Here is a 60,948-nt window from a genome sequence, read left to right as displayed (position 1 = left end):
AAGAGCCCGGTATACAGGGTCTACCTATATCAAATATTGAAGTTCCCGGATTGCACTGGACTGCCCTCGGGGACGCCAAATAACCGTTACCGACCCCGAACGGGCGGCTGCGATTCGTCTGAACGACACGTAATTGCTCGTAATCTAGCGCGACGCGGTCGTGTCGCAGAAATCGGCAGCGCGCTGGAGAATGCCATGCCGAGAGAGAGAGAGAGAGAGAGAGAGAGAGAGAGAGAGAGAGAGAGAGAGAATTCGCCAACATTATCGGCAAACGTTGCTCAAAAGCAGTTTGTGAATTTGGATTGAGGGCAGTCCGTGCGAATATTTCGTCCGCGCACTCTTTCTCTCTTTCTCCCTTTCTCTCTTTCTCTTTCCCGCTCTCCGTATTACCGCGGTGATTCGTGCGCGGTCCTTAAATACGATTAAAGAGCAAAGCACTGAATTACATTGGCGACGCGATCAGGACACGCGGGGCGCATCCTCGATGTGTTTTACACGCGCCTTTCGATGGAAAATTACAACGCGTTGAAATGTTCCTCTGTGTTCCGAGAGAAACGATTCTCGATTGGCCGTTTGATCTTATCGTCGTCCGCTCTCTCTCGCTGGCCATTGACGCGTTGGCCGTTGCACAAACCTCGATTAAACGGCCCTGCTGTATTCACGAAGTTCAATCTTCTTTAGCGAGTACGCGTTTAATGAGGACGACGATGCACGCGCCGCGTATTACCGAAATATCGTTAATTGCATTTTATACATATATCGGAGCGCGACGCGCTGATATCGCGGCGTTAGTCACGCGGTGATATTCAAACGCGAGTTAATTACGGTATTTATTGCAGCATCAACGATATATCCGCGAAGCAAATCGATATAACGCGAGGAGCGCGCGCGTTCGTTGTGCTTCGTGAAATTTGTGCCGAGCCGCGTGTAATTGTCGCGCGTCCGCGATAAGACGATAACGCACTATTTTTTTCAATATTAATTATTAGTCCAGCTTCCTTCTGTCTTTCTTCCACCTACTCTCTCTCTCTCTCTCTCTCTCTCTCTCTCTCTCTCTCTCTCTCTCTCTCTCTCTCTCTCTCTCTCTCTCTCTCTCTCTCTCTCGTCGATTCTCCTTCCCTCCTTTCCGGTGCTCCACTTTGTCGATAGGGAAACTTCTCGACGTCTCCTTTGGTGTCGCCGTCAAACGATCACGATCAAACGAACCGCAGAAGGCGCGAGTCCTCACACCTGATTCACGTCCATTTCTGTGTCGCTAATGCATGACGTCAATCGGGCACATTCCGCTAATTACTCCGCTCGACGAAGTTCAAGTTGATTTAATTCGCAGAAGCGACAGACGCAGAGTGTGAAACGATCATAGTTTCACGCGCGATTTTCCACGGCCGAATCGCCCTCGTCTTCTCATTTCTACGTTATTTTTCCTCCTCTTTCCATTTCGAACAAGAACGTTCAACTTCGTTTGATTCTAAATTCGTTTAGTTAAGCGAGATAATTGGAATTCTCCGTTACCGGCACGCGCGCTCGCGCGATGGCATCTGTCGAAGTTTTTACGCGTCAACGGGTCTCGCCTCTGTGTTACGCTCTGTCTTTGTGCGAATAAATTAAACGTGAGATATGGCCGTGTCTTTTAAAAGTTCCGGGAATTTATACGGACGTGTTCTCCCTTCTGCTCCGTATTACTTATCGCGAGAATCCACGTTGCTCGAACCTTTTTCCGCTGTGAATCTCGCCTCCTCTCTCTCTCTCTCTCTCTCTCTCTCTCTCTCTCTCTCTCTCTCTCTCTCTCTCTCTCTCTCTCTCTTTCTCCCCTTCCTCTCGCCCGCTCGCATATATATTCAACCTGAATGTATGACATGCGACCATTTTTCTATTCCAATCGCTACCCCTGATTGAGCGCAACGGCGAGTAATAAGGCGTAAAAAGCTATTAGATTGGCCGACGAGATCCTCCATTTCGCGCTCCTTCTATCCCCTCGTCCTCGAGAGATCCTCGCGTCTTGAAAGGCTTTCGACTCCGCCGATGACGTGGACTGGAGCGCGCGAAACGACGGCTGTAAGACCGGTTATCTCTCTCGGTTGTCATTCTCTTGTCCGCATGCGTCCACATCTCTCCGATTCACTCGAGCGGCCATGTTTGCAGCCGAGAAACCGATCGGTTCTCGGCCGACATATCGCTCACTATGACGAAAAAGATGCCGATTGCTCGTAAAGGAAAAAGGCTCGGAATTTTGCTCGCAGCGTAATTGTCGAAGCCGAACGCATCTCGGGCGCACGAAGGAAGAAAACGGAATTCCTCGCTCTCGGAAATCGAATTCGCCTCGTAATGCGCAAAATTCCTGGGAGATGGACGCTGACGTTGAACGGTTGGGGCAAGCCGGCGGCCCTGACGCGACGTGCAGCAGCGACAGAAAATTCCGCGCGCGCGAGCGAAGGGTCAACATCGTCTCGTAGTAATAGACACCGGCGAGAAGAGCGCGGCGGTTTCGCGAAGGTGGCGGCGGAGGTGACGGTCGGGTGGTGGTGGGTGGTGTGGTGCTGCTGTGGGTGGTAGGTCGACCGCGCGGGGACCAGGGAATAGCCTCGGGGTTAGGGGCTGACGGGTCGAGGCGGGCGGAAAAGGGGCGACTCCGGCAGTCAGCGGGTTAGTGCCGCTCCGTGCGGGCGTCGCGTGTGCGTGCCGCGCACTACCCTCGTGAAATTCCGCCGAGAGGAGAGTGTGAGGGAGAGAGGGAGAGAGAGAGAGAGGGAGGAGCGAACGAGAGAGCGAGAGAGTTCTCGCGCTCGTTATCGCGTCGCGGATCACGTGCCCACGCATATTTCGCGCGCGCAACGGGCGCGTTCGGAACGTTCCGCTCCAGCCCTATCGACCTCGAAGCAGCGGCGAGTTCTCCCGCACGTCGTCGCTCGTTGTCGCAAATTCCCCGGCGACGGAGAACTGTCGCGCGACTCTCTCTTTCGGCGGTCGCGTCGCGCGAGTGATCGGCGCGTGTAGCGCAGGATTACGAAGTGATTACTGGCGCGACGAAGCCAGGCGGCTGCCGAGCCGCATCGGTACAGTGTCGTCGTCTGTGCGGTCGAGGAAGAAGCTGTGTTCGTCGAGGACGCTCGCTAGGATGATCCGCGGCTAATCCCGCGGAGTGTCGCCCGACGCCTGCGAATCTTACCGTGCTCGCGATTTTAGTGCGCCAAGCGCGCAACGACGCGAGAAGAGAGTTACGAGAGTGAGTCCCGGCGCGTTGTGAACGCGCGGACTTTTGACAGTGCCACCCCGCGAAGCGTGAAGAAGCTTTTACGCACGTTTTACGGAGAGGTCCGCTCGTGACGTGACTTTCGTCTCTCCGCTGCGAACGCAAGACGCGACGGCGTTACCGTTGCGTTGTTATCCGAGACGCGAGCTCCTTGGAAAGCTCGCGCGCGATTAATGAGGGAGAAATTTCTTGTCGTTTCGCGGAAGCCGCGCTCGCGCGCGGAATTAAGTAATCTCTTTTCTCGCGCGCGCACGACGGTCGCGGAAAACGACGGGAAAGCTGCGCGCGGCCGCATTACTCGCGTGTCTCGCGAGTTCACTTCCGCCTGGCTTCTCTGCGCCACTTGGACTTTTCGCGAAGTGTCGTCGTTGTCGTCGTCGTCGTCGTCGTCGTCGTCGTCGTCGTCGTCGTCGTTACTGTGTCTGGCAATTAGCGACGTGCGTCGCGCGGTAATTTTGTTTGCGGTTTCGTTACGTTGCCCGTTCGGTGTAATTGCGCGGACGGAACGTGACATTACCATCGTCGCGCTGCCAAGCACGCCCTTAAACGACGGGGATCTCCATCGGCCGCTTCTCGTGCCTGGAACACATTTTCGTCTCCTTCGCCTTCGTCTCCTTTCTCTTCCATTCGCGTATATTCTTCCTTCGTGTTTTCTCTTACGATTCATCTCCTAGAACGGGAGAACGAGATACGCCCGCCCTCGCAACTCGAGATTGCTCTTAACGTCTCTTAAAGCCCCCTCGAGAGAGATGGCTCGAGAGTCATCGTCAAATTTCCTCACTTTCTCTTGACGGCGCGGCGGTGGGAGTAGCTCATGTAATATTAAATTCTCGTCGCCCCGCAATAGCAATAATACACGTTTCAGAGCGCATGCACTTCCAGCCGGCATATTATTTCGCGAGGGTAGCGCGAGGACGTACCTATAGCGTGCGCTACCGACTGCGAAGGTTTACCGCGAAAAAAAAAAAAACAAGAAACACCGCGTCCCGCGCAACATTCAATCGCGCGTAGCCGTGAAATTACATACTGATCCACGTCCCCAATGTATCGAGTTGACTTCCCTCCGAGAGAGAGAGAGAGAGAGAGAGAGAGGGGAAAAAACGGAGGGCCTCGTGGGGGGATACACGCCGCGCGCGAGTTTCATCGCCTGAAAATTAGCGGGCGCGCTCGCGTAATCGATATTGCGAGGCGGTGTTAACAAGCCGTAGGAAGGCACATTCGGCCGTAATCGTCATTTTCGGATGTGGGCTGGCGGAGATGCAAATTCCGAGTGGACCGGTTAGTGTAATGACCGATAATTTCGTTCGCAAGCTCATTATGGAAATGGAAACTGTTTCCATAGAAATTACATAATTAGAGCATGGCGATGGTATGCTCTCGCTCCAGGACGCTTGCCGACGGCGCTTAAACGCAGTCGAAATCGCGAACAATCGAACGATTTGTATAATCCGCCAGCAGCGCAGCGTGTGATGAAAATGTCCGAAATATCCGCCGCCGCCTCCCTCTCTCCGCCGCGCGCCGAGCGCTTCATTGTAAATAAAAATGTAATCCCACGGGGGCAAAATTGCGGGCCGTTGCGCGAAAAGCCGCGCGTTGCGCGCGCCGCGTTGCGAGGCACCGGCAATCGCTCTCGCCGTCTTTAAGTGTCCGCAAGAATAACGACAACCTCAGGTGACTCGTTAACTGGGGACGTTTAACGTAATTGCATCGCGACGAAGAGGAGCAGGAGGGGGGAGGGGAAGAAAGAGCAGGGGATCAGTGTCAGTAATCAATTTTACGGGCGAGTGTATTGTACGCGCGTCTTCTCCCATTAGGATCGCGTGCGAGTCGCGAGCCTAATCGCTCGCGAGGCGCAATAAGAGCTTGTAAATAATCATCGGCAAAGTTCAACTGAGTCGCGCGCTACGCTTCGTAACGACGGTAATTTCGCGGGGACTTATCGTTTCGTTGACTAATTGAGGCATCGAGTAATCCCGCTTTGCACGCGTTGCTGGCTTCATAATTATACGTAAACACGCGCGAACAGAGAGAAAGAGAAAAAAAAACGCTGAGAGGGAGGAGGAGAGGGAGCGTGAGAGAATATATATATATATATATATATATATTCCGCGTACGTTCCGGTGGCTTTCGACAGAATTTGCGGTAAACGGTCGAGTCGAATAGCCGTTAAATGGAAACGCGCGCGATGTCGAGAGCGATTAAAAAGAAAGCGTCGTACGAAAGAGGCGCGGCGGAGAAATTAACCTGTTGACAGGTGCGTAACCCCGAAAATCGATCGCGGACGTCTGATGCAGACACCCGCGACCACGTGCACACGCGCGACGTCGTGCATGCACTTGACTGCGAGCGTTTCCGCTTCCGTTTGCAGTCGCGTAAACAGACCGAGTCGCGGTCTCTCTCTCTCTCTCTCTCTCTCTCTCTCGACTGGCGGCGCGGATTTCTTCCGTTCCGCCGGATGGACGCGCGAGTGTCGCTCGTTAACGCACGGGCGAACAATGCAGGACGCACTTACTTTCGCATTTCAACTTCATCGTCGCATCGCGCTCCTCTCTCTCTCTCTCTCTCTCTTTCGTTACTTCCCCCCACCCCTCCCCCTCCTCCTCTCGCTCTCTTCCTCTCCACCTCGCGAGATGGATTTATTTCTGATTCGTTGGAATCAATTTCGATGCGTTGTATATTTGGAATAGATTTTACACACGTGAAAAAAGATGGAATAAAACAGAAAAACTCGCACATGCATCCGACAGATCACTCGTGAAGTTTCGCAATATTGTTGATACCGGTGTGTGTAGCAGACAAATCCGAGTGCATAGCGGAGATACTTTTTGCGGATAATTTCGATGAAATCGCTGAATCGCGCCATCGGCCGGAAACAACGCCGCAGTCCGAGCGGACCTAACCGAGCATATCGCGCGCGTGGACTTTTTGTCTGCGGTCGCATCCGCGTGTGTGTATATCGTAGAAATCGCGTTACCGTTGTCCCGCGTCGTCGTTGTTTCCGCGGGAACAAAAGGAAAATAGGAATAAAAGGCGGAGAAAGCCGCCGTCTAATCCGCCGCGCAAACCGAAACTCGATTCACCTCGGAGCCGGAACGACCGATCGAGGTCTCTCGCGACCGCTCGAACGTCGTCATCGTCGTCGTTGTGGTCGCGGAGCGTCCTGGTGTTAACGCGAGTCGAGTTGACGCGATATCCCAGGAGTCGTTCTCGCCGATCGATCGTCGAGCCGACACGCGGAAAATTCGCCAAAGTTTCCCATCACCTGCCCCGCGCGCGCCGCGCCGCTAATTTCTCCCCGCGCGGGAAAGACGCCGCGAAACTTTCGCCGCGATCGACCGGAAGAATCTGTTGCGAGATGCGCCGGCGGCCAGCCGAAGGAGGCGGCAGCGGCGGCGGCGGCCGCGGCGGGGACGACGGCGACGGCGGTGGTGTGGAAATCTTCTTCGAGGTTGAGCCGAGGTTGAACCGATAGAGACTCGGGAATACAGCAGTGCTGCCGCACAGTCGCCGGAGGATTAACTGTTAATTAGCAGACATGTATGCCCACGTGCATGGGGATAACGGCATGTGCTGTTATCTTCCCACCGTTCTGTATCTCGAACGATACCGTAAGTACTTGTTCGCCCCGACGAGCTTATTACGAAACACTCGCGCGTTATCGAAAGACTTTGTAGTCAATGTCGGGGATTTATCGCCGTGATACAGCATTTCCCCTGCGTCTCTTGTCTCTCGGATAAATCCTCCTCTCCCTCTTGCCTCCGCAGAGCGGAAGAATCGACGGCTACGGGCGCGAGCTCGAGTCGTTCTCGAGATTCGCCGCGGACGTGGGCGCGCTCGCAGCTCGCAATCGCGAAGAGATTCCCAATTTTCGCCGGAAGCGCACCGTAATTATTTCTACGCTTCCGAGTGTCTACTTACCTGCCCATCGTTGCCAGGAATTTCGCCCCGCGGCGGACTAAAGTGGGATAATTAATTTCGTGAAGTCAACTCGACGCTCGCGTGGAGTTTCATGCGGAGGAGTTATGTTTAAGTGAAGCATACATTTCCGCGCCCGTTGCTTCCGGGAACGGCCGCGGCGGCGGCGGCGGCGGCGGCGGCGGCGGCGGCGGCTGATTAGCGTAATTTTATGGGCGATCACCGACGGAAACCGACGGAAGGGAACGAGCGTGTAACGCACCGGGTCGAACTTATTTGAGGGGAAAAAGTCGGAGGGAAACAAGGGAAAGCGGCAGGATAACGAAAGATTTTGCATAATAGAGCGGTTAAAGCGCGGCGCGCTGCGGGGCTACGCTGCGCGTCGCTGAAGGTTGCGCATGTAAATGCCGCGGGGAGGTTATCGAGTAAACGAGGGGTGAACTGCATCCGCTAGCGTCCCCCGGCGAATCTCGCTTTTTGTCCGGCGTGTTTTCGCAGGAGGAGCTCATCGATCGACGCGATATCAACGCATTACTGATAACATTATTAGTAGAGCGTTCTCTCTCTCTCTCTCTCTCTCTCTCTCTCTCTCTCTCTCTCTCTCTCTCTCTCTCTCTCTCTCTCTCTCTCTCTCTCTCGTCCCTCCTGCAATTTGCCTCCTGCAGTAGCCTTGACGAACGCTGACTTGCCATTGCTTCACGTAAATGCGGGTGCAAAGGTTCCGTATACTTGAAATCTGATTATCCTCCCTCCTTTGTCTCTTTGCTCTATTCTATCTCGCCGTAAGTCACTATATCGGTGTATGAATGATATAATGAATGCACGCAGTCGTGGATGGAGATATTTTGGTTTACTCATCGCCGCCACCGAAGGCTTACGGCACGCCACGGTCCGCGATTTTTTCCCGTCACTTTTCGCTCGCCCGGAGGCGCGAATCGTGCGATTGTGTTTTCCCGGCAGCTCGCTGTTGCGATTTCAAGAAAATCCCGCCCGTGAAAAATGCACCGTCGATTTCATTTCTCTCGTCGCGCCAGCTGCCCGGTTCGCCGCTGGTTTGTTGGGAAAAATGCGAAAGCAACAAAGCGAGAGAGAGAGAGAGAGAGAGAGAGAGAGAGAGAGAGAGAGAGAGAGAGAGACAGCGAGTGAGAGACAGAGAGAGAGAGAGAGGGACGAGGGATTACGCCTCTAATTGGCATCGCCGTGATTTATCTGCGGTCCGTGATTTGTCGATCGCCGACGGCCAACGGGGAACGACAATTAAAGTAGCGAAATTTAATATTCTGTCGCGCGAGCGAGCGCGCGCGTTACACGACGATTTACGCGCGCGCGCCGAGGATGTCAAAGAGCGAAACGGGAAATTGATCTCGCGCTGCTGTTGCAGCGGCGGCACTTACGAAAGAATTAAATTGGAACCTCTACATCAATCATAACTCCGGGCGCACAGCTCGCTTGCGAGTAATGTCCGCGAGGAGCGGACACGCTCCTGACGGATATACCTGACGGTGTTCTTCTTCGCGTAAGACATCGAACCGCGCGTTGCTTTATAATTGTTGCCCTTTCCGATCGTGTCTTCCGTCACGGTGCGTCACGGTACGACCGCTCGACAATTCGACGGCGTTTTCCACGCCGTGCATCCGCGATGCTTTGCATCGGATCGCATTCGTCCCGACCAAGACCCCACAGAGGCCGGAGGAAAAATTGGAGAACGAGAATGGAGGCAAATGGCCATCGAGATTATCGCGGTTTCACGCTACAGTTGGCTCGGACGACCGCTGGATGGGCGGTGGTCCATTTCAGCCGTCGTGCGCAGAACGCAGATTAAATCGGCGCTGTTTGTACCGTCGGCTGGCTTTTGAGCCCGGCTCTCGCGATTCTGTACTTTATTGTCCGCCGCTTATATCCGCTTGACACGTGGTCGTGATTAATCTCGGGGGTGCGGCGCTCTCTTTCTCTCTCTCTCTCTCTCTCTCTCTCTCTCTCTCTCTCTCTCTCTCTCTCTCTCTCTCTCTCCCTCCTCTTGTGTCTCTCTCTCTATCTATCTACCTATTTATCTATTTCTCTTTCTCTCTTTTCCGCTTTAATTCCATCAAACCTCGTGTTCTTCGAGCCGAACTGCGCGAACTGCAATATGCGATCGCTGTCGCGTTGTCTATTAACGTTCACCGCGTCGTCCGAGCTCCGCGCGTTTCAATTTGAGAAGGATTCGCGAAGAATTCGCCGAGCCGCGAATTTCATTCGTATGATGACGTGGAAATCGCGATGGAAACGAGTGTTCCGGGTCGATAGGTCGCGGCGTTGTAACGGTTAGAGGTGGATGTGTGAGTGACTGTGGATTTATCTGGTGGATTCGAACGATATACTCCGCGCGTGGGGCAAATCAAATTGCGCTGAATGAATTTTAATGGCCATAAAATATATTGTAATAATGCGTAGCGTTCAGTTAGCGCGAAAATTATCGCGTGGTGATTATCACGAGACGAGTTTGCATAACAGAAAAATTGCTCGCACTGGACATTATTAACAGAACGACAGAACGTCGAGCTACATCTTCGGAGCTTATATGCTAGAGCTGCACCACCGCAGACATCGCAGACCGCCGTAGTCAAAGTGAACGGTTTACGGTGTGTCGCTCATCTAAAATGTAGAGGATGATCCCTCTTCGTGGTATTTCTTCACGTTCACTACGAGCGTCTGACAGGACGTCTTCCCGGGGCAAAGGTTTCACTCGTTAGGTTTCCGCGCTGTTTAATAATTACGTAGCACCGTTGCCACGTGAATTCACCATAGACGAACAGTTTCAGCTTTAAAACACGAAAATTCTCGCGCTATCGCGCGAGCGTACCTATCAGCTGTCCGTAAATAATAGAGGAGTCGCGAGTAGCGATAACCGCGGTTTTCGAACGAGGAACGAGGTTAATAGAAGAATTCGAGAGAAAGTACGTGAGAGGGGCTAGTGGAATGTAGATTGAGAGGGAGGGGGAGAAAGAGAGAAAAGGGGAGGGAGATATGAAAGACAGTTGTTCCGCCAGCGCGGAAGGAGTTTCACGTTTTCCTATAGTCGAGGCGCGAGGAAAAAGGATTCGCGACGTTGAGTCAACTTTTCCACCTGCCTGCCCGCCCATCGCCATCCCCTGGCTACTCCTCTCTGCTCGTCGACGAGAGAGAGAGAGAGAGAGAGAGAGAGTGAGGGGGGGGGGGAGGGAGGCCGGTTTACTCTGCGCGGCGATTCACTTTCGAGGAGAGGAGGAGAGAGAGAGAGAGGGAGAGAGTATCTTTGCATGTGTCAGTGGCTGCCTATGCAAAGCCACTTTTTCCTCCCGGGAATCTCGCGATAAAAAGACGGAGAAATCGCGAGCGAACGCGAGATGAATCTTGTCGCGTGTTCGCTGGACGCGGATTTCAAGCGAGAAAGAAGCGTCGGAGCTCTCGCCTCTCTCGCGTATTCTTCGTCTCCGCGTCATCTATTATCAATGTTAATCCTTCACCGAGGAGGAGTATCTTCGCGAAAAGTCGCAGCAGATCCTCGCTCCAACTTGACATTTCCTCACTCCGTGTCGCGCGAGTGAAACGCGAACATCGGCTGCGCGATGTTCACCTCTCGATCAGCTCTCGTCGCATCATCGCGCGTTTGCTCCTCGCCGATCGCCCATCACGTCGCTCGCGAACGGCTGCGGAAAAAACGATAACGTTCGTGTCTTAGGCTCGACGCCGAGACGGACGTAAAACACGTCGAGGCTAAGCGCATTTGCAGCTACGAACACGAGCGCGGCGGAACGCATTTAGCGGTGCGGTTGGTTTTTGGCCACTTTCTGCTCTTTTCCTTCGCTAATGCGAAGTCGCATTTGAACGGTCGTTGCTCTCTTTCTTTCCTCCTCTCTCTCCCTCTCTCTATCTCTATCCCTATCCCTATCCCTATCTCTAGCACTCTTTCTCTCGTCCTCTCTCGCGTTTTTTCGTCGTTTCGGCTGCGCACAGTTTATTCCCCGTTACGTTCCGCCTCGTCCTCTCTCTCTCTCTCTCTCTCTCTCTCTCTCTCTCTCGTTGTCGAGTGCCTTTGCATCTGCCAGCTCCCATACACGCCGCTGTGTACGCGCGACACGCTTTTCCTGCCGCTCTTCCTGCCGGCCGCCGAGTGCCGCTGACAACACCGAAAGGATAACAGTTCCGTATATTTACTCGTCTCGCGTGCGGACCGTCTCGATGGTCCCTCGCGCCGACACTAATCGATGGGGCGGGCATTTCTCTAATTAACGCGTACGCGCGCGACTGGCGATCGAGGGAGATTCGGGATGAGCGCGGTTCGAGGGCGAAGTGTGTCTTATTGCGATTTCATCCTGATCAAGGTAATATTTGCATTTCCGCTCACTCCGCTCTGTAGCGCGCCAGACACATTCCGATTTCAATAAAAGCTTGTTTGACGCGCTCTCGCGAAGCACTGCGCTACACCTCCGCGCACATACGCCCGCTCCCTTTAAGACAAGCTTCGACGAAAGAGGAAAGAGGAACGCGATTGGATGTGTGTGTATGTGCACGACGACGGCAAAGTGGAAGTAACGCACGCTGTCCTACGATGATATAATGAACGTTTCAATAACGTCGGGAGGCGTTTCTCCCGTTTTTTTTCTTTTTCTATTCAAGTACCACCGCTCACTGTTCTTGTCGACGTGATTTTCTGTAAGCGATTCCTATTTACGCATTTCTCACTCAATTTTCCCTGTCGAACAAACGCGCGACGTCTCCTATCGGACGGTACATTACGCGATTATTAAACCTCGCTACGCTAAAATCCTCTTTTCCATTACGTCGAAGCGTTTTCCTGAGAAAGGAAAGGAAAACACGTTTAATTCATACGTAACTGAAATATTGCGAGTAAACCGTAATTTAAGGACGAGCAGCAGGGGATCTAGCTTGGAGATAGGAAAATGCGTCGCTGAGAAAATTTCACGTCCTTAGAATTTCTACTTTCTTGTCGCGCGAACACGCGAGTAAATATATCTCGGAGAACGAGCGACTTTGGGGTTAAACGCCGACGGATTACGGCGGCGGCCATCGTTCCTCTGTACATTCTGCTCCTTAATCGCTTCAATGTTCCCCCGGCTCCTTCGAGGATAAATCGAACCTCCCATCCCGCGTCTTCTCGGGCAAGGCGAATCCGCAGTTATCCGACTATCTTGGATACGTCGAGTTACGCGCGTCGACTATCTGCGCCCATCCCTTAATATTACACGGGCGTGCATTGTTCTATCGGCGCTGGTAATTAGAGATAACTGGACCGAATGATAATCCGCTTCTGATCTACTTTCCCCACTCAGTTTGCCGTGCAGTTTGCCGAACGGATAAAATAGCGGATTTCGCAGATTTTGCGTATAGCAGTTTCGCACGACCGATTTGTGTTTTCTATCAACGACGAACGACGGTAGAAGGGATCGCAAATATAGTCCAGTCGTTCGCAACCGACAGAAAATTTATTAAGCGTATTTGTGTTTTGGACATTACCATTATTCGCGGATACGCAGGATACCTCCGTTGCGCGGGAAGACTATAATTTTTTTTTAATTAAATATTTATACACGCGTGTGTGCGTGTGTGCGTGTGCGCGCGTTTCTCAAGGTGTCGATGAAGCGATGTGTGTAATGAAGAATTTCTCATTTGAAGAAACGAAATTGAGCCCCACACATGAACAATGGCGAGCGAAATTCCATCATTCATCCGCCACCGTCGGGACTCATTCATTATACATATTTTATATTGGCTTATAAATTGTTTTGTCGGACATTCTTGCGTGACAGGTTCTTTCGTACTTTCGACGAATGGTGACACCGGTAAATCAGAGAGAAAAATCCTCGGACGATTTTTAAGGGCGAGGTGAATTTTTCGGACGAAATGAAGCGATCGTCCGCGAGATCCGGATGAATTCATGTCGCGCTCTCGCGAGTAAAATGTTTATCCTTCTCGCGTTTACACGAAACGCTGTCACGCGCGCGCGTATTCCCACAACAAGGCGAGCGCGGAAGAGATCCAATTACTCGAAATTTACATAATTCCGCGGGTACAAGCCGATATCCTTGCGGCGAATCTGCAAATTCGGAAAATCTGTATTCCGCAGCTAGCTTGTTTATCCTGCGCGCCAGACATCACGACCGAATATGGCGTCGAGGATTAAATGCCACCGCCGCCGCCGCCGCCGCCGCCGCCGCCGCCGCCGTCGTCGCCGTCGCGTTTCCGCGAATTTACGCGACTCCGCGCTTGATTGTTATTCGGTCGGATTAAATTCGCGAAAATTCATCTGCCTCGAATGGGATTATTTTATAAACAGTAGCGCGCATTTTTCGAGGCTGTTCTTTTATTTTCGTTCGCGCAGCGCGCGAACTCGTTAGAGTTTTGTTTTCGCACGGTGAACTTTGTGTTGACTCGTTAATTCGGCTCGGTTGCGTGTAACTTGAAAACACAAGTCGTCCCGCGCTTATTGCCATCTCTCGCGCGATTTTGTCCTCTCTCCTCCCCCCCTTTCATATGTCTGAGAGAATGTACGACGCACCGGCGGGACGCGCTCGTGTGTGTCTTCATCCAACGTTCTACTATATACGAAGTGTGTACAGCACGGGTCATCAGTCGTTCAGGATGTTTCATGGCTCATTTTTCACGAGTCTCGCTATGACAACCATCCTTCACACACACGCACACACACATACACACACACACACGCACACACGCACGCGCACATCGCATACGCGCGCACAGACATTTGTCTTTATATATGTGGTTATAAAAGAGTAACGGATGGCCGCCTTTCCCCCATTTACATTTTCTCGATTGAACTTAACGTCGCGAAAGCTTCATACGTTTTAACATTCGCAAGAAGATCGCGAAGAGTACATCTCTTGACGTAGAGAAATTTGCGACGGAGAACCAAGTTGGCCATAGGGGATGAAAGTTTACACGGATCTGTCGTTTGTTCGCCGCATTGGAGAATCGAGATTCTATCTCCATCGAATTGTTCCGCTGTCGTTCGACACGCGCTTTTTACCTCCGTCATCGCTAGCATCCGGCTGATCGCGTTCTCAAGTTCTTCGCTACGCGCACGTTGAGGCCTATTAAAGTTTGCGCTTATGTAAACGCGACGTTATCACGCGAGTTATAAAAGCGATCGAAAGTGCCGTCTACGGAATTTCAGCGAGCGTGCGCGCACGTGTGTGCGTCAGGTGTTACACAGGGTGTAACACAGATAGTTCGTTTTTCCCCTCAGCATGATGAATTCTGATTTAAGCGCTGTATATGAAATTACGCAAGGAAGTTGTTGTCCAATAAAATCGCAGCCGTACGTAGCTGCGACGTGCGAGTCGCGGATATTTCATTAGTGTTGGCGTTTGGAAAAGTCGTCGAACGAGAAGAGCGTCACGCGACAGAGAGAGAGAGAGAGAGAGAGAGAGAGAGAGAGAGAGAGAGAGAGAGAGAGAGAGAGAGAGAGAGAGAGAGAGAGAGAGAGAGAGAGAGAGAGAATCGACGATGCAAGCGCGTCGAACAAATGCTGCTTACAAAATTGCGCGGAGAGATCATAGCCGGCGCGAGGACGTTCCCCTCGCGTTTTTGCGCGATTTTCGATACGCGCGCGCGTGTAAAAATATTTTCGCACTTTGGAGATATCGTGTAACGTACACCCGGCACTTTTGTAAATAGTAACGTTTCCGCGTAACGTCCGTTTTGACATGTATACGGTTACAACGAATGAAACATTTATTGGCGCTTTCTCGGGTGCTCGAGTGCGGGGTCGTCGTTTCCCCCCGAACGAAAGGGACCGGGGAAGAGAGTAGCGGCTCGTAATTCACTTCGATAATTACTGTGCTTTAATTAGACGAACGCGGACGGGGTTCCCTTTAATTATTGCGTACGAACTGTGTCAGCGGCTCGCCTAATGAAAGACGAAAATAACGGTGCATCGTGAGAGAGCCGTTGGTTTGCGGCGCCCTTGGTCTTTGCCTTAAATCGGATCTTCAAACAAAGCCCGAAATGAGCGTTCGGGACATTTTCCGCCTTTAATCTACTTTGCACAGGGAGAAATGTTCGATTGAGAGTGAAACAACTTTCTGCTGAAATATGAATTCAAAAGTTCCGATTCAAGTTCGCAGAATTCACTCGGAATCGTTGGACACTTCTGGTTAACCTCAACAGAAGTCTCGTGTTTTCAAGCGGAATTTCTCAATGGCTCGTACTTCGTCAGAAATTCGATTGGTTCACTCGAGGCGGACATTTTTCTCCGTGTATTATTGAGATAAAATTCGCACAATCATTTCGGGAATTAAGGCTACAATAGACGCGGGACAATCCGAGAAGGATCAATTTGTAATTTAGACGACGAGTCGTCTCTTTCCTCGCGTCGCCAACACTGCAATTGTACTCTTCTTGAACTGTGTTGTAATCTGTGATTCGTGTTTGTTCGCGGCGCCGCAAATGTCTGATCCTTCGTGTAAAATAACGTGTGCTTCGTGCGAGATAAATCAGGCTCAGCAGCTCGGACTGTCGGGCGATTAACGCTGAACGCGCGGTCAGCGAGCGGCTTTTATCCGTCGGGAGTACGCGCCGAGTAATCCGCCGTGTCACCGTTATTTTCGCAGGCACGAGCAAGGGTAACGTTTGATATCTAATATACGAGGAATAATTGGACTGACACGCTGTTACCGCTGTCGTTGTCGAGCTCGAATCGAGGTGCGTGACAGACGCGGTGGGTCTGGGGCCGACCATTGACGGGCAGCGTATCCCTTTCTTAATAAAAGTCCCGGGTTCACGGGTCGGGACTCGGAGCTTTGATAAACATGGCCGACGATCATGACGGTCTCGGCTCGACCCGCGCCTGAAAATCAAGCGAGCGCGCACCGGCGCGGCGGCGTCTCGTAAAGGAGATACGGCGTTATAATTCACAGAGAGAGCGACGTGCAGTCGGATGAAGCGTAAAGCCGGGATAAACGGCCATACTCGGCATAGTTTCGTTGTCGTTTGCGAGGCCGGATGACGTGCCCATTGCCATGTTATTACAGCCGGGAAATTTCATTCGCTTCGTTCCTTCTTCCCCTTCCCACCCCCTCCCCCCTCCCTCTTCTCCTCTCTCGCACATGCTTGCTTGCTCGCTCTTCGTTTAATCTTTTCCGGAAAGCTTTGGCGCGCGGAAGCATGCATAGACGGCCAGATGCTCTCCGGTGCAACCGTGAGCAAATATCATCCGTGTTCCGGTGATATAACTTAAAAGAAAGGAATAGAGAGAGAGAGAGAGAGAGCGAGCTTTTCACTTTTTCACCTTTCGTACGAAACATGGCGCTGGACGGTGTGTCACGTGAGAGATTCGAAGCGATAGCGCCTTTGGTCGGCTTCATCTCCTCGTGATTGAGAGGACCGTGCTTTGTGAGAGAAGTGATTCCCGCGTAATCCAGCGCGAGAACCACCGTTGCGACGCATCCCAGACGCGCGGCAAAGTCGCGTGTAAAAAATGCCCAGTCACGTTCTACTTGCGCTCGTCCCCGTTATTTCGCAATGCCACTATATACATAACTACGCGAAGTTTCTCTTTATTTTCCTCACCTGTACTCACATCCCAGAGAGAGAGGAAGTCTTCCTTCCAGGGAGGAAGCCCCTCGTGATATTTTGCGCGTGAAGAAATCCGCGCGAATTACAATATTGCGAAATTACGCTGAATATTGCTGAATAAAGAATGAAGTAGAACGACGGTAGATGAGTAGAGAGAGAGAGAGAGAGCGATTGGATCTTGCTGAAGAACTCCCCGACGGGCGCGGCAAGAGTACGCTCGAAGTAGAACAACTCAATATTTGCGCCGCCCCGCAAGGTTGGTCTTATCGCTTCCGTGACAGAGCTTTTAATGTAAAGTGAGCGTCGACAGTAGCCGGACGAGCTCGTCGTGAATCGTAAAGGGAACGAGGTGGAAAATCGAGAGGATCCAAAGGCGCATTATCCGTCCGATCGGACGTTTACGTTCGTGTTTGCCGTCCCGACCGACGGGATATCCCGGTGCTGAGAGAGCGAGAGAGCCCGAGCTGCCGATGGATAAGAAACCATTCGTCCCGCGGAAGCTGTGGCTTCCTGGGAACAGCGGGGCGGATCAACAAGTGCGCGCAAACGGTCATCGTGACGATGCTAATTGTACAAACGACCACGAGAGATCTGTGTTTGCGCCGCGCGTGGACTCGCGCGCACTTGTTCCTTCGCAAATCCGCTCGACTTGAAAATTTGCCGCCCGGCAAATGTCTGCCTGATACCGACTTGACATTAATCCGCCGCCTCGTCTATTTTCTTTCTCCCGGTTGGCCGAGTCTCTCACCGCGACGTTTAGATTTAGCGGGAATGAAGTCAGAGATAAAAAAGATTCAAGAAGCGGGAACGAGTCCGACGCCCCTGTCGTGCTCTATAAATTCCTTATTCAATTTCGAGGAGACCAGATAGTTTCTGCACGATCACGTTGGCCGGATCCGTTGATAACAATGGTCGACTCGGCGAAACGTATTGAGGATAGATCCGCGCGCGCGCGCGCAGCAGAGCGTCCTCCTCGGGTTGGCGTCTCTCGTGTAAATACATCGGCGCCCTTATAATCGTATTTCGCGCAATGAGAGCACTTTCCGCATCATGGGAGAAAAAGTGAAGACCGCGGCTGAGCGGAAGAAGCTGTTGCATCGTCGGCGTTGCCATGAAACCGATGCAATTGCCGTTATTTGTTCTCGACTTGCACTCACCGGGCATGAGATTCCCGGAGTCGTTTCAACCCTCCGAATGGCTCCGCGCTCACGTTTTCCCTCCTACGTCGACGAGGAGGGAACGGTGTTTATGATGGCTAGCGGAAAGAGGAAACGCGGCGGGAATAGCTAGGATACGGCACATCCACCCTCTTCCTTTTGCGTGGGGATGATATATAGCGAGCAGTTGAAAAATTTTCGTTTACAAAGCACGATATCGGGATGCCCCCCTCCCCGCCCCCTTTCCCTCCCGATATCGTACACGCTAAAAATAAGTAACGCCGAGCGCGGAAGAATCTATCCGGGAGATTGCGCCGGCGAACACGGTTTGTACGCTACGTCGAGTCGAGAATCGTATATAATAATAAACTCTTTCTCTCTCTCTCTCTCTCTCTCTTTTTTTCTTTTTCTTTCTTTTTTTTCATTGGCGCTACTATAACGTCGCTCGCGTACCATTCAACGTTAGCTAAAGTCGTAGGTAAAATAGCTCGATATATTCGCGTGGACGAGCACTTTTATTTATTTCCGAGGACTCGAATAATTGGCGCAAAGTGTTGCCGCGTTAGCCCAATTTCTCTTTTTCCCTCGCTCGCGGATTAAACTCTTCCGCGTTCACATTCTTCCGTTCTCTCTCCTTTTCTCTCTTCCTCTCTCTCTCTCTTTTTCTCTCTCTCTCTCTCTCTCTCTCTCTCTCCCCCTCTCTCGCTATTCTTCCGCTTTTATTCATACGCAAGCTGGTCCTTTGCGAGCAATCCTATTTTCAAGCTCTCGGGTCGCCGGCTCGCGCGTTGCGAACATCCGAACTGCATATCGAAATTTCAGGTCATAACTCGATTTAAAAGCCGATGCCAGGTGCGTGGGAAGTGTAACATCAATAATATATAGTATATTGATTACCGCGCATTGGGAGATGTTTAATTAATGAAACGTGCGAAAGCGATCCTTCGGCGCGGGCATACGGATTGTATCGGGTTACGTTTAACATGCGACAGATTTGCAATGGCTCGCAAATATGGTTAATCAGTGTTGATGTGGCGATAATAAAGGCAATAGCTAATAACGAAGTGACGGCGAAATGTGCGCGCGGCTAAACGGCGCGGCGCGGCGCGGCGATAAGATCTCATCCAGCCGAGCGCGCGAAATCAATCCTCGGCGGCTCTCGAATTTTGTTATTGTTTACCCTCTGTCTGTCTGTTTAGAGGCTCACCGAGCTCTGGAGCTCCTCGAGGATTACCACGCTAAACTGACGAGGCCGCAAGACAAACAGCTGCGATTAGCCATCGAGCGCGTCATACGTATCTTCAAGAGCAGGCTCTTCCAAGCGCTGTTGGGTGAGTGATTTTCTCCTTGCTCTCGCACGTTCACAATTTCCTTCTCCTGCACCTTCGTGAGCACCTTCATGAGCGATGTCGCCGTGTGCACGGCATGTCGAGAAGGTTGCCCGATCGGCGCCCGAAGTCTCTTGTGAAAGGGCAGGGACGTTTAACGGATTGAAGCAGCACGAGGGATTAAAATCCGCGAAAGTGTCTCGCTGTCTCTCCTTCGCGACGATCAAACTCGGCTCTCCGACGAAGCGAACGGAGGCGGGGGGGAGAGCTCGACGCAAGTTGATCAGGATTTCACGAGAGAGAACGCTCATAATCCGACTCGTTCCGCGCGCCTGCGGATCGTCGCGTCGGCGATAACGCTGATCGTTCTTGATTCTTGCCTTTGATAACGGCCACCTAATTACCGAATATTTGAAGGTGTGTCTGAGCGGTAAAGCGGAGATTACCGGCGCGATGAGATCACTTTGTGACGTGACTGATATTGTTTTATTTTCAAACAGTCCCGGGTATATCGCACGGTGCAATATCTCTCCTTTTTCTCAGTCACGTCGCGTGTGTCTGTCTCGCGCGGTAGCGAGGGTAAAAAGAAGTCCGGTTCATGAAGGAACTCGATTATACTCAGCGACACCTCGGATATCTGCCGTAGATCGCGTTTGAGTAATGAGCTCACTTCGACGTAAGTCATCGTCGCGATGGAAATTGCCCCACTGGGCGATGAATCTTCTTAGAAGAAGGGGCTCGCCATAGAGCGATATATACCCGTTGTCCGGAGCATTTAGAAGAATGCCTCATAATCCCTCCTCGTTTCCCCACCTCTGTGGAGATCACTGGAGATTCCCGCGGCGGAGTCGTACGAACGACCAAAGTCGAGACCGAATTTAATCGGGACAGTCGCGACGCGCGAATCTCATCGCGAGCTCTCTGCCGAGGCTCACGCCTGGAAGTTTCCTCCTCACGGTTGGGTGGGCTTGCCAGGGCGAGATCCGAGGCCTGTTTTCCGCAGCTCGTCGTTATTTATCGGCAGCCGGCGCGACGATTTCTCGCGCTATTGTTGCGCGAGAATAAAGCGTCGAAAGCGCCGGCGATTTATTCCGCTCGATTCTCTCCGTCCTCGAGTCTCGTCGTCCTTAATTTCCAAAGTGTCAGCGCTCGAGGAAATCGCGAAAAATGGAATCTCTCCGGCGTCGTGGAGCGCGTTTGATTAACAGCCGGCGGTCAAGACGGCGCCGGCTCGATCGTCGGTCGGCTCGCGATCGCGAATCGATTCGTCGCTCGCGCCTGCCAGCTTGCCGAAATACCGTCCTTTCCATTTCCGTCCACGTCCGTCACGCAGTTATGCCACTTTACTTTATGCCACGCTCGTCCGGCTACGGCTGGCTTCCGCATCGGAGATTAATCAGGTGCATCTGTCTGCAGCTGCACCGGCCGCATCCGATGCACGTGTGCACGCGTGCGTATGTGTGTGTGCAGGCACGCAGGCACGCACGCACGCACGCACGCACGCACGCACGTCGGCAGCCGATAAACCGACCCTGTCCGCGACTCGTGTTCTATCAGCTCTCGCTACAATGGCGTCAAGATTACACGTCGCGTCCGGGACTGTCGAGCAGTGACACGACGTGACGAAGTTGCCGCGAAATTAGGGCCGGTTAACGTTTAACCGATTCCGTTCGGCTGTAATACGTCATCCGGGCGTGTCACCGTTTTTCGCTCGATTAGACGAACGTAGTCGGTCGGGGCTATTGACGCCTCGCCGCTCGACGATATCCGCTCAAAGCACCTGCGCTGTCGAATGTCATCGACGTCGTCGTCGTCGTCGTCGTCGTCGTCGCCGCCCAAGTTCCCGGATAGATTTTCTCGCGTTTCCCCGGAAATTTTTCCACCGGCGCCAAAGTCAGTTTTCTCGCCGCTGCCGCGAAGCTCGAGGGCATCTGAAAATCAAATCAGGAGTTTAAGCAAATACGCGGCCGGGTAAGTTCTCCGACCGTGACAGACAGCGGTAGGAAAAAATTGAGAAGCAGAGGCGAAGGATCCGTTTCCGTTCGGTATTCCTCAATTCTTTCCAATCAGATAGTTTCATTGTTCTCCGTCCGCTGTCGTTAACTTGCTTACGGGAAAGGAAGAAAGAAAGAAAAAGAGAGAGGGCGCAGCATCTGTTCGAAGATTCCATTTATAATGAAATAAACAAAATTCTATAGGTTTCTCCCTCCCTCCCTCCCTCCCTCTCTCTCTCTCTCTCTCTCTCTCTCTCTCTCTCTCTATCTATCTCTCTCTATATATATCCGAGAGCGCGCACGTTTTCATTCGCGACGTGCACGTTTTACGTATCAGGAAGGTCGAGCGAATTCCGGGCGGGATGATGTTTTTAAAATTCGGCCGAATTGTGGGAATTGACTCGAGTGCCGGCAGGGCGGCGGGGGGAGGGAATAGTCCGATCTCGCGGGATACTCGATGCTTCGGCGTCTAGAGGTGTAACAGCGCGGAAAAGTTTTTGGCGCGGCTCGAGGCGCGAACAGCGACGGCGGGTGAAGTGCACTTGGCGCAGCCGGAACCACTCGAGCCGTCCTTGATGCCGAACATAGACACTCGCGAATTTAAACTCGTCGGTACGTCTCTCTCTCTCTCTCTCTCTCTCTCTCTCTCGTGTGCCGCTCGAGCTTGTTGATCAAAGGAAACGCGACTTGAGCGCGGAATTTCGTGCGGACGCCAGCGGCTGTACGCGCGTCGTTTAATTGCTCGCGAGGCGCGCGCGCGCGCGTCGATTTTGCACGAGACGAGCACGAGCAGACAGCTGTCAGACCGCTCGTCGTGGCTGCATTACCGAGGGCTCGATACGCTGCGAAGCAATCCGCTGGAATAAAAGAGGCGGGGAGAGGGGGAGGGGATTTACCGGGTAACTACGTGCCGACGCGACGTGCCGATAATGGTTTCAAACGATTCAAGTGCCTTGAAAGAAAGTGAACGAAAAAGGAGGACAAGAAAAAAAAACCATTATCGCATTGTTATCGTTGCGCGATGCCCCTCGCACTTGCATTTACGGTAAATTCCTTTCACGAAGTTTGTAATTCCCGAGTCGCGTTCTAGATTAAAAGAGACTACTCCATTTAAGCGCGCATCTAACTTTCAAATGCGTGCAGTTTTTGTTTTAATCTTGTCCAGGATCTTAACTTTGTTTACAATTCGAGCGCGGCAGCGAGAGGTCGCGACGAAAGTTTCTCACATGTCGACGAGCGGAGTCTAATAACACCGAGGAGCGGGGAGGGGGGCACAAACAAGGGGGGAGTCTATTTTTCGGAGTGATGCGCGGGCGACTGGCTGAATGCGATTAAACGTCGCTCGTGTCTTCCGGCGGGATTAAATTACAGCGTGCAAGCGCAGCAGCTGCGCTCGCAGCGTCGCTATTACGAGACGCGAGTAGAACGGCTTGGAGGTCGCGTCGATTTAACGAGACAACATTCATCCGAACTTATTGTTTCGTTTATTCCAACCCGCCGTTCGCGGCACGAGCGCAACGGCGAGCTTCGTTAGCTCGAGCGCTTATCAAGCTCGATGAACGATTTTCTTCGACGGGGTCGCGACGGCGAGCCGTCGAACGCGCGGATTTTGCTTGACGGAACGCGAGCGTGTGCGGTAAATACGGCACGCGTGGAAAATCATAATCATAATCGTTACCACGCTCGGTAACGGCTTATTTCGCCGGCGATTCAACGGCGATTCCTCGATCGCTCGCGGCGTACCCTGCCGTTGGAATTGTGAGTGACGTGGCATCGGACACTTTCTGGCAACTCGGGCGACGTAGTTGCGAGCTCCCGAAACTAATTTCGAGTTTCGCGCAGCGCGCGCTGTAACTTCGTTATATGTACTTGGCGCTACCTTTATGACGTGTAATCCCGCGGCTATCGGCCGCGAAACTCGAAGCTCGAGCTGCGCTGCGTGGCGCGCACAGCGATTGACTGCTTCTCGACCCTGCCCCTGCCCCTGCCCCTGCCCCTGCCCCCGTCTGCCAGGACTCGCAACATTCGTCGCAGGAGGAGCCCGGGCGCGGCCGATTACTTTCCCCCTCGCTCGCATTCCGTGCCGCTTGCTTTCGTTCGGTCGGTCGAGATTGAAATCGCAGCGATTCTCCGAAAGGAGCACTTCCCGTCGATTGTTTCCTTCTTCTCTCTTTCATCCCCTTCAGATGTGTCGGCATTGACGCGCGGCAAACGGGGGGGGGCGGGGGGCGGGGCTCTTGATCCCTTCTTCTTTTGATCCGGAGAAATCTAAGGCCGTGATTCACGGACAGCATCTACTTAACGGCGCTTCCCCTTGAGTCTCTCGATAATGTCCATCCGAGGAGGATCTCTCTCCGGCCGCGGCTTCTCCCCGAAGTTGATCCGGGAGAACGCGAGTCCTCAGCGTTCCTCGTCGGCGAGAACGTCGCGTCGCTCGAATCAGCCGATCGATTTCTCTGCCGGTTTAAAGGCGGCGTATCGGGCACGACGACGATATCCATTTAAGGGGACTTTGAGGGAGGGTCAGATTACTAGAAAAATCGCGCTTGTTTTAGATAATGATTTTGTGACGAACTGAATAAGTGTGCAAGAATGAAGATTTTACATATATTTATATAACATACGAAGAGTAGAAAAATTTTGTTTTTAAACAAATACTCATATAAATATACGTCCACTTAAATTTAAAACGCGTTTTTCTCGAAAATTTATTGTTCAACTTTTTACAGTGATTTCTCCGGAACTGAGTTTCGTATCGATTTGAAATGTTAAAGCAATAATATTTGTTCATGTGGCTCTCAGGTGAACCATGGACAACTCCGTCAAAATATTTCATTTCAAGATATTAATTTTTTTATTGTAAAAGAATTTAAAAATTTGAATTTTTTCCTAATAATAGCCGCCATTTTGTTAATTTTGTTCGATTTTTTTTATAGTTTTTGATAGTGGTTCACCGGATAATGATAAGCCTCCTCAAGATTTCTAGCTAAAATTCGCTCTGATCGGGCCACCGAGAGCCGAGATATTACTGCAAAAACAAATAACTTGAAAACAAAGGAGAATATATTTCAGCTACATATATCGTATATTTATACGAGTATTTGTTAATAAACAAAATTTTCTACTCTTTATACGTTGTATAACTATATCTAAAATTTTCATTCTTGCACATTTATTCAGCTCGTCACAAAATCATGATCAAAAACAAGCACGATTTTCCAGTAATCTGACCCTCCCTCGAAGGAGAGTATCGCGCGCTCGACAACGCGCACGCTGACACACGCTGGCGGCGAGTCAAGCAGACGGACAAGTTTAGGCAGAGAGCGGTCGACGGCGGCGAATTTGAAATGCATTGGAAACGCCGCGGCCATTGCGAAATATCGCCGAGCGGCCGAGATAAGCGAAATTTATCAACCGGCTGTGTCTCTCGCTCTCGTTACGCGTCCGGCGCATCTGCGGCCTGCATTATAATATACTGCACTTGGACGCGCGCGTGTCGCGGCGTCGCGTTCGAAACGCGCCGCCGAGTGCCGTGTTTGCGGCTGAAACGTGTCCAACAGGTCGACGCGTCGCGACGGAGTGCGGGAGGAGGCGGGCGCAGCTGCGAATGTCGCGCTGTTCGATCCGACGGCGCGGGCTAAATCGCACAGCGTCATTTCGCGATCGGCGAGCGCGGACGCGAAACCGCGGCTTCGCCGGAGAAATGAGGCGAGAGATGTCTCGGGCGGGGCTCCTCCGAAGGTGCGCTAAGTCCGAGGGAATCGCGTTAAAGTTATTTCTATTCATGGAAAGCCGGAGGCGAGGAAGCATCAGCGCGCGCGCGCGGTATTCTTAATTCATCGCGCGGCTCGTCGCGCGAACGTTGAGCGGACGAGAGTTCTCCTCTTCGTGTTTCTTCTTCGTGTAAAAGGATAATGCTGCGCGGTGACTTGGTTTTCTTTAAACTTTCGAGAAGGACGTTGACAACGACGACGACGGCGGCGGCGGCGGCGGAGACAACAGCGGCAGCGACGACAGACGTGGAATATTATATTCGCACAGTCGGTCGCACAATTTCCTCTTCTCTCGTTTTCGTCCACTATGTTTTCCCTTTTACAAGATGGAGTCCCGGCTGTCTTATCGCTCGGGGGAACGTCGCGAATCTCGCCGAGACGCTCGCCTCGCCTCGCCTCGCGAGCGGAACGGCTTTAATTTTCGTGCTGATAGCATGCGTCGGCGAGCTCTCCGTTGAAAATTGTAATAATGCGAAAGCGTAGCGTGTTAGCTCGACGCTAGTTTCTTCTCTTCTCCGGCTCTTTCGCGCGCCGTGCAGCTTAATTGCTCATATCACCGTCGACGTCATATTCGCGAAACGCGCGCACAAACTGGAAGACATCGGCGTCCCGACGCGTTATTAGAGCGCGGCTGGAAGTGTCGACGTTACGACAGTCGCGACATCACACTTTGTGAGTCGAGTCGATTTTTCGACGACGATTTTTCAATCCCATCGAGGAATCTGTCTCGATGCGACGAACTGTCGTGCTTCTAGTCGACCCGGGAAGTATAGTTGGAAGATTCGCGGCGTCTCGTTCGCGTGCGGTCGTTGGACTTTTTCGCGTGCTCTCGATTAGCGAATTACCGGCGCGCAGAGAGACGGCCAATAGACGTTGGACGTTTAGACGCGCAGGATGTTTATTCCAGTCGGCTTTTGTTCCTTACTTACGGTACGGTTGTTCCCGCGTATTCTGCAACATTATCTGCACTGCAGGCTTCGTTACGTGCGGCAAATTGTGTGTATGGCCACGTGCGGCCTTACGAAGGGAACTTTTGTTTCTGGACAACCACGAGTCCATTAATTATCATTACGGAGTCGCCCTTATTGTCTCGCGAGCGAGGCTTTAGTTTAAGTACGAGCTGCCGCTGCCGCTACCGGGGGGAGTAACTGTACTCGTTGTAACGATGAATGCACTAATGCGGTCCTCCGGGTAAAACGCTCGGATTTATGCTCCAACGTTTTAAATTCCGCGTTTCGCACACAGGCGAGCGTTGAATTTTTCCTCGCGCGATATGCATCGTGCGGATGCTTAAAATGGATCTTAACGACCGAGTCGTCGTCTCTGTGTCTTTCTTCTTTTTTCTTTCTCCTCTTCTCCCTCTCTCTCTCTCTCTCTCTCTCTCTCTCTCTCTCTCTCTCTCTCTCTCTCTCTCTCTCTATCTCTCTCCCTCTCCCCCCCTCTCGATACGCGTGTTTCGGCACAATAGGAATTATATTTCGGCGATGTCGTTGGCGGAACGATTAAATTTTAACAGCAACTCTCCGCGCGTCGCGCGACGCCGAGATTTTACCGTCTCGCTCTTTTCCTACCGTCGTAGCGCGCTGCGCTGGATTATTCGCCGAAAATGCCACGCATCCTCATTCTTCCGCGCTTTGACTGCTAGAATTCACGTTCGCGATTTTTCTCCCGGATATATACGAACGCGCGTTCGTCCTCTCCTCCTACCCTTTTCTTTTCTCTTTCATTCACCGTCGGCGCGACGAGCAGCGCTTCCGCCGCGAGACGAAATCGACCGGGGGATTCTGAGAGGCACAACAGCCTTATATTTACAATATTTGTCGGCGGTGATAGGTTTTAAGTGAAACCGCGCAAACTCCATACCGGGAGCGCGTTACCGTAGTCAGTAACGCTCATGAGGATACCTTATTGACCGTGCACGTTTCCGGTAACTTCATTGATATCGTATATACTCCGCGATACATTTTGATACATTGCGCCCCGAAGTGCAGCGGCTTCCCGGGGGAGTTACGGGGGCTCTCGCATATTCCGTCGTACGTTACTCCGTATTTTCACCCAGCGCGAGCAACTACGCCCGACGACACAACCGTTTCCTTCCTTCGCTCTCGTCCGTAATTTTCTCCTCCCAACTATGACTTTATCTCTCCATCACGCGCGCACGCTATTTTCTTCCTTCCTGCCAATTCGATCGGTCGCACATCGAGTTTTTCCGTTCGTTTTTCTCGAAACGTCCTGATTGCGTTTTACGGGGCTGCCTTTCACCAGGAGTGGAAAATCGATCGATTCTCCGACGTAATTTGCATAACTATCTCGTTCCACCGATAGCCGTACACAATGCAGCGGTTGCGTCGACTTTTTGTACTTTCGAGCGTTACGTCGTTACGTCAACTCGTCCGTTAAAACACGGGCGCTGCGCGGCTAATGTCGCTCATCGGTCGCGTCGCGACCGAGAGCGAGTCTTCATCCGCTGGCAGGATCGTTAATATGGAATTCCTTCGGCGGTGGTATCGCCGGCGGCTCGCGCCTGGTTTCCCGGTGGAAATTCAAGGCACGACTCTCCCTACTGTTGTAAGACTACTGTCGTTAGCCAAACGCGGCGACCGTTCTGCCGTTGCTGCTTGCTCCCCCATTGCTGTGTTGCTGCGGCTGTATCGAGCGATCGAGCCGTCGTCGCCGGAATTCGCGACGTACCTGACAGCGGGCTATCAATTCGCGAGTCCTGTCGTTGCGTACAAGTGTGTGTGTGTGTGTGTGTGTGTGAGTGAGCGTTTCGCCTCTTATTTTTGCGCGAAAGGTAATCGCCCTGACGGCTTGGTAGTTTCTTCATTCTCTCGGACCTCTCTAATGAGAGAAAATTGAATCTGCTCTCGCGTTCTTTTCTCTCTTACGGTCGTGGAAATTAACACGTTCTTTAAACCAGCATTTCTTAATTCGAGACCCGTCTGCGAAGAGAAAGAGAGAAAGGAGAGGAAAAGGGAGATAAACTTGAGTAAACGAGAAAGAAAGTCTTTATTTTCGCGCTGATCTGTAACTAAAGTTTAGTATAGTATATACGAAGCACACAACATGTGTGACATATAAATTTATTCTGTATACTTGAGCGAGACTACATTTCGGTGCAATTTTGATTTCCTGCGTGAAATTTTACACTTGAAAAATATTATTCCGAGGAGAAATTCGTAGATTTCGCGAGACTGCCCGAAAGATACACGCCGCAAAAAGGATGAAGAGCGCTGCACCTTCGCCGGCTCGAGCGAGGGAAAAGGGAGCTCTCGCGCGCTTTCCCGCGCAAATAATTCGTCTGGGCGAAATTAACATACCGGCTCGAGAACGTACTTGCGTTTAGCGAAGCAATTTCGCGTGGGCATCTAATTATCTCGTCCCTGTGTAATCGTTACCGCCGTCGCTCCGCGGCGTTCCTTGAGAACTCTCGTAGTCCGGCGTATGCGGCATTCGAACACGGCGAAGTGTTGCCGACATTCGTTTCCCAAACGACGATCTTCGCCGACCTATGACCCGCGAGATAGCGTCGCCTCGTACTCTCCTCGGCCGCGGGTTATTAATTGGCGCGTCGGCAAAAAACGCATCGGCCGGGATTAATGAGTACCGAATAACCCGGTGCGGAAGGACATTTAATCCTCGATAAGTAATGCGCGGTATTAATCTCGACTCTAATCCTGAGAATGAATGCTATCGATTTTTTCTCTCTCGTCTCTCTCTTTCTTCGCGCGTCTTGTTAATTGCGCGATAAAGGTGTACAGGAGAGAGAGAGAGAGAGAGAGAGGGAGAGAGGGGAGGGGCGACTGGACAATCAAATTACTCATTATTTAGAAGCTCAGAAGTTGCTTGTTGTATCGGCACAATATCGACGCGACTGTCCGAATGAGGTCCGATCGCGAGTAATTCCCGACAGATTTAATGAGCGCCGCGATAATTATTAACGCGCGCAAGAAGTGCATTTAATCCCGGGTGAGAAACGTCCGACGTTAATCACGATTTTCATTCGGAGTGAGGCATTCTTTATTGCGTTTTATCTGCGTTACTCCATTAATTTCGCTTTCCAGTCGCGCGAGGATATATTAAATTCCACGAATTAAACTTCTCTGTGTCCCCCCTCCCCCTTCTTACTCTTCTTTCTTTCTTTCTTTCTTTCTTTCTTTCTTTCTCCCTCTCCCCCCTTCCGCAGGAGTGCCGGCGAGGGATCCAACTATTTTCCGATTTCATTGGCGAGCCTCTCCCTCATAGTTACTCCGTTTTTATCGCGTCTCTTTTTTAATTTCTCAATTTATTCTCGTCGAAGGTTCTCGCCTCCGTATCCGAACGTTCTGCCTTCGCGCTTGCGCTCTTTTTTCCTCTTTCTCTCTCTCTCTCTCTCTCTCTCTCTCTCTCTCTCTCTCTCTCTCTCTCTCTCTCTCTCTCTCTCTCTCTCTCTCTCTCTCTGTCTGTCTCTTCGTTCTTCTCTCCTTTGCCAAGAGAACGTTGCGCTTTGCGAGAATCTTCTAACGTCTCCCCTCACCTCTTCTTCTTACCCCAAGACGCGCGCAGACAGCGTGACTCGCTCGACTCTCCGTGGCATGCAAATGCGTCCTTATACGTGAGAGGCCACTAAGTGATTTACTTGTTTAATAATCTCCATTGAGCGACAGAGTTTATGCCTCATTTGCGTAATGCACGACGGCGACCCGGGCGTCACGCCGCTGCAACGTCGGCCCGCGGGCGATTGTTAACAAGTTGCCGCGGACTTGGGAAACTTGTGTTATGCCTGTTAAGCGCCGAGATTAGTCTGGAGATCACTCGTGAATGCCCCTCCGAGATGTGACTTTCGCGATTAAGCTGCCTCCGCCCGAGTGTCGTTCTTCTTCTCATCTTCGTCCTTTTTCCCTTTTAGCGCTATTCTTTGCTGATTATTTCGCGAAGGAAAGCGGGCTCACAGAGGTTAAGAAATCAACATGTATGCGAGATATGAAATTTCTATCCCGAAAGAGAAAATGAAGAGAGAGAGAGAGAGAGAGAGAGAGAGAGAGAGAGAGAGAGAGAGAGAGATTTATCCGCGATAAAGGCGCGTCCGTTGTTTATTCTCACGACACAAGTTTCCGCGCGGAACTCTACCACTTGTGGAGTCTTTGGGAACGCGTATATTACGAATCGTGTTATATGTATTTTCTGAATGGAACGCTTTTCCGTAACTTCCCGCGCGAAGTGCATACGCGAATAGCCGCGCGCGTACATGCACAGACCGTTCTTGTATAATGCAACCCCTTCGGGCGACATATCGCGTAGCACTGTTCGTGACAGAGCAGAGGACGAGGAGAGGGGCAGGGGAGGGAGGGGGGAGAGAGGTAGAGAAGGAAACATTATGTTAATATACGACGGTGGGGGGCGCGCGGCGCACCGTTAAACTTCTTCCCAACAATTATGCAAATATGCCGAGGTAAACGGGCGCGATACAGAATAGAACTGATATCCGGTAGTGCCGTTGTCGCGGTTCGGCTGTATGTACACGCGCATTCGCGAGCGGAGAAAGAGCGAGGGAGAGGGAGAGAAGCGAAATACGCCCGGTGTCGGGATGACGCGTTAGAGAGGATCTGCCATCGACGAGACGGGCGAGAGGAGGCGAGAGAAGCGAGGGTTTCCGTCGTCGTCTCGATACGCGAAGTCACCCCCGCGATCTGGCCGCGCGCGTTCGGCTAAGCTGATGGACGGTGACAGAGACCTCCCGCTGGCGGGAATATTGTTCAGACTGCAGGCAAATGCGCCGTCAACTTACAGGCGGAAGGTAGAGGAGCGCGGCTGGGGATGGCCGAAGAGGGACGCGCATCGGGTTGCGCGCGCGGTAGACGATGTCGCGCGGGAACCACTGTGAAATATTGTCCTTGGATTCTGTATCCACCGCGTCCCGCTCGACTTATCCCTTTTTGCCTCGACCGCCTCTTCGTCTACTGTCGTGCTCCTCCCCGGGGGACCTGGCGACCAGAAGTTGAGCGTGGTCGCGTTCGTTTCACGTTGACGCGCTGTTATGCGGTAATGGAAGATTTTATTGGTTTGCTCGGCGTCCCTCTCTCTCTCTCTCTCTCTCTCTCTCTCTCTCTCTCTCGTTCGCTCGCGGTTGAGCAAGAAGAAGAGGAGGAGGAGAAGCAGGACGCTCGGATCTAATTTAAGTAACTGAGTTTGACTGACTTTGAAAGCGGCAACCGTCGCGGCCTTATTTACAGGCCTCGTTAGTGTCTGCCGACGTCAATCGTAATGTAAACTTCGGGACTTGAGATATTAATTGCGACCGGAGGTGTGGAGCGCGTCTACATCTTTGACAAGTCATTCTACTCGATCGTTTATATTTGTGGCCCGTCGAGGATTTCGAAGATCTACAACCGCACAGCAGTCTTGGCTTTTGACGCGAAGCGCCTCAGCCGTCGCGCGCTTTGTTCTCTACCACCTCGCGGTCCTCGCGGTCTTCCCGCTCAACTTCATCAAAGTTCCTTGTTGTATTCCTGGTTTGTCCGGATTACCTGCGCCATGGGGATAATATCTTTCTAGAAATTGCCATTTGCGACGTAAAGTCGATATAAATGTTCACGAATATATACGCGTATGCGCGGACAATATATTCAGCGAAGTATACGCGACCCTTTTCGAGCTTGATTAAATCAAGTCTGTCATAATGACGCGCGAGTCCTTTAAATATTCGAACGAACTTTGCTCGCTGAATAAATACGAGGGTTTCATTTCTACCGCGGGACAGACTTTCGCCATCTATCTTCCAGTTCCAGCAGACCGATGGTTATGTTTTCTTAAGCCATTCTCGAATGTAATAACGTTTGAATGTGAATATCTCTGCTCGTATTTATTTCTCCAAAGTCTCAGCGGGCGTGTTTACTTAGCGATTTTTCACATCGCAATTATTTGCCTCACCATTGATCTCGATAACTTGTTTCCTCCGTTAGCTTAGTTAAAAGTTATAGACCGATCCATTGTCATATCTCTCTCCTTCTCTCTCTCTCTCTCTCTCTCTCTCTCTCTCTCGCGTCGACGATTCTCGAAAAGTTCTTGGTCGTTTCTTCTATAGATATCTTTTCGTTGAGGACGTACATATAAAAGTGTTTGGCAGAATGAAGAACTTTCAACTTCACGGTCGAGAATTGGCAAGTTTGTCGAGCGAGATAACGGATTCTAGAGACATCGCGAAAGTCAATTTCGCAATCTCGGAGTGAAGTGTCGAAGGTATCGCAAACACTCACTTAGTTAAGTAGTTTTAGATCGGATAATGCTGTTCCGGTGATGTCAACTCACCGGCGAGATGCGAGGGCGTCGCACTTTCAGAAGTTACCCTCTCGCGACCGAAGACCGACGGTGCTGAGCGGGCGAAGGCGCTCCTACGAACGCGCGAGCCGCTCTTTATCGTTTATCCGTAAACGAGAGCACGGCTGAAAAACCGATAGGATAAGTTAGCGAGTTGGTTTCGCGAACGCATCATTACACAAACGTGATAGGCGTTCGCCGGCTTTCGACTCGGCGCAGTCGTGCGCACAAAAAAAGGAAAGAAGAAAATGGAAAAAAGAGCTGCTCTTCCCCTTTCCCCCTCTTTCCCTTCCTCCCCCCCTCTCTCTCTCTCTCGCGCGCGCGCGCGAAAAATGAGAGCTGCGTCTCGCGCGGGAGCACTTCCGCTCTCGTTACGGCGACACGATAATTCATCGTTACTCTTCGGCCACTCGCTGCAAAATCTCGCCCGCGGTCGGATTATTAACGACAAATAAATATCCCGTGTTGGCAAAATCGACGATGGCCGGGGTTTGAGCTGCGACCGAGTATAGATAGAACCAGATTTACGACCAGAAACCACAACCGGTGGCGGTATTTCATTCTAATTGGAGACATTACAAGTTGACTCGTTTCCGTCGACTAACGAGTCGCGATGGCTCGTTCTCGACCAACGCGACATCCGTCGTCGTTATATCCGCGCCTCAGGTGCGACATGCAAGTGACAGGGTTGACGCGTCCGAGTGCGCCGCGCGCGAAATGCCTAATGAGGAAAACGACGCGAGTACTTGGCTACCGTGATCCTTCGAATTAAGATCTATCCCGTGCAATTGAACGTACCAACGCGCAAACTCGAGTGTGAACTTCACCGCTGAGCCTCCGGCGTTTCTGACGAGAAATCACTTGTGGCCGCAAAACGGCCAGCAATGTATTACATTTTTGGCTAACTCGTCGCTCGTCGCCAATTGTCAACGCAAATTATTCGCGTCAATTATAACTCTCGACGCGAATCTCACTCCGCCGTGAGAGCTGGGCACGCATTTTTTAACTCGCATTCCTCTTCTTCCTCTGCTTATTATTATTCGGACCAGTTAACCGTCTAATCGCAAGCCAAAAATATCGAGACCCGCGACGGCACAAAGGACTGAGAATCGCGATGGCGTACTTGCCCTTTGTTCCGTCGCTCGTTCCTCGCCCCACGATTACTCAGGCATCTTCCTTCCGGGAGTTCTTCTTCTCCTCCTCTCTCTCTCTCTCTCTCTCTCTCTTTCTCTCTTTTTTTCGAGCGCCGAATTCAACCCGCCGATGTTTCATTATCCGACGTCCTTCCTCCAACTTCCTCCCGTCTTCTGTCCATCGCCCTTCTTTCTTCCTCGCCGATTGCTGATCTCCGTTTGTATCTGGGTCACTGCGATAATATCAAGCCCGCTGCGGTCTTTCGTCCTTGAAGTCGCGCCGTCGGTCATTGGTATTGAATTACCGGGTCAATGTTTTCGCATTTCCGTCTGCGCTATTATGCGCGTTGCGTAACGCACCCGTTGCATCATTCCCCCGAGTTGCGTAATATATTTTGTGTAATATATTTTGTGTAACATAGCTGTGCCGCATACACGCACGTGCACTGAAAGCTGTGTATGCATTAGTCAAACGCGAAATTAAATGGGAACTGGCTCGCACGTTACTATTTAATTTACATTCGGTACAGCCGAATGTTTTATACTCGCTGATATAGTTTTCTCCGTGTATCGACCGACCGTCGAAACGTAAATTAAAACATGCTCGTATATTAGCCCTTTTTGCTTTATATATTTCATTTTCCCTGTTTGTGCTTTGTGCATATGCGGGGAACAAGTTTCAGAATTATTAATAACGATTTCATTGACGAGAATAGGACTTTCGTGTGCAAAAACGAAAATGTAGGTCCGCAAATTAATTGGGACCGGCTCTCATTCGACTCTGATCGCGTTTCGTCAGCTTCCTTCCTTCGTACGATCACACGTGCCGCGGAGTGATCGATATTCCAGAGAATTCAAAGTATCAACAACGCTCGCAGTTTATCTGGACACGCGATGCATTTATGACGTTTTACATTTTCAGTAATAGCATTTTTCGGGCTTATCCATTTTTCATTCCAAATGAAACGGCCGTGTTCCCAGGCTATCGTAAATTCGTCATTTCCTATTGTTGTTCGCGGTAACTCCTCTCGGTGTTTACGCTGTTACATGAAAACACCCTCGCGTACGTATTCAAACGCAAATACAACGGATGTGCGTTTCATACAGATCATACTCAATGAGCGCATTTGTCGCGAACGAGAAACGAACAGAGAGAGAGAGAGAGAGAGAGAGAGAGAGAGAGAGAGAGAGAGAGAGAGAGAGAGAGCGAGAGAGCGGGTAAAGTTGCGTGCGGAGAGAATTCCCTCACTTTAATCTATCGTCCGCGACGCTCAAGGCTGCCGATCAAACCAACACGACGATACAGACGCGCGCTGAGGATCCCGCGTCAAACATCAAGCTTTTCTTCTCGTGTCTCCTCGTCGACCCGTTCGCCATTCACGGACCTTTAAAGTTTCGAGCATTGCACTCCTCAGCTGTAGAGTTCCGGGCGCTGCCGCCCGTGTGACGAGGAGTGGGGTGAACGACCGCGTGGTCGACGACCACGTGGCCGTGTTGACAGGCGTGGCGGTGGTGGGGGTAAGGCCGCTGGCGCCTGACGCTAAGCAACGCGCGCGTCGAGGTCTTTCTGAAGATCCGTCTGCCGAATGCAGAAGCGCTCGCATCCGTGAGTCTCGCAAAACGACGAGACTCACGGTGGGTACAGAAGTCCAGCGCTTCGGGGGGCGGTCGTAGCGACGCGAAACAGGGGCCGTTGTAAAGCCGAGAGACTGCCGCGCTTCCGACAGACGTGCTGTCGATTTTCTGCGGAAGAAGATTTCATTGAGATTTATGGGTTGCCTGGGGAGAAAATATCGGTGTTGTCGGACGGCAGTTTCTTGCTTCTAATGGATTTTGCGGCGTGTTTAAAGGAGGATAATATGGTCGAGAGCTTTTCTCTCTCTCTCTCTCTCTCTCTCTCTCTCTCTCTCTGGGTTTTTTCGTGTCTCCGGATATTTGCAAAAGTACTCTGAGTCATTTTCAAGTCAGTCTCCTCGTCGGATTTCTCTCCTCTCTCATGCGGATGTGTATGTGGACTCTAACGTCCTACTCGCGCGACGATGCAGAGATAACAAGAATCGCATCGGCGAAAGTACGAGCCGTCTTCGTGGCGGTGCGGGAGGGAGACAGCTAAAGGGAAGGAAGGAGCCATTTTGATGACCCAGCGGCGGAGGAAGAGCTTGCGTGGTCGTGCAGTCGTGCGAACAAGGGACTAAATCGAAATACGAGGACGGCCGGCGGCGGTCGTTGTTTGCGCAGGGTCGATCGAACGTCGAACCTCTCGATCGAAAGTTCGTGATTACGTGCGAAGCGACCATGCTCCGCTAATTTTCGACTCCACTTTCCACGTCAGCCTCTTGTCTAAATATAGCGCGAGCTTATTTCAACGTAGCGAATCGATAAAAGGACTTTTCGTCGCGAACGTTACACCGAAGTACGAGGAGACAGTCTGATCGTGTCGTCGCCCGTTATACACGAGTTTCGTCGTACGTTGTATGCCGTATCACCGCCACCCCAAAACCTTCGACGTCCTCCTTACGCGATGACTCGCGCTCACCTTAGTCAAGTAGGTTCCTGTCGGCGCTACGAGCCGCCGACAGATTTCCCGCGCGTGTTTCCCGAACGCGTCGGCGGTGAATTTTCTCGCTGTTCCTCGCCACGGTTCGTTCACCTGGAAAGAACGCTACGTTGTCCGCATGAGATGTTGAAGAAAACGCATCTCGGAATCCGGACTTTCTCGGGGCGTCTCGCCCCGACGGTATCTCCGGGCTATCTTCACTGCGGGTCGTTTCAGATAAATTATGCAGTTTTGCATGCAGCAGCTCCCGACTCGACACGTATAGTCCGCGGACGCGTACACCCGTGATATATCTACGTGTCTTACGGGCTGAACTTCAGGAATGCAATTAAGCACGGTGCTTTGTGGACGCCACCGGAGCGCTCCACTCGGCGATCCCATGACTTCCGCGGCGACTTTTCCGCTTTTACCGAAAGTGCTCCTGTTCGTCGGCCGAGAGGCGACTTGTCCTCGGCTAATGTCCTCGGTTGACGGGGCTCACGATTGGCCCGATTGTCGCCGATCTCCTTCCGATTCGCGATTCCTGTCATGTCGGGTGAATCGCGCGAGACACGCGCTCTTGCGCTCGTGTATAAATTCACGAACGATATACAGGTTGCGTGAAAAGTTTGCGGAGTGAAACTGAAATAAAGAATACCTAGTTCTAAAAATGATTTTATTCTTCAATATAGTCTCCATTAACTTCAATACACTTGGCCCAATGGCTCTCCAATAATTTTATTCCATCACGGAAGTGTGTTTTTGGAAGATCTGCGAAATATGCCTCTACGGCTGCTATAGTTTCTTCATTCGACAAAAAATGCTTTCCACGGAGGAATTGTTTCAGGTTTTGGAACAGATAGAAGTCGCTGGGTGCCAAATCTGGCGAATACGGTGGATGATCAAGCAATTTGTACTCCAATTCATTGAATTTAGACATTGACAAAACACTTTTGTGAGCAGGTGCGTTGTTTCGGTGAAAAATGACTTGTTTGTGCTGCAAACCAGGTCTTTTCTTACGAATTTGTGCGTCCAAACCAGAAGGTTACAATAATATTCAGATTGTTGATTGTTTTACCTTTTTCCAGATAGTCAATTAACAAAATCCCTTTAGCATCCCAAAAAACTGACGCCGAAAACCTTTTTTGCCGATCTTTCATGCTTTGTTTGCTTTGGAGCTGAACATCATCCAGCTTCAGTCCGTTGTAAACGGTCCTGTTTCAATTTAGGATCATGGTGATAGATCCAAGTCTCATCCATAGTTATAAAACGACGCACAAAATCTGTTTTATTCTTCTTAAAACGATCCAAATGACGCTGAGAAATTTGCTTTCGAGCGAGTTTTTGTTGAATTGTTAACGTATGCGGCACCACTTCTCCAAACACCTTTTTCATTTGTAATTCTTTACGCAAAATATGCCGTACCCGTTCATCTGAAATGCCTATGGTATGAGCAATTTCACGCGTAGTCACACTTGGATCTTCAGAAACAATAACATGTATTTGCTCAATGATTTTTGGTATTGATGCGCTTTTTGGACGTCCACTGCGTGGATCATCATCTTCAATGCTTGTACGACCACGTTGAAACTCAAGTGCCCATTTACAAACCATTGTTTTCGAAGGAGCAGATTCCCCTAACACATTTACCATCTCGGAATGAATTTCCATTGCCTTTAAACCTTTTTTTAACAAAGAACTCAATCACTGCACGCTGTTTCAAATTTTCCATTGCAAACAAATATACTGACACGTCAACTTCAATTGGCTTGTAAACACAGAAAGAATTGACAGATGAAAATGAAACCTAACCTAGGTTCATGTGAAGAGTGATTCTATATGACCGACTACAATTTATAATTCTATCATTTACTTATAGATGCTGCTCCGCGAACTTTTCACGCAACATGTATATATATATATATATATATATATATTGGGTGTGTGAATATGACTCCGCCCTTTTTTGTTAAAATAAAACACATTTGCTTGTTTAGAAAATTAAAGAAAAGTTTATTGAAAGTATGCTCCATCTGCAGCTACAACCTTCGCCCATCTTTCAGGTAATTTATGTATTCCTTGCCTGAAGAAGTCCTGGTCTTTTGAGCTGATCCAATTATCAAGCCAAATTTTGATACTTTCGTATGAAGTGAACCGTTCTCCCGTAAGATTTGACTGCATCGTCCGGAATAAGTAGTAATCTGAAGGAGGTATGACTGGCGAATATGGCGGGTGGAGTAGCACCCAATATATATATATATATATTTTTTTCGAATATATATATATATATATATATATATTCGAAAAATCGTTGAAACATCATAATTATTAGATAGATGTAATTAGTATTACCAGAGCGATGTTAAATATATTCGCATCGGTACGCGGTGTCGTCGTCAGAGCACGCGGTGATCGTTACACCACGGTTGGAACTGACCGATGTAATTGCTTATTAATTATTCAATGACATAAATGAAGCCGTCGTAAATATGTGCCGACGTGTATTAATGTATAAATAGCATATAATATGTATAAAGTAAATTATGTTATCGGAGAGCTGTTGTGTTATTATACGTAATAACTCGTAATATCCGCTGAAATAGAAATAACATGATGAAACGATAAACGCGAGCATAAGCACTCGCGCGCGCGCGCGCGCGCGCAAGCGTTAATGCACCGCGCTATTATTTATCTGCTTAACGGTGTTCGCACGCGGCAACGTATCTCTCATCTTCGTCGGAAAAATGTCGGAACGAAGCCGACAGCAAGACACGTCGTGGTGGATTACGGCGAAACCGCGAAAGTAAGTTGATTTCTCAGCGGGGTATGAAGCGCGTACACATCGCGTGAGTAAACAGGTGTGGCAGGTGCGCGCGAGCTCGGAACAGCAATCGCGAGTAAAAAATTCCAGCAGAGGGTGCTTTTTTGTTTTTCCCCTTTTCTCATCGTCGTCGTCTGCTGCGAGTCGATCCCCCGATGTGGGTAATAGCGGGACAAATTGTCCATTGACTTTAAGTCACGCTCGCATCGATGATTTCGTCGGATCGAATTTTCTCTCCTCGGCCGTTCGTCGAGCGAGAACTCGCGAGCAGGAATCTGCGAACTCGAGGAGTTCACCCCCCGTGTGAACGGGACGAGCTCTCATTCCATGCACGAGGCCCAGGGAGCTGATGATCCGGCCGGGTTAGGTCGTTGGTTCGTCCTCGTTTCGAAGGCTGGGCGGGGGAGGGGGAGGGGGAGAGCGACGAGTCGCTTATTAAAAATCTCCGGCAACCCCGGACTGCGCGGCTCGTTATTCCCGCGAAATGGGTAACGCGTCGCGGCCGGAGATAATCTCCGGCCGTTCGCAAGTTGTGACGTGTATTTTCCGCATTCAGGACGGATAAATAACCATCCTGTCGCGCAACGGGGTGACGTGATTTACGGAGTTGCGACGCGGCCGCGCCAAGTTAAGAAACGCTCGCGGGATTATTCCCAGGCCGGAGGCGAAGCGCGCGATTAAGCCCGGCTTGGTTTACGACGTCGCGTCTACATCGCGCGACCCCGAACTTACTTCGTGTATGTAGTAGCTTTTTGGCTAATAGATGTTGTCCCACGCCGCAACTTTTTCCATCTATTTCCATTGCCGTGCCCATTGACGCCGGCCGCGCCACCAGAGCGAGCGGAATTTCGCGATTTTCCCGGCCCGATTCAAGGCCCGAAACTGCCGCTTCCTGCGGACGACGTTGTCCCCGCCGACAGCTTCCGCAGCGCATTCGCGCGAAAGCCACGCTCAAAGCAAGCGCATGCTTTTTCCTTTTCGCGTCTCGACTCTTGCTGCCGCGCGCGCGCGCGCGGTCAGCGCCTGATTAATTATCAATCTCCCGGAGCCGCGCTCGTGCCAGGTGGACGCGCGCATTTGTCTGATGATGAAATTCGATTAATCGCGACGACATTTGATGTCGCGTTAGCTCATAATCCGCCGATTATCGCACTTTTCATTTCGCTTCTCGGCGAAAACAGCGCTCCGGGCCTCCGGAGGCGCCACTGATGGTGTTTATCTCTCGCCGTGCACCGCGTAAGTTGACTCGCGAAGTCCACGCGTTATCTTTCTGGGTTATCAACGCGAGGCGGATAATTCTTCCTCGACTCGCGTAAACCATTCGTCTTAGCCGACTTTCACTTTTATTCGCTACTCCTCGCGCTTCTCATTTGCTCGTCCGAGCGTCGACCGATGCGATTCGCGCTACGACGACGCTCGTTATTTCCAAGCGATCGTTAAGGCATCTCTTTGTGCAAACGCGTGATACACTTTGCCGTTATTCCAATGCACTCTCTACGTGCACACGTGCGCGTCGCGCGCAACAGTTTGCGCGAGCAAGAGAAAAAGAACGCCTCCCGCACAATTGCCCGGCTGCTCTTCGCGGCCAGCATATTTTTCACCTCGCCGGCCCTGTCTTTCCTGTCTGCGCCCGCCGCCGCACTCCGCACTCCGCACTCTGCAACTTTTACGCCTTTTTGCATTCCGTGCCGCTCGGTGTCCCTTCGCGCCGCCCGCATTCGCGGGGAACGAGTCGAGTTGTACGCGAGTTTTCTCGCTGGGCGCGTATTCGCCGGATTTTTCGCGCTTCCGCTCACCACGGCACGCCGCTCGTGTCGAACTTTTCGCAGCAACTTTGACGACTTTGCGCTTCGTTAGTCTTCGGTCAGGATCTGAATCGCGTCGTCAGGTTGCAGCGAGCGGCTGTCGTACCGTATCGCGTAGCGGAGGCTGCGGCGGATGGACCTAAAAGTCTTTGTAGTCCCTTACGCTGTTCCGCTAGCGCGAAACTTTGTCGCGTCGACAACGAGAGGGAAAAAAGAGAGAGAGAGAGAGAGAGAGAGAGAGAGACGTGAGGGAGAGCAAGAAACACAAATTGGCCGAGGCGCAGGCGACTTGCGATCTCTCGGGCGCCCCAGCTGTGGCAAGTTTCGGGAGTGCAGCGAAAAGTCCGGCGGAAAAATCGATGCGCGAGCTCGATTCGCTCGGGAGATTTCTTTAAGCCGCCGTAATCGGGGCATTTGGTCGTTGATGGCGGTGTTATGCAAATGTCTGGAGGGACGCGAGGAATACAGAGTGCCGTGGGAATGCTTGGACAAACCGCGGGAGTGAACTTTTCACGGAGAGAGAGAGAGAGAGAGAGAGAGAGAGAGAGAGAGAGAGAGAGAGAGAGAGAGAGAGAGAGAGAGAGAGAGGGAGAGAGGGAGGGGGCGGGAAGAAAGGAGAGAAACTTATTTCTGAGAAAAGGCGAATGCAATCCTGTGATATAGCGACTGGAAGATCACACGATGGCGGGAAATATATCTTCACACTCAGTTAATCGCATTTTCGGCTAATAAGCTCGTTGAGGAAATTTTGGCACCGCGCTCGACGCTTTCCATTCGGTTAAGCGTATTTGTTGAACAAGCGGGAGCAAGCGGCTACCCGCGCTGATCCCCTGCGCCGCGAATAATTTCATTCACTCGTGCTCACAGTTAATCAATTATTCATTTTTACTCGAATGTAATCATTAAGGTTCGCATGGGAGGATGCGTAGAAATTATTAGAGAATTTCTTTTAACCGAGAGATATATTAATCGATACATTCCGTTCCGATTCGTAATCCTTTCGTTTCGTTCGAGCACGTCATACCATTTATATAATATTTGTTCCATTTATATAATATTATATAGGAATTGAAGTCTCTCGACTGTGTCTCGAGCAATTTCCATATTTATCAAAAAGATTATCATGTTTCCCCGTAAAATCAACTCTTCACCGGCCGTCCGTTCGCCCACGTCGGGGAATCACATTAAAATTGAAGAGAATTTCCGTGAAAAGGGAGGAAGAGAGCCGTGATATTCTCTCCGTGTACCGTGTAACAAAGGTGTAACCGCATCACGCACAAAATAACTTTGCACTACCCAGCGATTCTGCTTCGCGGCTCCGGTCAGTTACTTTCGGCGAACGATCAATAGCGATCTGTCGCGTTTGTGCACTGATAGTTCGGCGCAGGGTACCGCGGCCGAGAATCACGCGTTACATAATTGGAGTGACGATCACAGCTGGAATGTCGGCGAGCCACGCGAGGCGTATTGTTCTAGCGTCGCACCGAGACTGTCGGGTCGCCGCGCAATTTCCAGCTCCGTTTGCCGGATGATTACGCAAACACGCGCGCGAAACGCGTTTCGCGGGGGACGCGCGATAGGCAAGCACACGCCGCACAATCAATATTAATATTGCCGGACCGATCGACAGATTTCCCCGCTGCTCGTGTTGTGAAACCTCACGTCGCTTAATTAATCGCGCGCTCACTTCTCATCGCGTCGCGTCGCATCGCGTGCGAGCAACATTTTGTGCGCGGCCCGTGTAATTTCTCGTGAAATGGTACGCGCGCGCATGTACTTGGCGATTTTGCGCGACGACGAAATATGGGCGCGATCGATCAGATGTAAATCAAAACTCGCCGTAGACCGACGTTAATTTCTGGCTATCATCGACGCTCCCGCTCCCGGGGCCGTCGATGATAGCCGCCCGGCGTCGCTCGAAAAACGTGTCGCATCGCCGCTTTGTACGAGCGGACGTATATTAAAATTCGATGGACAAGCGCGCGGAAATTAATTAACTGCTATCGCAAACGGCAGTATCCACGACGGATCTCATTTGACGAAACGCTCGCTCGTGCGCGCGCGCGCGCGCGCGCGAATAATTGGACGGCATGTAAAAATGATTATCCCCGTGCGATGCGAGCGCGAAACTGGTTCTGTCGAGCCGCTCGGCGCAAACAACGGTGACGAGCTATCGACGGCTAACGAATACCTCCGCCATATTGCACTTGGTAAAAATATAACTTTTATTAATCTCGTTTCCGTTTTCGGCGAAATGTTTTTCCCTTCCCGCTTGTTGGGGTTAAACCGCGCGCGATTAGTATTCATCGCGGGTCAAAGCCGTCATTTTACTCGCGTTACACGCGCGTCGTGTATGTGTATGTGTGTGTGTGTGTGTGTGTGTGTGTGCTGCGCGGCTATCTTGTCTCCCGCGTACTGAAAAACACAGCCCCGCAAAGTTGCCCGGGATCCACGACGTCCCCCGTAAATGCAAGAACGAAGAGAAAAGGGAGGAAGAAGCTCGAAGGGAGAACGATAATCTCTTTCGGTTTACGCACACGTTCTCATAGTTTGCATTCAGAATAGGGCAGGACTCTTTGAAGCAGCAGAGTCATATAGTCTGGTTGGGCGCGACGGGAGGGAAAGGGGAGCGGACAGCGAGATGAGACATCAGCCTTTGCTCCCTTTTTAACGCTGGCTATCTTGCGGCTTTTTTCCACCCTCGCCGCGCGTACGTCCACCTCATTTTTCGGGGATTTCCCGGCGAACGCGTAGCGGAATTGTCGAGCAGCCGAATGCACGGCCGGCAGATTTATCCGGATCTTTTTGCATTTGTCACACACGTGATGCGTTATTCACTCGCGTCCGTCACGTGCGGGTTATTAGCCCGCTTTGCTCCTTTGCTGCGCGTAGACTCGCGCGAATTATGACGATGATTATTATTATTTTTATAATTACTCAATGAGATCTCCTCTGAAATGCGTAAATTTCGCGCGGCACGAATTGCGACGATAATGATGATTATTTTTGTGATTACTTAACGAACTTTCTTTCTCGCGCATAAATTTGTACGCGACAGTTATTATTGGCGACACGTGGCGCGCGATATACAGTCTGTAAAGTAAGAGCGTGTACGGGTTAATGTGTAGAAAAATTTATTTTTAATGATTTTTAAGTACATGGATTTGTTGTACTCCATGAGAAGAAAAACGCTATACCATTAATAATGAGTCCAGTCACACCACCGGCATTGATAATTGCCTGGCATCTCCGAGGCATACTTTCCACTAAGTTGACTGCGTATTCGTTCGGTAAAGACCTCCAAATGAGACGAATTTGTCGTGTCAGCTGCTTCAAAGTGCACACTCTTTTTTCTCGAAGCTTGTGCTTGAGATATGCCCACATATTTTCAATGAAATTTGCGTCTGGCGACTGCGATGGCCAGTCAAGTGTGACGATGCCAGACTGCTCTTTCCACTCGGTGCAAAGCTTGCTCCGGTGTTTTGGGTCGTTGTCTTCCTGTAAGATCCAGTCCTCGTTTTTTTTTTATGAAGCATCGTTCAGCAGTCGGCAACAAACACTTGTCATAAATTTTAAGCATTAAGGTCGGGTTCCGCTTAAACCAATTCACAATTTTTTTTTCCATATTCGGCGTCACTTTGCCTATCGAGCCACGTTCTGACAAGTCATCGACATTTTTGATCTTCTTATATTGCTGAATCCACTTAGCGACGAACGATTTTGACTCTCCCATGTATTTAGCAGCCACTGCATATGACATTTTTGGTCCTTTGGAGTGGGAACAAAGGAACACAGCCTCGTAGCGCGATGCGTATGCGGCACTCATGGCGGTTAACGTGTTTCTCAGGTTAGAGTTCGACGCCAACTGAATCTTTTGTGACAAAGCATTCACGACAAAAACTTCATCTATCGGCTTACAAAAAAACTAGGACGATATTTGAAGCCAACTGCCATTTATGCCGTACACGCTCTTACTTTACAGACTGTAGCTTCTCGATTTCACACGTATATATATATATACACACACGTGACACTTGTCACTCTCAATTGATCAAAAAAAAGAGGAGTAAGAGAGAGAGGGGCGGGGGGAAGGAGAAGGGGAAACGTTTGCGAGGGAGCGCGGAATTAGTTCCGTTTTCTTATAGCCGGTGCGCGATCGTTATCCCAAGTGTATCTCGTTTTTGTCTCCTGCCCGGCAGCGGCTGATCATTAAACTGCCGTCCACCGTCTCCCGTCATCGTCGGATTGTAAAATTATACGTCCGGAAACTGTCGCGCGCGATGGCTACCGTGAATAATTAATTCGGCCAGTCGCTGCCCTCCCCTGCAACGACATATATTTTTCGTCTGTCATTCGCCGATATGCGGCAGTGCCCGTTAATCGCGCGATGTACCGACGGAATGTACAGATGGTTGATTAATCTGCTCGTCGATTTCGGCCGACGAGGAAACTGAAAAAAGAAATCGCGGAAGCTCGATGATTAAGCGCTGCCGCGTTCTCGCCGCGCCTCGCGATGCGATCGATGACTTTACCCTTTCGCGTGCAATGCGAGTATCGCGAATGTCACATCGGCTACGACACACACATACACAACTGTGTACCCTTTAAACTTTGATTGAAGCGAGAGGTATCTTGGCAACTAAGCCGCGAATTAAAATTTCGTTAAAGTAAACTTTGTTGGGAATTGAACGACGGAGATCGTTCTCCGCTATTTATGCGCATCTCCGAGGCACCGAGACGCCAGGAGCTCTTCATTCTCCTGCAGTGGCTCGTAACTCGGAATTTGCTATCGTCCGCCGACGTTTTCACGCCGCAAGCGTGTTGACTGTAAATTCATTGTCGGGAGTTCGCCTGCGAAATATTATTTCTCGCGACTATGCAAAGTTTCCGTCGGATTCGTGTACTTTGCGGTGTTGTGTTTCCTTTCACTTCACGGCGCGTTATTTTTTCAAGTTTTCACCGAGTTTCGCTCGACACGTCTACGCGTATCTCTCGAACGCGAAATCGGATCGCGATCGGAGCGTACGTACATAAATCACAAGACAATTAATCCGCAGTAATAATTACCAATGCGGCAGGCCGCGGACGGTAACTTCTCACCCGCCGAGCGGAACGTTTTTTACCGACCGCTGTATCGACAGCCAAAGCTTTGCACGGTCCTTAGTACGGCATGTAGTAAGAGAGCGCAAGCTTTCGAAAGCTCGCATTCTCAATGAAGGGTATGGCAGAATTCTGCATTCCCCCATCGGTAACTTTACTCCCCCGGGAATGATTCTCTTCTTTTCGAACGCCTCTATTTCTGCGAAGCGGTGCATTCCATCTGGACATTTGCGCTCAGAAAGCAGCCCGATCATTTTGATCTAGCGTTATTGTTCACGACGAAATTACCGACCCAAATTGTGGCGCCGCGCGTTTTTCATCCGTCACTCGTCTCTCGATTCCCGCGCGAGCTTCCTGCTCTTTGGAACGCGCGAGGATACAATGCGAGTTTTTATTCGTGCGATTTCGGCCGAGAAATCGCAGCTGTCGTTTTGACAACCGTCGGTCGATGTCGCTGATAATACAGACCGCATTGGCCGACTGTTGCACTTGCTCATCGGAGCTTCGGGCGAATCGATAGAGGTGTGTGGGAGATGCGGCCAAAGGCGCATGTCCCATCGATTCGCCGGTGGGACTGACGGGAAGCGCAAAAATCCTCGGGCCGAAGGGAGACGTAATCGAGTCGTCGAATATAACGGCTTCATGAAATATGTAACGGTACGGAATAAAGTTTACGCGCACTGCATAGTCATTTGATTAATGCCCCGGATTGAATGCCTAGCGATTTGTCGGACACGAATTAAAACGAAACGCACGCGCATTTTATGCAATTTCCATCCGCCGCCTTTAACGAGAGTGCGAGGGTGCGCGTGTACAGAATTAATCGGGACACCGAGATGCTCTAATGTTTTTTTCCCGACATATAAAATTATGGATTATGCGGAAATTTATGGGCTCTCGCGACGACTCGATTTGCATAATATAATTTTGCACCGGGAGAATTATGCACTCGCGCGCATGCAAATCGAGCCCGCCGCGATTCGCGAGCGTCATTCGCTTGTCAGCCGAAACACGCGTCTGTGCGAATATCTCCGACAGCTTGCGTCTTCATTTCGCATGCCTCGGGTTTTTATTTCAGGCACTTCTCGTCTGATCAAGCGTCTCTCTCACTCACTCACTCACTCTCTCTCTCTCTCTCTCTCTCTCTCTCTCTCTCTCTCTCTCTCTCTCTCTCTCTCCCCCCCCCTCTCTCTCTCTTTCTCTCTCCCCCCCTCTCTCTCCCTCATGTTGCCCGTATTTCCCAATTACGTAATGGAAAGCTCCGCAACTTCAATATCGGCTTACCGTGTCGGAGTATCGCTCGGGCAGCAGCTCGATATGGAAAAAGAAAAGAAACAAAAGAAAAGAGAAACGTCAATAGCGCCGCTCTTCCTTGTCTCCGCCTTTCACTCGGCCGCCGGCGGTGTCCGCGCGCGATCGAAGGGAGGTTTACTGTATTTTTTCTCCGCGCCAATTTTCGCGCCGCATCGCGAGGGATTTTATCCGCGAGGGTCTTTCTCGCCGCGAGCGCGCAAACTACGCCGCTTTTGCCCTCGACTTTTCCCCTCTCTCCCACACACCCCTTTCGTCGCGCGTTTCCGTTGTCAACGGGCGCAACGGCTCCGAGCGTTATTCCGATAGAAAAAGAAAGAAAGAAACGACGAGACACTTGGCGTCCCGACGAGTGCCGCGTCTCACGCGGGAGCGACGGCGAAGATACTGTCCGGCGCGGTACAGCGGGCTAAAAGTCGTTCGGGCAAAGTCGTCGGTACACAATTTCCAGGCGGGCGCGATTCTCTCGCGCGCGGAAGCACCCTGTTTACGCGCGAAACTTCCGATCGCCGACGTCACCGGCCAATCCGCGTCGGGATGTTTGCGCCTTCGTGTAACGTTTATCGCTGCTGGCGCTCTCGGAAATTGTCAGTGTGTTTTGTCGGCCGCGCGGAACCATAACCGTGCTCGAGTCGATATACCCCGAGTCGGTGGCCGTCTCTCGTAAAAGGGTTTTTCGCCCGCGATGAATGCGGTCGCTCCGCGGGATCAGCTGTTCTTCATCCTTCCCTCTTACGCGTTTACGGCGTGACGATCGTGAATATCCGTAGCGCGTTCGCTTTTGCCCAGCCGCGGGGAGGATAATGAGATTATTTACACAGAACAGGCTCGTCCAGCGTTCCTTGCCCGAAGGGACGAATTCTCGTTGTTATCTCACCGTCTCTAACGCAAACTCCATTCGCGTCACGTTGCTGCGTGCGCAAACACTTCGGTACCTCGAATTATGACGACGGCCACGTTCGGCGAGCTGAGAGCGCTTCAATAGATAAATTTCATGTTGCCGCGCCGCTCGTAAACAGGATGCACCCGTCCAATAAGTCTGTCTCTTCCAGATTCGATTACGCTCGATCGATCTTAAATTCACGAAAACGCTTCGCGCTCATGTCCGCCCGTTACGTCACGTTAGCCGCCGAATCTGAACGAAGTACGTCGTATGTAACGCGCCCCGCCCAAGGGGGCGGCTTTATAGACGATCAATCGTGGCATTGCTAACGAGGTACTTGCTCGAGAATCGTTGCGGTCGTACGGACGCTCACGGCCATTTAAGCATCCGCCCCCTTCCCCCCCCCCGCTCCTCCACCGTCGGCGCATTCGTCGCGATTTTTTCGCGAGCGCTTCAACCGCTTCACGGGCCGTCGGATGCGGAATTCCCGGTTCGCGCGTACCAAGCTCGGCGCTTCGTTTCCAGCGCGGATCTGATCTCGTGCCGGCCTAATCGAGCCCCCGACTGCCCATTAACCAAGCCCGACTTGACCATTGTGCTCGCTCCCGAGCTCGCACAATGGCGATTCCGGCGGAGTTATTGGTGAAGTTCGACCAAACCAAGTTGCGACTTGCTTATGAGAAGACGCGCGGCTAGTTAAACGTATAATGTCGTTCCTGAAATTGGCCCGATTTCGTTCGATCATCAGGAGTGCTCGATCGCTCACATCCTCCCTTGTTCACTTTTTCCCTCTTCCTTTCTCCTTCTTTTTTCTACACGGACGATAGAGGCCATATCAAAGCCGCGGAAGCGTGTCAAAGGAGCAATATTTAACGAAGCGCTTCCGTTGAGCGAATAAAGGGAACGCTCTCATACGCGAAAGCTCATGCGTGCAATTATCTTTTCTGTTCTCTCTCCTCCTCTCTCTCTCTCTCTCTCTCTCTCTCCGTATCTCTCGCTTTCGCTGCGAAATCGAACGAATCAACACGCGATTCCCGGCTAATCGGCCGACAGCGCTGATCCAATAGTCGAGCATGGCACATCTCTCGCCAGCGAAAACCGTGCCTTCCGTCCTCTCATGCCCCCCCCCTCTCCCGCCGCAGCGCCCCATATTAACTCACGCTTTTGTACGCGATGTTTTTTTTTCTTCGCTCTTTCATCCTATTTCGGGATGTCGAGTACCGGAGGTCCATCAATTCCCTCAAACGCTATTCGTCCGGTGTTCACAAGAGCGTGCATCGGTAGCGCGCCGATGCGAGGGGCCGAAGATTGGCCAGAAAAAAGCCGGTGTCGAAGGCGAATGGTGCGAGTGAGGGAGGGGAAACGAACGAGCGAGGAGAAAGAGAGAGAGAGAGAGAGAGAGAGAGAGAGAGAGAGAGAGAGAGAGAGAGAGAGAGAGAGAGAGAGAGGATGGCGGTTAAAAGCCGCGCTTGTCCATCGATCGTAAGTACGGGCGAACTTTTTCACGTCCGAGGCTGCGATTTTTTTCTAGACGCGACTACGCAGAGATTGAGGAAGAGGGTGAGAAAAATCGCTTTCGCCCTGCGCCGCTGAGAAATTTCAATGGACCAAACAGCTATGTACGAGCGGGGCTTCTCTTTCCCTCCTTCTCTTTCCTCGTTCCTCCCCTCCCCTCCCCCCGTTCGGTTTTCTGGCAATCGCATTCCCGTTCGAGAGATATCGTTAATTTAATCGAAAGTTCAAAAGGCCAGGCAAGCGACGAGAGACGAGGATGTTTCGCGTTAGCTCGCCCGCGCCGGAGATAGGAAATTTCTTTCATCTTCACGAGGGGGTGAGTCGACGACAACGACGACGACGCAATTGCAGCACCGCGCGGATCATGAACAGGCGAACGGTGTGATGAATGCACGCGGAAAAGGGATTCCAAGGCGGGACGCATTTTTCTCGAGAAAATACACGTTCGCGGCAGCCAGGGCGGAGGAGGAAGAGGAGAGGAGGGGGGAGTTGCGCGGGAATATATCTATGTTCCGCGGCTATAGACACGAGCGAAGATCGCGGCAGGGCAGGAAATACGCGGCGGGAAGCGTCTCATCCCTCGCCTCGGTCGCGATAAAAAGAATTCGCGCTGACTGGAGATGCCGTGAGGCAATTATCATATAAATTGCCGCGGACTGATTTTACACGAGCGAATCAGCGCGCCGCGCCGCCCCCCGCAGCCGGGCGTCATTTTGCTCTTTAATCGCGCTCGGCTAGCTAGCTGCCGCCGCGGAAAACACGCCCGAGATTTTCCTTCCCCCCATCGCTGTTCCGTGCGCAAGAAACGCGAGTTGGACGAGCGGACGATCAGTCGTTATTATATTGACGTGGCGATATTTTGGACGGTTTATTCCGCGCTAGTTCCTGAAGGACAAGATATCATCCGATCGTCCTCGTTAGCCCGCAAAAATGAAGAAATTCGTGGGGGTGTTGGGCTCTTTTCCTCGACAAATTGCTATCCAGATGAAGGTTAGCGAGATATTTTGCACGAGATGCGCGATTATACGAGAAAACGCGATGTCTGACGGAAAGAAAAAAGAGAGAAAACTTCGGTATATGCGACCGTGTCTTCCCGAGTCGAGGAGGGTTTGGAAATTGCTCTCGCCTTATAAGACAGAAAACTTTTACGCCCTATAAAGTTTCATAACAGGCACGTATTCATATCCCCGGCAAGTCGAAGAAGAAGTAACTTGTGCCCTGCATGGACCATCGATCCTAGCATGATCGATCTCCCTCACGACCTGTTCGCACTTTTCTGCTCTGGCCCAGCAGAAACTAAGCGCCGCGTGTGCGCGCGATGAAACTAACCGCCGCCACTCTAGTCGCGATATCAAACATCGGCGAGCATCGAGTGCCGAAAATTATTCATAACGATGATATCTATAACGAGTGTCGACAATTTATCACGACTTGAGATGTGCGTTATGATAGCCGATACTGCGTGAAACACCGTGTCAGACATCAACGTGCGACACGCAACTGGGTCTTGGATAAAAATACAGTCTGTAAAGTAAGAGCGTGTACGGGTTAATGTGTAGAAAAATTTATTTTTAATAATTTTTAAGTACATGGATTTGTTGTATTCCATGAGAAGAAAAACGCTATACCGTTAGTAATGAGTTCAGTCACCGCCGGCATTGATAATTGCCTGGCATCTCCGAGGCTACTTTCCACTACAGTCTGTAAAGTAAGAGCGTGTACGGGTTAATGTGTAGAAAAATTTATTTTTAATGATTTTTAAGTACATGGATTTGTTGTACTCCATGAGAAGAAAAACGCTGTACCATTAACCGTTTGAGTCCCAGGGGGTATTGAAAAAACACTGTCGAAGAATCCCAAACAGCGCAACCGCGCTTTCTATAAATGAGTATGAAAAGACCCAAGCAGCGCGATAGCGCTTTGTTTATTTTACATCGATGAATCCCAATCGGACCAATACCTCTTCTTGTATTTGTTAGGTAACGCGATTCTCGTCTTTTTCTCATCGCTCTGTCACATTTATTGTAGTTTGCAAAGCGATCGGACGTATTCTTGCGTAAGTGTTTCTCATTGTTAATAATTGTGTGTTTCAAAATGATTAGACGAAGCAACGGAGCAACGAAGCAAAAGGAATCCATCCAACATGTTTTGATAAACACCGATGTTACAAATTATAATTGTTACTCTCCATTTAAATTATTTGTTCATAACACAAAAATATTGTTAATTTGTAATTCGTTATTTTATAAAATACATCTGTATTATTACATATGCGTACTGTAAATTTATAAATATTTCAAGTTTTGTTCGATAAAAATTATTGAGAAGATAACAATGAAATAAAAATTTTCATTTTGTAATGTATTATTGCATTATTATAGTATTATTCTACCTATTATAAAATGTACTATTTACATTAAAAAGATCGGTGTGATATACTTGCTTCAGTAAATCTGAGCGCGCGACTTCGACAATCGGTAACGCACCGTCAGTTGTCCACAATGATCGAGAAATGTACTGGGTTTTCTCGACATAAAATCTGAACAGCGCGATCGCGCTGCTTGGGACTCGAACGGTTAATAGTGAGTCCAGTCACCACCGGCGTTGATAATTGCCTGGCATCTCCGAGGCATACTTTCCACTAAGTTGACTGCGTATTCGTTCGGTAAATACTTCCAAATGAGACGAATTTGTCGTATCAGCTGCTTCAAAGTGCACACTCTTTTTCCTCGAAGCTTGTGCTTGAGATATGCCTCACAATACGGCTAAAGAAAAACTAGGACGATATTTGAAGCCAACTGCCATTTAAGCCGTACACGCTCTTACTTTACTTACTTTACAGACTGTATAAATTGCCGTGCGACGCTACACCGACGCTACTGCGTGCTACGTAAGAAATGCTAATATTGCTTCTCGATCGTTCCTTTCGAATACGACATACAAATGCATCGATTGCACGATACAACAACAAGCAAGTCACATTCGCGTCGTCAATGTGCGCCTATTCACATTTATTAAATCGTCAATGCGACGTCATCGCTACCGATCACGTGTTGACACGTGTGCGCTAGTTACGTAATATGATAATACGATAAACAAATGAATACGCATTCTCACTCTCCTCATTGCGCTCGTTCGATCGCTCGGCCGGGCGCGATTAGGAGAATTCGGCCGATTATTTTCATATGGCGTTTGATTCCGCAAACCGTCGGTACGTATTGTGTCCCCGCGGTCAGGTTCGTACTTCTTCCTCATGCATAATGCAGACCGAGATCAAAGGACGTTCGGTAATGGCTGCTGGTATGCGATAACCCCCGCGTATATACAGTTAGGTTTACGCGCCTCGCAATGGTTATATCGTACGGTACCATTATGGACTTTGCCAGGATCGATCGCGGGATCAGCGCGAGCTACTGTGAGCTCTCTCCCGCACGGCTTGACGGCCGATCCGGTGAGAGACCGTCGCGAACACGTGATTCGACTTGGGAAACGTTGGTCGCGCACGCTAACAATGCCGGCCGGCTCGCTGTTTCAATCCGCGACTCCTCAGCGAACGAATTGGGATCTGGGACTACGGGGGGAGGGGCAGAGGGAGCCGTTAGAAAAGAGATATGACTCGAGGGACGAAGAGACAGACAGAGAGAGGAGAGAGAGAGAGAGAGAGAGAGAGAGAGAGAGAGAGAGAGAGAGAGGCTTGAGGAGAGAGAGTTAAGTATATGATGTATCGCGAGATTTTCCGCAAAAACGCTCTCCCTGAACCCATCACTGGATGGACGTTCGCGATACTCGGTCTTTCACCGGCAGCGAAGATGAACGGCGAGGAAGCGAGCCTGGCAACTCTCGGCGGTCGAGCGGCATTTATAGCCGCGCGCGATTCTTTCGTCGACGTGTTTAATCCGCCGAGCGCGATTGAATTGCACTGGGTGGATTGTGCGATCGCCTTCCGCCTCGTTACCGCACGAATTAAGTCCGCGCTTGTTCTCCGGCGCGCGCTCGTCTGGCGCCTGGCGAGGACAACGTAATCACGGGAACGTCTCTCAATTTCGCCAGGCTCGAAAGTTATAACGAGACGAGGCAAATACGCCAAGTTTATCGCGAATTACGGGCAGAGATAAAGCCGCGGAAATGCTAAGAAAAAGGAGGATATACTTCTCCGACTCCGCGGGGGTGGGTGTCGGCGGCGACTCATGGGAAATTCTCGAGAACTCGCTTGCGCCCAGAGAGAGAGAGAGAGAGAGAGAGAGAGAGAGAGAGAGACACGCGAGTGTATCGCGGATGCATAGAATTTTTTAGAAGATCGAGACGAGCTTTCACGCGTGGCCGCGTGTATTTCCGCGCCCCTCCAATTTACAATGCTCCCTTTCTCTCGCTCTCTCTCTCTCTCTCTCTCTCTCTCTTTCTTCCCCCGCGGGAAACGAACGAGACGAGAGACACCCTCTAATGTATACACTATATGGCGCGGCGCCGACGAGCAATCGATGCGCCGACGACTGACGCTCCGCCAACGGCTTTAATTCCCTTTAACGTCATAAACAGCCGGCTCGGCTCGGCGCGTTTCTCTGCTCTTCCTCCCGTCTTGCCGCTTCGTCGGTTTCACGTCGTCCGTTTTTATCGCGCCTCCGTCGGACTTTCCGCCGCCGCCGCTGTCCGGCATGTTTTGCCGTCGCCGGCACGGAAACACGAACGAGCGGGTTTTCCGTCCCACCGGAGGAGCGGAACCGTATATACGATTATGATTTACCGCGTTTACGTTAAGCCGCGTTGCGCGATGCGATGTTCTCGGACGCGCGAATCCGAACGCGAGGATCTAATCAAGAGGAGAGTCCGCGGCGCGACGCGCCACGGACTATCGAATATCGCTGAGCGACGCAAGACGGATAAATATGACGATACGATGATGTCATCGTTATGCCATAATGGGCGGTTTCGCGTGACACCGGATGCGCGCTACAAATTGCACTGTAATAGATATTTAATGCGATAACACGGCGTAAGGGAATTATGAAAGCTGCATTTGCGCCACTTACGGTTTATAACGTCGATGGACTTTGGTAATATAATATTCCGACATTTCCATTTGCGGGAAGACGACCGCGCGCGCCCGTGACGGAAGAAATGTCCGTTTCAATAAACCGCCGCGCTCGCGGCCGCGAGCTGTGTGTATGTGTGTGTGTGTGTGTGTGTGTGTGCTCGCATATGTATAGGTTTCACGATTTACGCGACAGTCATGTCGCGGATTTATCCGGGCTCAATGGAGAAACGTCGTAAAAGGATATTTACATGCGTTTTAATGGCGGTTCGGCAGTGATTTATCCGGCGCGCTCGTCAAATAAATTCTTACGATTACCGCGCGCTCCTTAGCCCGCTGTAAATCACCATTTTTACGCCTGGCAACTACTCACTGGCGTCGCCCACTCCCCCCCTTCCCCCTCGTGTGAGTCTCGCGCCGGCCAAATGGAATATTCATTCGCTCCGTCTACGATATTTGTACGGGCAGCAGGTAGGGACCTCGAGAGGTCCCTTCGATTTTTAATTTGCAGCTCGAGGCAGCTACCCGCGCGCTCCGCCGTTTCACGTGCGAGCGTCGTCTGGCATTTCTGCGCGGCCGCGATCGCGAAAAAGTCCATTTAGAGGGAGAGGAGGAGAGAACGCAAACACGGAACTTCTCTCGGCGCTCCTCGTGGCCCGTTGAAACTCAAAGTCTGCGCTGCGCGCCAACGAAAAGTCGAACTCGTTCGAGGCGCGTTTAACTCACAACACCGCGCCGTTCCAGCTGCCGTTCGAGGATCGACATGCAGCCTCGTGTGCTTCGTTCGAGTTTCGAGATTTCTGGATTCTGGATGGAACCGTACGTTACGGAGGCGCGATCGCGTGCGCGCGAGATCGCCAGCGATAAAATACGCGCCGTTACCTTCAGGATTTTACCGCTCCGCCGTTGTAACGAGCCCTTAATTTTCCTCCAGCCAGTATTACACGGTCTATCCTCTACGAACATATTTATTTATGCGCGCTTACCTCGAATACGCGCTTGCCTCGGCGCGCGTAAAAATAATATTATGCGAGAGCCGCCGTTGCATATTGAAGCAATAACGCGCTTTAACAACAGCTACGCCCTGGGGTGAGGAAAGAGAAACCGAAAAGGAAGAAGGAAGGAAATTATGAATATGCTCTGAGAGAAAGGTTACACAATAGAGTGTAATTTAAAAAATTACAATACCGCAATATCGGTCTCTCTCCCTCCCCCCTCCCCCCTCTCTCTCTCCTCTCTCTCTCTGTGCGAAGTGACCAAAGCGAAAAATATTCCCCGCGATAATATGTCCGCTGATATTGCACGCGATATCGAGAGACGAGATACGCGTTTTTACTCGGCGTTGTTTAACGTGGCAATCAGCTGGTCGCGTCGCGTCCACGACATTTCGCGCATATCTGGATAAATCGAGCGCAGCGCCAAACGGCACGCGCGGTCCTTTCGGCGTACACGCTCGAACGGCTCGACGGCGAAACGAAATCCGGCTGATCATAAATTCGAATTCCGATAGCTGCCGCCGTGAAACAGGGCCCGTCCGACGTGGCTTTCGAGGTGTGTTTGCCGAGTTTCACAGGAAAAGTCACAAGCCCGGGAAGACGAGAGCGCCGGAATTCCATTTCGCCGTTTAGCTTCACACATCGCCGGGATGCAGAGCAAATGTTTAGCAATGCAAATACCTCACGGCTCGAGGGGGAAAATAATGTTTCCAATGTATTCCTTAACGCTCGTTTGAGCGCTATTTTCTCTCCGAGTTCGCGAGGCGCGCGGCGACGAGAGAGCTGATCAAAGACTGTGCCGGCGTCGGAAGCGCGACTTCTCCCCCCGACGAATTATCCGCTCGTCCGTCTTTCATCCCAGTCTCGTGCCGCTTAAGTTTTCGGCGTTTTCGCTCAAGTTGAGAGTGCAGTCGACCGCACGTGAATTCGACCGGTGTTCGAGCGGTGCTTTCACGCGAGCGTCGCGATTACACGAAGGCTAATTGACGCGTGCCTTCGCGTGAGAGAGCATAAGTGTTCTCGCAATCGCCGGACGGTTTAATCGCTCTGTGACGTTGTTCCAAACAGCTGGCGCAATAGAGAGAGAGACGGGCGCGCGAATGCGGATGCGTTTCCGTTGGACCGGCCTATACCGGCCGGACTATACGCGATCTCGGTAATTGCAATTTCGCACATGACACGCCGCAGACAAACTAGATGCATCACCGACGACGATGGCATTAGGCGGCGATGCAAATTGGTTTGCATCTGATCGAATTAATCTCGCCGAAGGGAATAAGTTCGTCCGGACGATTGCCCCCTCCGCCTTGCGAGAGGACACCTCGTTCGCTCGCTCACACGCTCGGAATTCCGGAAATTGCGCTCGTCAGTGATCGTCAGATTTCCGCCGGACGCGAGCAGCACAATTCAGCTGGGAAAACGCGCGAGATTTCCGACCTATCGGCTTTGCTGGCTCGCGTCATGTATGATGAGCGCATAAATACCATACGTCGGCCTGTACCGTAACTCTGCCGCGACATATTTATCGCGAGCGGTAAATTCGCAGACGGCAAATGTTAATTCAGCTTAATGAGATTCCTCGCGATTGTAGCTACTTGCGCGACACCGCAATCCCGAGATCTTTCGTGCGACAGGTAGACACCGTTCGTTTACAGTCATGAGTGAGTTGCGCGTGCGCGCGTATGTGTGTGTGTGTGTGTGTGTGTGCATACATTTTCTGTTTAACACTCGAATATGAAGTGCGCTCATTAGAATTTAATATTATTTGGACAATGCTTGCTCCTCGGTCTGCGTTTGGTGCTCAGGCGCCTCGCTCTTCCGCGGAATCGCGGAATCGCGCGGGGCGCCGAGACGACCGGACTCGAAATTTATGACTTCACGGCGGAATTCGGCGAAAAGAGCAGAACGAAAAAAAAAAGGAAAAAAAAGAAAAATATTAATCAGTCAAACGTCGAACAAACGCGCGTGGCTACGTTCCCGCCGCCAAGAGAGGTCGACCATCCGGCGGACCGCATTTGACACAAAAAATTGGAGCTCGCCCGCGGCACATTTCTCTGTGATTTACGGGAATCGCATATTCATGGCGCACGAATTTGGCAATATCCGTCGCGGCGGTTCTATCAGCGCGTGCCGCGTCGATATTCGCGCGATACGTTACAAGCAGTGACGTTATCGCGGCAGCATCTCGACCACGTATCACCTCGAAATTGTATTGAATTCCCGTAGGAATCGCCCTCTCTCCTCACCCTCTCTTTTGCCGGGGCACGATGGCACAGAGGCGGTCCTCCCCCTATCTCCCATTATCGCCATTCGCGAGATCGCAAATCACGTCGCAAGATCCTCGTGACCTCGTGACCCGGCGTCAGCGATTTTTTTTCTGCCCCTTGCCCCTTTTGTTCCTCTTTCTCTTTCTTCCTTTATCACCGACGGAAATACGACGACGCAAATCTACACGGGAAACGCTGACGAGAAAGCACGAGACAGAGAACAGTCGGGAAATGCGGGACGCGCATTTAGATATGCGCGCGCGAGCGCGCAACGAAGTTGCGCGAAAATATGTTTTAGCGGGATGCATTTCGTCGTTATTTGGGCGCTCGTTTGACTCTCGATTGGCCGGTCGTGAGATTCGATTACGCGTTCGATAATGGGCCTGGCGTTCAGTCGCGTGATGAAAACGGTAATCGCGCAATTGCCGGCGCTTCAAAGTCGCGTTAATTAATTAAATAGCGCGACGGTCCACGGCTGCCGCGCGCATGAATGTACGTAAATTACGCGTCTATTTTGCCCGCTCGGATCCGACTTTTTCCCCTATTCTCTTTTTCCACATCTGTTCGCGCGCGCAACGTTCGACTCGGGAAGTTCGCGTCGCGCGACAGGACAACGCGCGCAACGTCAAATCCGACGGGAAATTATTTATCAGCTCCTGAACACGACTCTGCGCGCTCTCTCTCTCTCTCTCTCTCTCTCTCTCACTTTCTCTCTATGTAAAGTTAAATGAAAATCAAGGATTCGTTATCGCGAGAGCGGACGCTCCGCTCCGTATACGTTTAGCCGGGCTCTAGATTCTCTTCAACGGTCGTTCACGTTTATTTCGCTCGACATCTGCACTACGCATTACATCCTCCGTTAATCCTAATTGTAATTGCAGAACACCGTATCGATACGATCCGGATACGTAGCAGCGACTGGTTCTCCATAAAGACGCCCAGGGGAAACGCAAATTGTATACACAAGGCGGTACCGCGCGAGGGACGCGCGTCTTTCAGCCTTTTTCTCCGTTTTCTCCACAACGGAGGAGGAAGGAGGAGACCGGATATTTTAGATCGATTCGCGCGGCGTGTACGACGTCGCGTCAATAACGTCATTCCGAAGCGAGCGTTTCCCTCATAGTTCGTTCGTGCCGCGCAGCTCTGTACGTCGCCGTTCGTGGTACGCCATTAGCGCAATCTCCCTGCCTGCCGTCAACGTCCCGGGCTCCACCGAAATACGGGAAAATCTCATTTCCCCCGGAGAGAGCGAGGATGGTCAGCTTTAAGGGTTCTCCGCCTCGGCGCCGAAAAAAGGGATACCGAGTCGACTCGAACTTTATTAATATCCGACAGGTTCTCGCGCACTGTCGGAAGCGGAAGTTGCAGGCGGACAACGTCACGATGTCGTCGTCGTCGTCGCCGGCAACGGCGACGGCGACGTTCTCGGACTTAGTCGCCGCATCGGGGAACTTCGTTCGCAGTGCTTCGCAAGGAATTTTCCAATTCGATGGCTCACGCCCGTCCTCCGGTATTTACGCTCCGCCCGTGCTGCTCCTTTTGCGGATTTTTCTTGGCCGTCTTCTTTCGCGCTGTTTGCCAAACGCCAAGTGCGAGGTGCTCTCTTTTTCGACCGGGCCGTAAAACGTAACGTAGCTATTTTCCGCTGACGTCGCGCGCAATTAATTCTTGCTCTCGTGAGGGGACCGAAAGGTGATCCCGCCGCGCTGATGGCGAGCCGAGAATCCGGTTGATATATAATTGACGGCAAATAATTGCCGCAGCCGGTGCAATGTGACTTTCAGCTTCTGTCTCGCGCGCGCGTTCTATCCCCGTTTCGAGGTACCTCGGGTATTTCGAATTACGTTGGGCTATGAGCTATGCTGGCGAGAGAGACAGAGACAGACAGACAGAGAGAGAGAGAGAGAGAGAGGGAGAGAGAGAGAGAGAGAGAGAGAGAGAGAGAGAGTGATCGCACGCGTTGCGCGGGCGGAAGAGGGGAAAAGGGGCTGGGGAGAGGATAACGATAGTTATCCGCGTAATGATATCCGTGTAAATCCCGGGCATCGTGATAAATTCCGCCGCCGTCACGGTGGGTGTTCATAGCGTTGAACCGTCGCGAGGTACGCGACGCCATAAGGGATGTTCGTGGCCACTGCATCCTGGCAATTACTGATTATGCAGCCAATTGGCGCGAGACACGCGCGGCGGCGGGGGACGGTCGGCGCAGCTTGAGACGAGAGGGAATGATCGAGCGGGCTGCGCTCGAGTCCGCCGCTTCGCTGCGCTATTATTCTCGACTGCGCCGATGTAGCTGCAACGCCGGCACAGCCGCAGCCTGCAATTTCGGCGAATGTGCATTGCGCGACGTCCACCCGCCCGCCGAAATGCACATCAATGCGCTCCCCACGCGGCGACCCGTTTCTCCCCCGCGTCGCGCCTCGTCGTCGATGGATCGCTCTTGATTAATATCGACGCCGGTCGAAGAAACCATCCGGGTGCGCGCACGCGCGCATACTTATCATCGGGACGACGATTACTCGTGTATTACGGGCTCGATAATGGAGATTCGGTTTGTCGGGCGCGCCATTTGCAGCATGTCGCGACGGGGAGCCGATCGAAAAATGAGGAGAGAGAAAGACAAGGCGGGGGAGAAAGAAGGGCAAATCGCTGTCGTTGTTATGAAAAATTACACACGTCTGTGTGTGTGTGTGTGTGTGTGTGTGTGTGTGTGTGTACCCCATGCCATCGCTAACGAGCGGAGTGATCGGGAATCGATCTCGCCGCGTTTTGTCGGCGTTAACACGCCGGCATTTTAGCACCGCACTTGCGTTTTTCTCCCTCCTGCGCGTTTCAGTCGTTCGAACCGATCGCGATCGCGCGATTCCTCCGTGCGGGAGGCGTCGAGGACGACGGACAAAATGCCCAGCAACGTCGCGGCAAAGGGAATACGACAGGGGGAGGACTCGATGATAATTAATGGCTCTTCCATTTGCATGGAGAGACCCTTTCGCGCTCGCTTGCGCGCTCTTAGTAATAATTAACCAGCAGCCAAGTTTACCGGTCTCCGGCCGACGGCGCCCCGGCGGCGCCTCTTAACGTTAATTCGGCCTCATAAATTTCGCGGCGGTCTAATCGCGTCGTTCGCGCGCGAGCGGGCTCGCGAAAGTTACACGCCGTGATTGAAGGCACTCGCGCGTATTATGAGGCGCGCTCGGCGCGATTGCGCGGCCACGATAATTGTCGCAATTATTTCCCGGCCTATCGGCCGCGCGGGCGAAGCGC

At 51.3% G+C, this 60,948-nt stretch overlaps 1 long non-coding RNA gene across 1 annotated transcript; it reads left to right on the top strand.

The window, feature by feature from the left end:
* The first annotated feature begins 1,835 nt into the window (after window positions 1–1,835).
* Window positions 1,836–19,161, top strand: LOC112588961 (uncharacterized). The gene is made up of 3 exons (XR_003113141.1): window positions 1,836–3,699; window positions 5,938–6,858; window positions 19,098–19,161. It is a non-coding gene; the product is annotated as an uncharacterized LOC112588961 (long non-coding RNA).
* Window positions 19,162–60,948: the final 41,787 nt, after the last annotated feature.

This window comes from Harpegnathos saltator, unplaced genomic scaffold (assembly GCF_003227715.2).
Source record: "Harpegnathos saltator strain DR-91 unplaced genomic scaffold, Hsal_v8.6 scaffold36, whole genome shotgun sequence".
In the NCBI taxonomy this organism is placed as follows: domain Eukaryota; kingdom Metazoa; phylum Arthropoda; class Insecta; order Hymenoptera; family Formicidae; genus Harpegnathos; species Harpegnathos saltator.
This window is presented reverse-complemented; position numbering and strand designations above follow the sequence as displayed.